The sequence below is a fragment of the Phragmites australis genome, chromosome 1 (assembly GCF_958298935.1).
Source record: "Phragmites australis chromosome 1, lpPhrAust1.1, whole genome shotgun sequence".
Classification (NCBI taxonomy): domain Eukaryota; kingdom Viridiplantae; phylum Streptophyta; class Magnoliopsida; order Poales; family Poaceae; genus Phragmites; species Phragmites australis.
The window spans coordinates 14216073-14288161 of record NC_084921.1 but is presented as its reverse complement, the minus strand read 5'-3'; the positions used below and the strand labels follow the sequence as shown (position 1 = coordinate 14288161).

The 72089-nt window shown below is 43.6% G+C and overlaps 3 protein-coding genes across 4 annotated transcripts; all 3 read left to right on the top strand.

Annotated features, from left to right (window-relative positions):
* The first annotated feature begins 19469 nt into the window (after positions 1-19469).
* LOC133887941 (peroxidase 2-like) lies at positions 19470-21173 on the top strand. The gene is made up of 2 exons (XM_062327971.1): positions 19470-19913; positions 20133-21173. The coding sequence occupies exons 1-2, from the start codon at positions 19686-19688 to the stop codon at positions 20949-20951; spliced, it is 1047 nt and encodes a 348-aa protein (XP_062183955.1). The 5' UTR covers positions 19470-19685; the 3' UTR covers positions 20952-21173.
* A 20089-nt stretch (positions 21174-41262) lies between these two features.
* Positions 41263-50947, top strand: LOC133931272 (peroxidase 5-like). Its single transcript, XM_062378128.1, has 4 exons — positions 41263-41496; positions 41598-41604; positions 41930-42448; positions 50592-50947. The coding sequence occupies exons 1-4, from the start codon at positions 41263-41265 to the stop codon at positions 50945-50947; spliced, it is 1116 nt and encodes a 371-aa protein (XP_062234112.1).
* A 9020-nt stretch (positions 50948-59967) lies between these two features.
* Positions 59968-63293, top strand: LOC133887928 (transcription factor TIP2-like). 2 transcript variants are annotated; one of them, XM_062327951.1, is made up of 4 exons: positions 59968-60070; positions 61862-62433; positions 62510-62938; positions 63067-63293. In XM_062327951.1, the coding sequence occupies exons 2-4, from the start codon at positions 61876-61878 to the stop codon at positions 63136-63138; spliced, it is 1059 nt and encodes a 352-aa protein (XP_062183935.1). In that variant the 5' UTR covers positions 59968-60070; positions 61862-61875; the 3' UTR covers positions 63139-63293. The 2 variants fall into 2 exon arrangements, with proteins under 2 accessions (XP_062183935.1, XP_062183944.1); XM_062327960.1 differs by lacking the exon at positions 59968-60070 and having other exon boundaries at positions 61769-62433.
* The last annotated feature ends 8796 nt before the right edge of the window (positions 63294-72089 follow it).

Below are 72089 nucleotides of genomic sequence, written 5' to 3'. Positions count from 1 at the left end.
AGTATATCATCAAAAGAAATAAGAACAAATTTCCTGAGAAACTCAACAAAAATGGAGTTCATCATAGATTGAAAGGTAGCTAGTGCATTGGTTAGCTCAAAGGGCAATACTAAGAACTCAAAATGCCTAAAGTGTGCCCTAAAGGTTGTCTTGTGAACATCTTTCTCATCCACAAGAATTTGATGGAACCTAGACCTTAAGTCCAGCTTGGAGAAGAACTTAGCTCCATAAAGTTCAACAAAGAGATCATCTATGATAGGAAGGGGAATTTGTTTTTAATTGTCTGGTCATTCAGCTACCTGTAGTCCACACAAAATCTGTAGCTCACATCCTTCTTCCTATCCAGCATAGAAGGTGATTAATATGGACTTCCACTTGGCTGGATTATTCCCTACTCTAGCATCTATTTGGCCAGCTTCTCAACTTCTCCCTTCTGGTGATGTGGCATCCTATAGGGCCTAATACTAGGTGGGACACTTTCTAGTTTAAGTAGAATAGAGTGGACACACCCCTGTTTTGGAGGAAGACCTGATGGTTCAGCAAATACTTCTACATACTTCTCAAGTAATTGTTGTATGGCCTCATCAAGCTGCAAACATTTATGTGATTTTTGGGATACCTCCTTGATATGCAATAGGAAGCCAGACACATTCTTGGATATAAGATTGTTGAATTTATTTGCCCAAATAAATGAGCATTGGTCCCCAATGGCACAATCACCAAAGCACACCTGTTTATCACCATCTTTGGTTATTGTCAGATGCCTTTCCTTCAGATCATTCCAATAGGGTTTTGTTGATAAATCCAATCACACCCAAAAATTACATCATAGCTCCCGAGTTCCAGGAGCTAGAAGGAGTTTTTGAATTTTTCCTTTTGTATCAGATAAGAGCAGTTTAGAACATATCCACCAGAAATCAACTCACCTCCTCCTACAACTTTAACCTTCTGCAGCTGAGTGTGCTGAATGGAGCAGTTGGCCTTATTGGAAAAGGTTGTGTCCATATAACTGTGAGTACTTCCATTATCAATTAAGGCCACTGCCCTCCTCCACCCCCCCCCCCACCACAAGAAGTAGATAGAAGGTAGCAATAGATGTAACCCCTTGTACAACATGTTTTGAGATCTGCATAAGGTGTGGTATACTCTGTGGTTGCTCCTCCAATTATTTAGGTAAATAATTAATATGTTCACCATCTAGTACTTGTAGCTCTTCAGGTTCCAATGCCATAGCATGAGTGGTATTCTAGTGGAACTTACACTTCATCTTGTGTTTAGGAGTTCAAGGTGCACTCATTTCTAGCATATACCTGGCTCCTTATGTTTAATGGCTATGTTTGGTGGTTTGTCTAGCTTCTAAACCACTTTCACCTTTTGTGCAATACTTCTTGCATTCCCAATTTTCTAATGAGCACCAGTAGTGTAAGGTTGCTTGTTGTTGGAGTTAGAGTATGGAGGAGCCTATCTTTTAAATAATGTTGCCTTCTTCAAATTCCTAGCAGCCCCATAAGCTTGTAGCATGGTATGTGGCTTGTGTGGTCTCAAATAATGCTTGATGGGTTCCTTTAGTCCCTGGACAAAGCACCTAATATAATAGTCCTCTTGTAATGTTGGGTGTTGCCCTTGCATTCCAACCATTAGTTCTTCAAACTTATCAATATATGAGACCACACTAGATTCCTGAACAAGTGAATGGAAATTTTCTATTATATCATATGCACCATGTTCTGCAAACCTACTACAGATCATTGAGCAAAACTGTGCCCACCTCATCTACCTAGATGGTACCCTTAGCCCAGCCCACTAATGCTCTGCTCTACTAGCACAATGCAAATGGTCACCCACATCTCAGCTGGTACAAAAGCTAGGTCAAAGTATTTCTCACACTGTCTAATCCATCCACAAGGATCATCACCATGGAAAGATGGGACATCGAGTTTTTGGTCTAGAAATAGAATACTAATTGAATGTTCTTCAGTTTTTGGACTCAGTCTATCCATAGTACCCCCATGACCATATCTACTATTATCATATATCCTGGCATGATGTGGTATATAGGTAGGTGAATGAGCAACCTCGGTCTGGTGGTGATGCTGAGATGGTAGAGTCCTATTTGGGGCAAATTCTACCTCGGGAGCAATTGGGTTAGTCCTAACAGGCAGATTAGCATATACCATTCCAAAAGGGGTAGTGGGATTCAGATGGACATCACTATGGTTGCTCTCACTAGGGAGTTTTCCAGCCTTCTTCTCTAAAAGATTTTTGCTCAACTTAGGTTCTTGACCTTTATCATTACCTCCATCTAGATCCATCTTCTTATGCAACATCTGATCACCAATCCCCCTAGAATTCCTAGCCAACTTAAGTAATGTAGCCTGAATGGAACTAAGCTAGTCTTGTATATGAGCCAAATGACCCTCCACATTGCCAACTCGGGATTTGAGATCTATTACCTCATCCTACATCGTCTCTACAAATCCCACACTAGAGCATTCGAGATCCACTGGCCCAGCAACTCCCATCAGAGATGTCATAGTTGCAGCAGTTGTTGCTACTATAGCCATAATTACCGAAGTCTTGGTATTGCGAGTTAGTCCACCGGCGGGTCTACCGCCGCCGTAGTTGGAGATCGGCTCAGGGATTTTACTCATGGATGAACCATGAAACCTTCAATTGAATCCAACTATATCCATCGCCATCGCTCGAAGATCATTCCAGGAGTATGGGTTTTTACACGCAAACTTGTTGCGCAACCCTCCGCCCAGTAGATCTCACCACCAGAATTCAAGGAGCGTACAACTCTAATACCAATTTGTCACAACTGAGCGAAATCAAGCACAAATTTGAGGGATCAAGCAAGAACACAAAGAGATTGGGAAGGAATGAGAGCTTTCTTTTCTTCCTTCTCACGACATGTTCTGTCTATCCTATTACCACCAAGACAAGTTCTCTCGCCTTTCCCTTCTCATATATATGTGGTTCAATCTGATTATAGTAATTAAATGTAATTAACTCAGTACAACATGTCTTAACTGAAGTAATAATAGCTAAAGTTGTACTAACTTTAGCCTCTTGACATAACGGTGATGTGCTCCAATGAATCTGCTGCAAGCCATCTGATCTTCTCCGAATCAGTATCCGCCTATCTCATCCGTTGATGTATTTGGTCTTGACAAAAGCTCTACAAGATTACAATCTTAAGGCAAAGAACAAGGGGGCAAGATTGAACATAGGGAGCTAAGAGCCCCCAAAGATCAAGAAACCAAGAATAGGATATAACTAGGTAGCTATCAGAGTAAATAAATGGCCTGCCTATATGGAATCCAAGGAAATCTAAAAGGATAGAAAGGTGCAAAGAACAAAGTTGTTGATCACTTTTCGTCTTTTTGGAAGACGGCGGAGCTATGATGCCAATTATTTCATCTTTTGGGAAGACGACATCGATCGACAACTGAGCTAGGGATTGTGTTTAGCTAGTTAGTTTTATGTGTTATGAACAATGTGTGATGTGTATCTGTTTGATGTTCTGTAACACCCTAATTTTTCCACCTTTAGAAATTTCTTAAAATTTGCTAGAATTTAATATGAGTTTAAATAATTAAAAAGAATAAAATCCTATTTTATATAAAAGAAAATATATTTGACATAGGATATAATTGATTATTATGCATTCATGCTGAATTAGGCAAATAGGATTTATATTTGGCTTTTGATGGATTTTATTTGAAGAGGATTTGATTTGAATTTGAATTCGAAATTTAGTTTAGAAAAAAAGGAATAAACCTTCTCTTGGGCTGGCTATTTTCTTTTCTCCCCCCCGGCCCAAACTTCCTTTCGGCCAGGCCCAGTGCACCCAGCTGGCCTGCTCAGCCCCCAAGTCCCTCCCGCCTGGGCCACGCCCGACCTACTCGGCCCAATCCCGCGCGCGCCCGCTAGTCGCCTCGCCGAAGATGCCCCGCGCCGAGCCGCCTTCACCCAAGTCGCCGCCACGTGGGGCCCGCACGTCAGACTCGTCTTTCACCCGGACTCCGCCGCCGTATCCGAATCGATCCGCCGCCGCCCTTGAGAGTCCTGGCCCGTCCCGACCTCCTCTTGCCGCCTATATAACCCCAGCCGTTCCCCTTGGATCTCCCATCGCCAAAACCGTCGAGACCAAAGACAAATCGCCGAGTTCAAGCTCCCCATCGCCATTAACGCTGTCGCTTGGCTGCCTCACCGCTGCGCCGTTCCCGTGCTGCTTTGCCTCAATCTAGACGCCTCCGAGCTTCACAGCCGCCCGCCGAAGCTCAAGCCGCCATCATCTTTGCCATTTGGTCGCCAGAGCGCCCTCTCCGACGAAGACCCGAGCCCTCCGCCACCCCTCATCGTCGCCAAGCTTCTCCAATGCCGAATCACTCTCAGTAAACCCTCAAACGGATTACTCTCTCCCTCCTAAAGCTAATCTGTCGCTCGTCGTCGAAGTCTGAGGCCGGCGACGACCTTTCTCCCTCTACTCCGGCGTGTCACCGCCGTGCCCAAGCTCGGCTCCGCCGAGAACTCCTTCTCTGACCATCCCCTTTGATCTCAGCCGTCGGATCCATCATCATCGGCCCAGATTAGATCTATTCGTACCCCTTCAGCTAACCAACCAGAAGCTGCCATGTGTCGCTTCTTAAACCAGTCAGCAGCCACGCCGTGTCATCCAGCCACCTCAGCTGCCACCTAGCCCTCTCTGCTGATGTGTCATCCCTGTCACTGTGCCACGTCAGCCAAAGCAGCCCAGTCAATATTTTAGGATTTTCCAGTACAAAAATAAATTTGATAATTCTTGGAAATTGCTAATTTTGCAGAAAGACCCCTAGACTTTTCTGTAATAATAAAAGAGCCCTATCTTTTTATAGTTAAGTCCCTATACTTTTCTATAATTACAATTAGGTCCCCTATTCTTACAAAAAGGTCCCTGAACTTTCTGTTTAATTCAAAATAAGTCCTTCTCTTTTTCAGATTTAACCCTAGATTTGTTTTAGCCATAACTTTTTCGTCGTAGCTCCGTTTTAAGCGATTTTTGCGCCGATAGATTCGTTTTTCAGTGCTCTTTCTTTCTAGATGGATTTTATCTTGTTGTTCTTTTATTTTGTGCTCTGTTCTTAGTGTATCTTGTTTGTTTGTTTGCTAGTTTTTGTGCAATTAGCCGATAATGTCCCGGATCAATTTGAGGAACATCAAGACCAGGAGCAAGAATACACTAAGCAGCAGCAAGGAGAAGGCAAGTGTCCTTGATCATCTTGAACCTATGTTTTTAAATGTTTTGTTTTACAAAATTGCATGCAGTGTCTGTCAATATGATGGGTAGTCACCTATGTTAGGGTTTTCCCTAGATTTTCCCTTATCATCCCTTGGAACCTAGATGGTTTATAGTTAAGTGTCTTTTATTGGTAGATTGCTTAGCCATGCTTTTGAGATACAGGGAAGTGTCATAATATTGACTAATGAACATATGCAACAATGGTGGTTAATGTGTTAATGGTCTAGCAACATGGAACCTTAGGCCTTGAGCAAAGTGGTTTTGATGGTTATCATGGTTATGATGTTAGTTTAGTGTTTGCTCAAGTAACCTAAGTAAGGACTGGTTTGTGGAGCGACAACCTAAGAAGTAACGTACCAACCACGAGGCTGATATGGGTAAGGCGTGACATACTGATTAGAGTCTATCCAGTGTGTGTTGGGTCAGCTCAAAAGGGGGCTTCCGGGTAGGAGCTTAGCTTGCGTAAAACCTGTCGGTGAAACCTAGTGGGCAGACACATACTGGATTAGTCTCTAGTTAGTGGAAAATGTCATACAGTGATTCTTGGCAGCACACCACTGGCATGTGTTAAGTGGCTTGCAAACACGACAATATGAAATTCACTGACTCGTGGGGAAAGCTAGACAACCTCTGCAGAGTGTAAAACTGTTATAACAACCGTGCTCACGGATATGAGAGACTTGGATCCTCACATGATTAGAGGGTGATGATTATGGTTCTGGTACAGGGAGTACTAGATGGTTTTGGATAAAGTACAGGGAGCACTAGGCGGTTATGATGTGCAAGGTGGGGAGCCTTGTATGCTGGATGCTGAATTGTTTGTGTTACATTTATTTAATAATTGCTTAATGCTTTTGAGTCCAAATGTGTTTTCATTACTCGCATTTACGTAAATATACCATGTGTTAGCCTATTCTTGATATAAGCCTGCATGTCATTACTTTCCCACACTTGCTGAGTACTCTATATGCTCACCCTTTCTTTCTCCTACAAAAACATATGCTGCTCAGTGGAAGTTTTTTAAGATTTTCAAGACGACGACCTGGTGTTCTAAGGAGCGTATCTTCCAGTCGGTGCCTGTGGAGTATTTGGTCGCTGATGTTTTCGTCCCGCTGCCGTCGTTTAGATGCTGTCGTTTAGTTTAATATTTGAGGTTATTTAGGTGAAGTCTTTAATTTGTAAGAAGTGAACATTTATTTAATAAAAGTATTGCTTTTGCTACTTCACCTATGACGTTCTTATGTGTGTTAAACTTCCTGGACACACATAAGTTGTACTTGGTTTTGTCCGTTAAAACCGGGTGTTACATGTTCTTAATCTTTGTCATATGTAAATGCATGTGTTTTATGTTCTGAACAATGTGATATCAATGTTCATTACTAAACAAACTATTTTTTAAGACACCCAGGGTCCCTTTCCACGGGCAGGTCATATGGCAAACCGCTTGAGCAATTTCTAGAGGTAGACGACATAAGAAGCCGCATGTGCAAAGGTCATTCCCTCAGGAGGTTCCTTACGTGAATCGCCTGTGGTAATAGTACCATTACCATAGATGATTCACATAAGGATCTGCCTCTGAAAATGACTATTTTCAGAGACGGTTACTTATGTGAACCGTCTGTAGAAATATAGGGTAATTTTCACAGATGGTTCACATAAGGAACCACCTGTGAAAATGGTTGGCATGTTATATTAAAAACTTTGTAATTTTTTCATACGAATTTGGACGGGGACAAATTTTATATGAAAATTATAGCCCTCGATGAGATCTACAACTTTATAGTTGAATTTTCAAGTCATTTATTATTCAAATAATCAGTTAAATTTTTACACATAAGTTTCATATGCTATTGTTACCATAAATCCTATTAATACAAGTAAACTCAAGAATAAGGAGAAGAAAAGGAATACTACCAACTCTAACATCTCCAACAAGATCAACAAAAAGAAGATGAAAGAGCTTCACTATCAATAACAAGACTTGTCTTATAGAAGTACTAGTGATAACAATAGCATATATATTCCTTTTGATTGATATCTTATGTCTAAAATTTCAAACGATTATTCTGATATCTAAATTACTTCAAATGAAAAAAATCAACTACAAAGTTGTAGATCTCATCGAGAGCTACAATTTTTATATAAAGTTTGTTCTCATCCGAGTTTGTATGAAAAAGTTATGGATTTTTAGATAAGCTATCATCTATTTTTAGAGGCAGTTCACATAAAATGACCCTCTATTTTCACAGACAGTTCCTTATATGAATAACCTCTAAAAATAATACTTTATTTCCACAGATGGTTCCTTATGTTAACCTTCTTTGGTATTAGATGACATATTATCTTAAAAAAATTCATAATTTTTTCATAAGAAGTCGAATGAAGATCAGCTTTATATCATCATTGTAGCCCTCGATAAGATCTAAAACTTTGAAAACATTTTTATTTGAAGTCGTTTAGATGCCCAAATAATCATTTAAAGTTTTAGAAAAAGATATCAAATGATCAGTAGTAGTTCTATAGTGGGATAGTGAGGAGGGTTCACGCGAGTGGAGAGGTTTTGAGTTCGAGTGCTAAGAACCGCATGCGGGCGTATTTCGCATGAAAAAAATGTGTGACTTGTGTATTGTGACTTGGGACGTCACGGTCGCGGGAGTGCTTGGTCGGTCTAAAAAAATTCATTTTTTGACCAAAAAATATCGATTCGGAGATCAATTAGGTGAATCGCTTGTGGTAATAGGTTTCCACACACAATCACGTTTGAGCATGTGAAAATCTTTTATTTTCACAGGCCTTTGATCACAGGTGAGTGCGCTAAACACTTGTCGTTATCACCTGCCTCTAGAAATAGTTTTTACAATCACTACTACAAAAGCTATTTTCCAAGACACCTAGGTTTCATTTCTACAGGCGGTTCATAGGACCAACCGCTTGAGAAAGTGCCTGCGACCTCGTGCAGCTGAGGACCGCCTGTGAAAATAGACTCCTAGGCTTTGTGAGTGGGAGAAGAAAGACTTTTAGCAATACAGGCTTGTGATGTTGTGAATATTATTGTACTTGTGTTAAATATTGAAATTTGTGAAATCTATGATGCCATGTGATGCTATTGATATCTATAATGTTATTAAAACTGTGTGAAATCTGGAGGAAATAAAATATATTCTAATTATTTTTTTTGAAAGAAATACATACCACAGGCGGTTGGCTTAAGGAACCGCCTGTGGAAATCCATTTTTACAAGCGGTTAACTTAACAAACCGCCTGTAGAAATGTATTTTTCACAGAAGGTTTCTTAAGTCAACCGTCTATGGAAATGTATTTACACAGACGGTTTTTTAAGTCAACCGCCAGACGGTTGATATAAAGAACCGCATGTGAAAATACATAAAGAACTTCCTGTGGAAATACATTTTCACATGTGGTTCCTTATGCCAACTGCCTGTGGAATCTATTTTCACAGGTAGTCAGTTTTGCGCCCGTGAAAATCGTTTATTTTCACAGGCCTCTGTTCCCAGGTGGGTGCGCTAAACGCCTGTGAAAAGGTGTTTCCACCCACCTGTGTAGTAGTGTTGTGTAGTAGTGAATAGTGGTTATGAACAATGTGTGATCGATATTCTGAATAATATGTCAATATGATGTTTAATTTGTGAATTATAAAGTGTGTATCTGTGTGAACATTTCCCTCTATAAATAAATTTGTTTCCTAGCCAGGGAAAGAGTCACACATACGGGTATAAACAAAACCTGTTTGAGGCTCTAACTGGGTATAGATGGGTTTGAACAAAACTTGTTTGTGATTTTTTTGATGCACAGACGGTTATACTGAAAATTTGTCTATGTGTAACTCTATGTCAGACGGTTCTAAAATCATCTATAATAAAATCAATAACACAGACACGTTTACAGAGACGGAACATATAACCATCTATGATAAGGTTTAATATCCATCCATAATAACCCATTCTAAATAGTGTCAGCTGATCACCCTCCGGAAAAAAGAAAAAAAATCCTAAAAAAGAAAAAAGAAAAAGAAACAGCAAGTCCAAATTCACAGTTCGAAGGAAAGAAGAAAAAAGAGGCAAAACCCAAGTTCAAGCTATGTCTTTACATGCTTAGAAGTCGGAATTGGTCTCATTTCAGTTCATCGATCGATCGTTAAAACGTCAGAGTCATGCATGAAAAGAGAAGAAAAAAACTAAGCACAGGACTGTCGGCCAAGGCTATAGTAGTGCGCTTTTCTTTTAGGACCGCGTGCGATCCAAAAACGACACTGACTTCATAATATTTTTCCCTGTCCATGGCAGCTTCCTTGTTCGTGTACGCTAATCGATCCCGTGCTTGCAGCTCAAGCGATAGAACTTTCTGTGCATGACTCATATGCATATGATATGACACATGAGGAAATAAAGATCGATGGGTACCAAATGATCCATCGACTGATCGAATATGTTTGCTCACCAACTGTACGTGCTTGCTTGCTAGCTAGCTCCTGGCCAAGCCATTGACCAGGACACGAGTAATCGTTTCTGCCGATTAATTCCGGCGAGAAAAATGAAATGTCATTCATCATGATCAAGCTAGCGCTTGTCCTTCTGTCCAAGCCATCGACCAAAGAACGAGTAATCATTTCTGCAGATTTTAATTTCAGTGAGGAAATTGAAACGTTATTATTCATGAAGAAGCTAGTGCTTGTGGAGTTAGTTGTGGCCTCAAGTCTACACGCAACCGTGTATGGTTTTCTTTTAGCCACTTTTGTATGCACAGTCAACGCGCGTAATTTGCTCCGTACGCAGCTCTAGTTAGTTTCACGTTCTGTGATTTTTTTGTTCTGTTTCATTGTTCTAACTAAGAGGAACTTTTTGTTTCATACATGGAATTATTATGATTTTGCACATTGGTGAACGGCGTAATGCCTGGCCGGAGGTATATATGCAGTTGTGATTTTTAATTTGTTTCATACATTGCAATATTTTGCGGGCAAGCATCTTGGTGCGCTGCCAATTTTTTTGTTGAGAATTTCATGCCCCCCCCCCCCCCCACAGAACCCAAGAAGGTTTTGAGGCTTTCAACTTTACAGATTCCGAAGCAACAACCATATGGAAAGTTAGGTAAACATAGACTAATTACCCCCTCATGGACTGAAACGTCACAATTCAAAACACCTTGCGACATAAACTACTGATTAAGTTCATGTGCGACACAGTTCATCACAACGATCATGCCTGCAGATCATATACACTAGGTCTTGGAGCTAGCTAGCTAGCTGGTTTCGTAAGGCATTACTGTTTAGGCACGAATGCGCTGGCCCATGCATATACAGCTCCAACAGCTGCCGCAACATTATAGCTACAATGTTGCGGATCGGAGAGGTGCCTAAATTTGAGTACCTCTCGTCCCTTAATACTTATTTATAGATGTTGACTATAGATTTAAAAGAAGTAAAAAATAATAAAAGGTAGAAAATAAGGTAACCGTTAAAGATAGAAAAAATAAGAGATATAATAATAATGTTAGGAAACCGTAGACAAATTTTTAAGTATCTACTAAGATAGCTTAAATCGCTAGTTAACCAGTTTAATTAAAAATCAAACCGGCTGTCCCGAAGTTGTTGCTCATCACTACTTGTCGATCCATGGAACCGTATGCATGATCCCCGGCTCAAACTAAATATTATTTTTCTTCGAAACAAGATATCCATCCCTCCCCTGGTTCCAAATATCTTACTGCTAATCATGTATACTTGCACATGTGTGTGTACCCTCTTTTCCTTAAGGGAACATTATTTTTGCGATATTCCTTGAGGGAACTTGGAACATCCGCATATGTAAGTTGCAACTAGCTGAAGGTCTTTTCATGGATAAGGAGATGAACAATTTAAAAACTGTTTATTTAGGACGAAAGTACGGGAATAAAGTAGATATGCCACTATCCAGACAGCTATACTAACGATACATCAACTTACGGTAGTTAGGAGATATCTATGTATGTATATATACGTATAAATCGCTCGTGAAGACTCGTGACCTGTCGGTGCCATTCGTAAATGGTTATCTAGCTCGAAGGTCTCTTGGAAGCTTTCTAGAATGGGAGAGGCGGCCCCCGTGTATGTCACGAACTCACGATCGAACGCATCAAGGGCGGCTAGAAATTTAAATATAAACGGGCTGTGAAGGGTTCTTAATTTTGTGCTGGTTATCACTGCTAACTTGGGAAGTACTACTGCTACTATATATGTTTGTTACAAATGCCGTACGTGGTAATATCCTCTAATTGTAAAAAGTCGCTTGCTTTCTCCATAAAATGAAAGAGCAGCGCTCTTGCTTAATAAAAAAAGATCAGCAAGAAGTTAAAGTGAGGAAGAGATGTTATGGTGATAAAATGTACTTCAAGACAAGAAATTTAATATTATTTTAAAAATATTAAAATGATTATTTAGGAGATGAGTCATTAACTCTTCATACATATTTTCTTCTTTCTACTCTTTTTGCTTCTTCTAAATAAGAAGGATTTAGACAAGTGGATTTTACATAAACATTTTTCTTCCTGGCTACGCATGTAGAAACTGTCATACACATCACAGAGAGGCAGCTACAAATTTAATTGGTCAGTGCTGAGCTCGCTCCAGCTGGGTTCTTAACTAAGAAAAAGAAGTTTAGAAGCTACATTAATTTTAGATAAAATCATTTTCAGTCTAGCTAACTAGGAGCAGACCTTTTCAAAGAAAGCTTGGTAGCAGCTGTTGGAAATTAATCTTATTTTATGGTAGTTTAGTTTTGATATGCATGAGGGTCCATATCAAAGTTAAAATAGTATCCTAATAGGAGTAGGATTAGAGTCTGAGTAGGAATAAGATTGTATCGGAGTAGGATTTAGAGTCTAGTACTTGATTCCTATATAATGAAGGGAGGAGGGCACCCCATAATATGCCTCGGAGAAGAGAGATGCTATGAGAATAGAGTCGATCAAGTTGTAAGATCGAAAATCACGGAAGTACTCGATTAAGTACTCAGCGAGCTCGGATCAAGAGGAAAGCAAAGGCTAAGCTGTCGCGGCCTCAGAAACTTGTGTGTTCTTATGTTCCTATAATTATTCGATCCTGGATGTCAAAACCAACAATTGGTATCAGAGTCTAGGTAAAGATTAGAGCTGGAATTCGTCGAAAAGCTCGGAAGTACTCGATTAAGTACTCAACTAGCTCGGATCTACTCGGTGAACTACTCGGCAAGTTTGTAAGTACTCGGAAGATACGTACTCAAAGAAGCTAGGAAATCTGTTGTGTGCGGTCGAAGGATAGCAGAGGTAGCAAATCAACATCGGTGACGATGTCTAGATTAGGAGCACTGGCGAAAGAGAGTTCATTGGTATCGTTACACTATCCAATACTCGTGAGGAGTAACTACACAATATGGGCGATCAAGATGAAGGTGTTCATGCGTGCACAAGACGTTTGGAACGCTGTCGAGCACGATGACCCGGAGGAAAAGGTGGACATGAAGAAGGATCAGATAGCGCTTGCCGCCATCTATCAAGGCATCCCGGAGGAGACGTTGCGGGCAGTATCCAAGAAGGAAACTGTGAGATCATGTGATGAAAAATTGGTTTGGTTGATGAAATTTGCAGAGCAAAGTGATTTAGCATAATGACATTTGGTTGATGTTTATGAGTTGCTAAGATATGCTTGGATAGCATAGTTGGTTTGATACGTTATCATTAGTTGGGTATGCTTATGTTAGCGTGTTGATTTTGCTTGGAGTTTGCATGGTGTTGCGCGAACTGATCTTGATTCAAGTCGGGAAGGACTTGTGCTCATACTCGATTATTATTTAATTCATGTGCAGGTGTTGCTCGAAGGAGAACGTGGTTGATGACGGATTGACGAACTAAGTTCAGGGAGGAACTGAGGTTCGGAGACTAGGTTCAGGAGGAACTGAGGTCGTGGTGATCGAGGATATCATGCGGGACGTTCGAGCTGAGAGAACAGCGCATATAGAGACAAGGTTTCACGATGCACGCTGGAGGCGATCTGATCGTGAGAGGATATGAAGACGAATTCTTGTTCGAGTCGGAGCAAGCACGAGTGAATCGTGTGGTGGCTAGACTTGAGACAATAGTTAGTGTCTGAGACGGACTCTGAGTTGGTTACGTATATGCATGTGTGCATGGGAGATGTGCATGCATGATTACGTAAGAATTGTTAGCTAATTAGCTTAATTAGCGGAAGTTGTTTATCCTTTTGTGATTAGAAGAGGATAGAGGATAGATTGAATATGACAGAGAGTTGTAGTTCGATTCGGTCACGTTTGAACGTGTGGCTACCTATAAATAGAGAGGTATGTTGTATTGGGTAGGTGAGGTGCGGAACAACGCAGCAGAGAGATAGAGAAACTCGAGAGAGAACTATTTTGGGATTTCATGGAAATCCTTGTTGAATGCTTTGAAGAGGCATCTTGTAAACTATGCAATGAAAATCAAGTTTCATAAGTTGATGGGTTGCTGATTCGGAATTTTTCTCTATATTCTATATTCTGCATGTTTGGTTTTGGTTTTCGATTAATCTCGTGCTTTTATCAAGTTTCATCTTGGTTTGATCCATCCAAAACCTTGCTAGAATATCTAGTGTTTGATCTGAGAAAATTTCGAGTGGATTTAGTTTGTTCTCGAGTAGCTTTTTGTCAACTCGACTAAGTTTTGATCTACTCGATACTAGTTGACATAGTCTGCTTCGACTAAGAATAACTTTTGATCCACATATCCGATTTACTCGATACTTATTAGGTTAGTTTCGTATTTGAATCTAGTTTCCGTTGACAAAATTTAAGAGCAATCCGACTAGCAGATCTTTCTTTACATCATTTTTACTAGAGCATGTACAATCTGTTTCAAGTAGAATACTGAGTTTAAATCTAGTTTTGATTTGGGTGAGTTAATTTTTGAATTTAGTTTTCGCAATCATTCACCCCCTTCTGATTGGGTATTTTGCGCGTATTCGATCCTACAGAAACTTCCAAGGAGGCATGAGAGTGCATCAAGATGATGTACCAAGGTGCCAAATACGTCAAGGATGCCTGTGTTCAAACCCTCAGAGAAGAGCTAGATAGCTTGCGGATGAAGAGCATAGAGTCGGTCAATGACTTTGTAATGAAGGTGAATTCCATAAGCAAGATTCGTGGGCTCGGCGACAAGATGGAGGACTCGTATGTGGTAAGGAAGATCCTCAGAGCCACACCAAACAAGTTCTTGCAAATCGTCGCTTCAATCAAGCAATTCGGTGACCTCGAGACTATGACAGTCGAGAAGGTCTTCGGCAGGCTCCGGGCATACGAAGAAAGGTAGCGCAGCAACGATGACGACATGACATCAATTCTGAGCATGTGTTGCTCACCAAAGGCCAATGGAGAGCGAAGGAGAAGGATGAAGATAAGCATTTGTTGCTCACCCGAGAACAATGGAGGGCTAAGGTGCAGAAGGATGGTGGTGACGTTTCCTCCAACAGCGGTGGAGAGGCAGCAAGAATCAGAAATTCGACAAGGCTAAAGTGAGGTGCTACAAGTGCAATGATTATGGGCACTTCCAGTGGGAATGCGAGAAGTCGAAGAAACAAGAGAAGACGTTGTTTATGGCTGCAGAGGAGGATGACCAGTCGACGCTACTCTAACGTGAAGAAAACAAGATTAAGGGGGAATGTTGGAAATTAATCTTGTTTTATGGTAGGTTTAGTTTTGGTATGCATGAGAGTCCATGTCAAAGTTAAAATAGTGTCCTAATAGGAGTAGGATTAGAGTCTGAGTAGGAATAGGATTGTATCAGAGTAGGATTCAGAGTCTAGTACTTGGCTCCTATGTAATGAAGGGAGGGGATACCCCATAATATGCCTCGGAGAAGAGAGATGCTATGAGAATAGAGTTGATCAAGTTGTAAGGTCGAGAAGATCGGAAGTACTTGGTTAAGTACTCAGCGAGCTCGGATCAAGAGGAAAGGAAAGGCTAAACTGTTGCGGCCCCGAAAACTCCTATGTTCTTGTGTTCCTATAATTATTCGATCCTGGTTGTCAAAACTAACAGCAACAACTCAGCCCATTCATTAAGAGTAAGATTACCGAATAAGATTTAGACAACTGTTTGTACTGATCTCCCGTGCTTACAACTAGCTAGATAATTGACAAAAAAAGGGACAAGTATACACTTAATTGGCAGCAGTGGTAAACCTAGGGATTTAAGGGAGTCTGGGCTGGGTGCAGGTTGTGCCCGTGCAGACTATATTTTATCTAAAATTTAATCGATCTAAGTTGCGAATTTTCTCATAGCCTATATACAGATACAGAGATGAGTTAGGACGGAGCCCGGACGGGTGCTAGGGTCATCGGGCCCTGGGTCTGCCACTGATCGGCAGCTACTCTATATATATATATATATATATATATATATATATATATATAGAGAGAGAGAGAGAGAGAGAGAGAGAGAGAGAGAGAGAGAGAGAGAGAGAGAGAGAGAGAGAGAGAGAGAGAGAGAGAGAGAGAGAGAGAGAGAGAGAGAGAAGGATTGGTGTTGGAGAAGAGGCAGATTTAAACTTTGGTCAAAGGCACGTCGAAAAGAGCTAGCTTTGAGTCATCCATGTATATATGAAGATGCCTTGGACTGGCAGGATATCGTAGATCAGATTAATCAGGAACATTCAATTAAGTGAATTCAAAATTTTCATTTAAATTGTCTTCTTTAAGTTTTGGGAAATCAAATTAGCAACTGCAGGTAACTTGGTAAAAAAGTCAGTTTCATCATTTATTCACGAACTTGCCATTTCTGAGTTCTGAAATGTTTATTCATTTGTGGATATGGATTGATTTCCATAAACTAGATACGCAACTCTTTCAGAAAGATCGAGGTACACCTGAACGCAGATCATTGATCTCTATATCTGATCAATATTTCTGACGTACTTTCTGCATTTTGATGAAGGTAACTAACATATCTGACAAGTGACCATTAGCAGAAGTTGGTGCAACCGTGATACAACCAAACAAGATTTTCTGGCTCTTTTTTATTCCAATTGTCATTTCATAATGGTGATGAGGCTGTGCTGACACCGTGGATACCGAAAGCACTTGGCTTTTTGTGAAGACCGATCCATCAGTCATCCACGCATCACGGATGGAACAACCCCCAGCTAACAAACTGGGATGCGACCAGTTCTGCGTACTAGCTTGAACGATTCATTGCTAGCAACACGCCAACACACCGTGTCCATTGGTTTCTCCCTGAAATTATGAACAAGTACAGGTACTCGGCCGTAGGGTTGTTGAACGCTAGGTGCTTGGATGTGCACACGATAGGTGAGGGTCCATCGTGTTCGAAACCACTGGTACATACTGACATATACCTATTCTATTGTTCGTATAACTAAGCTATTTCACACGTCCCATCCATGTGTGAGCCTTCGTCTAAGTGATTAAGTTGAGCGCTCAAAATCCTGGGTAGCTCGACATTATGATTACATGAAAGGTAGTCCATGTACTATTTCATGTTTAGCCACCTGATTGTGAAATCTTCAGTTCAGATCATCATGACTGCATTGGACCAAATGTCTACTCAATATGAACCTACAAATGGTTAGTGCCGGAGAGAAAGAGCTCGTCGTTGGACATTTCGAACAGCTAACTGGCTGTATCAGCCTATAATACATTAATACCACGTTTAACCAGGTCCGAGATGACACCTTTTCAGGTATGGCATGTTGGAAATTAATCTTGTTTTGATGTTTTTAGGTAAGTTAAGTATTTAGTATAGAAAAATACATGTGCAGTGCACGGAGTCCAGATCATATATAAGTCGGAGATGATGGCTTGTATATCTGGCTGGTCATGTACTCAGAATCTATATAAACAAGGGCATGCAATAGGAGTTTAGATGCATCGAAAAAAAAGCTCAAAGTACTTGGTTAGGTACTCGGAGAGCTCGGATCTCCTCAGGGCGTTGAATCGTGCAAAGCTCAAAGTACTTGGTTAGGTACTTGGATAGCTCGGATCTACGATCGGGTTGAGGAAAGCTCGAAGAACTCGATTAAGTACTCAGCGAGGTCGGATCATGAATCTAGACTTCGGAAAAAGTAGAAGAAAAGAAAAGGCTAAGCTGCCGCGGGCTCGGAAATTTGTGTGTTCTTGTGTTCTCTTGTTGTGTTCCAGCAAATCGTCGAGTTTCGGTTGACGTATCGTCTGTCTTGCTTCTCGTTGGGTTGTTTGTGTGGTCGCAGCGCTCACTTGGTCGGACAGGGTGGTTGTGCATGTGCTGGTCGCTCGCCTGGTCGTGCGTCTGCTCGCTCGTGTGAGCTGGTCGCGTAAGCTGGTCTCGTGATCTGCTCGTGGGAGCTGCGTGGGAGCTGGTCATGGTCGTGTGGTCCTGGTGGTCGGGGAAACTCAATAATTGGTATCAGAGCCTCGGCGAACTACTCGGCAAGCTAGGAGATCTATTGTGTGCGGTTGATGGATAGCAGAGGTAGCGAATCAATATCGACGATCATGTTTGGATCTAGAGCACCGACGAAGAGAGTTCACTGGTGTCCCTACACTATCCAATGCTCATGAGGAGCAACTACACAACATGGGAGATTAAGATGAAGGTGTTCATGCGTGCACAAGGTGTTTGGGACGCTGTCGAGTACGATGAACCGAAGGAAAAGGTGGACATGAAGAAGGATCAGATAGCACTTGCCGCCATCTATCAAGGCATCCTGGAGGAAACGCTGCGGGCAGTATCTGAGAAGGAAACTTCTAAGGAGGCATGGGAGTGCATCAAGGTGATGTACCAAGGTGCCTAATGCGTCAAGGATGCTCGTGTTCAAACCCTCATAGAAGAGCTAGATGGCTTGCAGATGAAGAGCACGGAGTGGGTTGACGACTTTGCAATGATGGTGAATTCCATCGTCAGCACAATTTGTGGGCTCGGTGACAAGATAGAGGACTCATATGTGGTAAGGAAGATCCTCAGTGCCACACCGAACAAGTTCTTGCAGATCGTCGCTTCAATCGAACAATTCAGCGACCTCGAGACCATGACAATTGAGGTCTTTGGTAGGCTCCGGGTGTACGAAGAAAGGTTACGCGGCAACGACAACGATGTTGACATTAATGCTAAGCATGTGTTGCTCACCAAACCCATGGAGAGCTAAGGAGAAGGATGAAGATGACCATCTGTTGCTCACCCAAAAACAGGGGAGGGCCAAGGAGCAGAAGGATGGTGGTGAAGGCTCCTCCAACAGCGATGGACGAGGCAGGAAGAATCATAAATTCGACAAGGCTAAAGTGAGGTGTTACAAGTGCAAAGATTATGGGCACTACCAGTGGGAATGCGAGGAGTCGAAGAAATAGGAGAAGGCGTTGTTCATGGCTGCAGAGGAGGATGACCACCCGACGCTGCTCTAACGTGAAGAAAACAAGATTAAGGGGGAGTATTGGAAATTAATCTTGTTTTGGTGTCTTTAGGTAAGTTAAGTATTTAGTATGGCAAAGTACACGTACGGGTGCACGAAGTCCAGATCGTATACAAGTCGGAGATGAAGGCTTGTATATGTGACCGATCATGTACTTAGTGCCTATATAAATAAGGGCATGTACTAGGAGTTTAGATGCATCGGGGAGAAAAACTCAAAGTACTTGATTAGGTACTCAGAGAGCTCGGATCTCCTTGGAGTGTTGAATCGTGGAAAGCTCAAAGTACTTAGTTAGGTACTTGGAGAGCTTGGATCTACGATCGGGTCGAGGAAAGCTTGAAGTACTCGGTTAAGTACTCACTAAGCTCGGATCTTGAATCTAGACTTCAGAAGAAATAGAAGAAAAGAAAAGGCTAAGCTGTCGCGGCCTCAGAAATTTGTGTGTTCTTGTGTTCTCTCATTGTGTTCCAGTGAATCGTCGAGTTTCGGTTGACGGATCGTCCGTCTTGCTTCTCGCCGGGTTGTTCGTGTGGTCGTGGCGCTCACTTGGTTGGACAGGGTGGTTGTGCACGTGTTGGTCGCTCGCCTGGTCGTGCGTCTGCTCGCTCGCGTGAGCTGGTCACGTAAGCTGGTCTCGTGATCTGCTCGTGGGAGCTAGATGTGGTCGTGTGGTTCTGGTGGTCGGGGAAACCCAACATGGCACTATATTATTATGAGCGCTAACATTATGGATGCATTATCATTGAGCAAAGTCGCATTGCGGCCACGTTCCCTCGTTGTGCTCTCGTTAATTATCGGCTGCAAACTCAATCATTAACTATTAAAATACTGGCCAAAACCGGCAATATATACCCCCTGCAAGCCAGCCCCTGAGCTCACCATCACATCGCAGAGCACCAGCTAGCCCCTGAGCTCAACATCCATCGATCGCTTGCTCATCAGCTAGCTTAGCTGCCTAGCTAATCAAGTTTGCGCGACCATGAGGCTCTCGGCGGCCGTGCTCTGCACCCTGGTGGCCGTCCAGGCGGCGGTGCTCCTCGCCGCCGTGCCGTCGGCGCAGGCTGGCGAACTGGAGGTCGGGTACTACAGCAAGAAATGCAGGGGCGTGGAGAACGTCGTCAAGTGGCACGTCATTAAGGCGCTGAAGGCCAACCGCCGCACCGGCGCTGCGCTCGTCCGCCTCCTCTTCCATGACTGCTTCGTCAGGGTATGTACACATTTTGCACACCTATTTGCACGATCGTCTCCACTGTCCACCAGTTTATAGTAATACATGCTAATAGAGTTTCATGCACCAACCAGTTCATCCAAATATATATGCGATCAAAAAGTAAAGTATGTAGCTAGTAGCCTAGTAACTTCCAGACGTACGTAATAGTTGGACCTCGGAGTTAACTAATGTATTGTAATTTTAATGGCCATGCAGGGGTGCGATGGCTCTGTCCTCCTGGACGCGTCCTACGAGAACCCTCACCCGGAGAAGGAGGCGCCGGTGAACATCGGCCTCGCTGCCTTCGAGCTCCTGGAGGAGATCAAGGCCGCCGTCGAGAAGAGGTGCCCCGGCGTCGTCTCCTGCTCCGACATCCTCATCTACGCCGCCCGCGACGCAGCCAGCATCCTCAGCAACGGCAACGTCCACTTCGACGTCCCCGCCGGCCGCCTGGACGGCTTCGTCTCCAAGGCTGAGGAGGCTCAGGTGGAGCTCCCGGACTCCACCCATGACGTGCAGCAGCTCATCGACAACTTCGCCAAGAAGAACTTCACCGTCGAGGAGCTTGTCATCCTCACCGGCGCGCACTCCATCGGCCAGGGCCACTGCTCGTCCTTCACCGGCCGCCTCACCGAGCCGTCGGACCAGATCACCCCGGCCTACCGGGACCTGCTCAACTACAAGTGCTCTCAGGGCGCCAACCCGGCCGTGACCAACAACGTCCGCGATGAGGAGTACGACGTCGTGGCCAGGTTCATGCCGGGGTTCACCAGCCGGGTGCGCAAGATCCCCGACTTCCTGGACAACAGCTTCTACCACAACAACCTGGCGAAGATCGTCACCTTCCACTCCGACTGGACGCTGCTGACGAACAAGGAGGCGCTCGGCCACGTCCAAGAGTACGCCGACAACGGCACGCTCTGGGACGAGGACTTCGCCGATTCGCTGCTCAAGCTCAGCAAGCTGTCCATGCCGGCGGGGAGCAAGGGTGAGATCAGGAAGAAGTGCAGCATCGTCAACCACCGCCTATACTGAGTTAAAAGCAGGTGAACATGCATGGAGATCAAAGAAGAGGCCGTGCGTACCCAGCCAACACACGTTCGTATATCGAGTTGAGCCATAAACTAATTGTGGCTGTTTCGTTTCAGCCATTCTTTTCATTCGCATTCGTTGTACTACTCTTTGTTGTGCATTTCTGATCTCTGCCAATCTGTTATATACTCTACATATCTCACAACAATAAAATTATGTTCCTGACGTACGTCTTACAACGTACAAGCAATGATGAATTACCAGTACATCTGTTCGCAAACGCATCGTTGTGCTAGCTAGCACGTGTGTGGTCAACATTTCAAATTTATCAGTTATATACTGTTGTGGCAACGAGACCACACAGTAGAGAGGCTCTCGAGCTCCACCGAGAATGGAGAGCAAGGGGAGTGAAGGAATGGAGGGAGAGTGCTTGTGGAGTAAAACTGGCTAAAGTGCCAGCCTCTCGTTCGTGCGGCCTCGGGTCCATCTTCATACAGCCTGCCGGGTTCCCTCAGTTTGGCACTAACAAAAATTTATTTAAGGTTAGCGATAAATAAGATTATCGGATTTTCAGAATTCTGTCGATGGATGACAAGATTTTTCAAACAAAATTGTGAAAAAGGCCCAATTTTTCTAAAAAATCAAATAGATGTTATCCAAAATATTTGACATAAAAAACAAATAAATAAATTAGGGTCGGAGCAGGTGATCTGGCGGTCTACAACCCACGGATCAACATTTTGTTGCTCACGTGTTGGATCTGAGAATCAAAAGATGCTAAATTTGAAAAATTATCAAAATTTTTAGTCGATAAGTAATTTTATCGACCCCCACCAATAAATATGATTATCGAGTTTATCGATTTTTTTTCAACCATAATTTTTTCACAGCCTCGACACTCCTGAAGGTTCCCGAGGGTTCCCATGCCTTTCTGTCCTCGCGTGGAACCTTGGCGTATCCCCGAGGGCCATCTTCGTACCTTGGGTGTTGTCCCGAGGGTGAACCCCGGGCTTCTCCTCAGACCTTACCTTCGGTCTTCCTCCGAGGCTGTCACCACCACCGCCGGGGTTGAGCTTTTTTGTGGGTCTATTCCCCCAACATATACGTGAAAATGTTGTATGTTTATCACTACAATAATAATATATTCAATATCTTTTGCTAACATAAACAGACCGATGGTCAAATATGAATGACAAGTAAAAAAGAATGGAATTAGTAAAAACAAAAGCTAGTTTCTAATCTGTTGATTATACTCCCACCCAACAACTCAAGTGTAATTTGAGTGATCCGGATGTTGAGCGCACGATCTCCATTTTGTGTGGATACAAACTTAATTGGATGCACAGCCTGCATGTGAGTGTATCACTAAAATATTATGCAATGTCCTAAAAGATTAACGTGATATATACTTGTATAAACACAGAGATGTCACATTGAGCAGTTAGACTGTCCCTTAAGAGAAAAGTTAAAGCTGGAAAAGATAAGTTCTAACTATAATTTATTAGATAAAACACATGAGACAATACCTACCCAACAAGGCAACAAACATATCATTACTACAGAACTAGTTATCAGTGATGGTTCAAAATCGTCATCAATGACGAGTACTAAACCGTCACTACTTACTCAACACTTATAGTCAGTAACTATTAGTGCTGGGTATAGAACTGGCACTAAAAATCAGTATCACTGGCGGTTCATTGATTCATTCGACAGTGATAGTGCACCACCGGTTGGTAACCAACCAGCAGTGATATGTGGAGTATCACTGCCCATTGGTAAAACCAACCGATAGTGATAGATGTTTCCCATCCTTTTCGAATTTTGGCTGTTGCCGTCAATATCGTGCCTATTTTCAAACTATAGCCGTTGTCGCCAATAGTATAAAATATATTTATAGATATGTATATATAAATTTAATTCACGAGACGTCAAGTTTCATCGCAACATATATACACAAACATATATAAATTGAAGTCATAAAATATCAAATCTCATCACAGTATATATATACCGCATACACGTCAAGTTTCATTACAACAAGAATAAGAAGTTTAAGGTTTCTTGGTAATCGAAGGGTCTGAACTCTGCCATTTCTTGTTAGATGAAGGTAACGAGATTGACCATCCAAGTTTATGGTATTTATTGGTTGGACTGATGACTTGGTCATTGATGAACCCGATAAGTTGTTTTTGAAGTGTGTTGATTTCAATAGGCAAGAGTAGATCTGTGGCCAGCTTGAGGAGCTACAATTTCAAGAATTGAATAAATCAATCCTTTTGAACACATATCAGATCTAAAAATTAATCATCAATATGTATGTCGTCTACCTCAGCATCGGTCGCCTGGAGCGACACGTCATCGATGAATCCGTGCATGAATTCCATTACATAAAAAACACATAAATTGTTGCCTGGGCCCTGCTTCCTACAAGGAAAGTTGTATCGGACTATCCATTTTTTCACGTATGGCCGATGTCTAACACTCTTCTTGATGTATCATGTGTACACTCTGTATGTGTGTGATTATTACCATAAGTAGATTTAGATTCAATGAAATCAAAGATTACAAGAGCAATAACAAAATGATCGAGTTTACCGTTGTAGAAAGTCAATGATGAGTTGGTAGGTTTCTTTTGGATTATTTTGTGAGTTCAAGGCAAAGATCTTGCTAATGTTTGGTTGGATGATTAGGACGATCCAGTGAAAATTGCACATAGGTCACCATAGGTTAGTTGGTTCTACTTTCTAACGTTGTATTGCTCAAAAGAATAACATTCATGGAGGTAAATATATACCCAAAGTGGTAGGGTAAAATTATATATTTCTTTGATTATAGCTCTAGAATACACTCCAATGTATAATCCTCGGTTTTTTTTGGTATGCTTTGGATCGTTTTTAGGTTTACTTTATGTGGGTCAATGAATTCCAAATGGTGGATGTCGTCGGTCCTGCATTTGTATACCTCCATTCTACACAAATAATAAGTTAAGACATTCAATCTAATGGTACAAAAATGTATACTGTAAATTATACATATATGACACTTACAGAGTCCAACAACTCATAATAGACACGTGGAGGGTATCTTACAGATACACTCGATACATTTTCTCGAATAATATAAAAATAGTGTCATTCTCGTGGAGGAAATCGCGATACTTGTATCTGGTCTCGAATATTTGTCTACCCTCCCTTGACTCCTTCATGTACCACACATGAAATTTCTGAAGTTGAAATGTTAAGTTGTTCCACATGTCTGGCGCGACAAACAGTTCTCCCAACTTAAATTTCCATCTCTCGGTTGCTTTTGGTGTCAAGGACTCGTCTAGAAATTGCTCTCTTGTCATTTTGGATTCTTAAAGAAATCTTTCTAAATTTTATTCTTGTATTACCTATTTGATCGAAGATTCCTTCAAGTATTTCTTACTACTGATGCGCTCGTAGTCCGTTTCAGTGCTGGTTCCAGCCACAAGCTGGCACTGATAGTCTACTTCAGTGCCGGTTCTTAGCAGCTCAATCATTATTCACACACGAAAGATTAAGAACTGGCACCGATACATTTTCAATCGTTGTTACTGTTCAACCGGCACTGATGGGGTGCTATTTTTGACCAACTCTGTAGTAGTGTGTACAGCCAGTCAACCATATCACTTCGAGTTGATTTGTAAATTTTGGATCTTTGGGCTTTGAGCATAGTTTGGTCTTAGGTAACTATGTCGATAAAAAAACGAGTAAACAGAGTCTAGTTATCTGACAACAGCATGTGCGTAATTGTTTTCTGAAGTTCTACATTCATAATTGTTTTCTGAAGTTATGCATTTGTATTTGTTTTTTTTTAAATTCTACATCTAAAATTTTATTTGGACAAAAGATTGATTTTGTTAGCGGCGTTATTTGGGAGGTGTGTCACTTGTTGAAATATTATTAATTTTATTTTGTTAGGTTTACATGTTTGATTAATGTTTGTTACTTTGTTTTATGTAAGTATGTGTGGACAAGTTACAAGAATTCATGTTGTTATTTTGCTTGTGCTTCTCCCAGTAAACTATTTTATCTCATGAAATATTTTGGCTCTTGTTGCAACATTATTTACTTAACATGTTTTACATGTGCATGCTTACTAGTATGAGTTAAAGTGTCAATTTTTTTTCTCATCTTCAGCTGCCTAGAAATTAGCAAAGTTCAACCACATTTGCTTATCTTTAGTGTCATACCCTACCTTTGGATTCCACTATGCATCTTATATTAGTCCTTAGATCAGTAGTTGATATATATATTTCTAATAGATTTACTATCATTACAACAAAATGGTCATCTGCACTAGGTCATCAGTGCTGGCTAGGCTAGAACCGGCACTGATGAAGTGTCAGTGTCGGTTCGTAATAGCCCGCGCTACATCAATGGTTGAGCTAGAGTGAACCGACACTTATACTCAGTATCAGTACCGGCTCTTGAAAAAAACCGGCACTGATACTTCAGTGCTTGCTAGTAACCTTTAACTGGCACTAATACATTTTATCAGTGCCGGTTCGTGGTAGGAGCCAGCACTGAAAATTGGATCAGAACCGAAATTTAATTTTACTCTGATTTTGGCTCATGTTTGAGGTCTAGCTCCATCCATCTCTCCCTTATCTATTACGCACCATTCCTCTCCCTCCCTTATCTCCTCCGCATGGTACCTCTCTCTCCCTTATCTCTTTAGTCCCCACGGCCGTCCTTTGTTTGTTGCTGCAACACCCCATGGCACTCGACCCCCTCCCCCTCCTCCCCTACGTGCCGCTCCGCCGCGCGAGCCCGCCCTGTGGTGCCGCGCTCGCGGATGCGCTTCTTCCTCATTGTCTTCTTCACAAGCTTCGCCTACTACACACTGCTGGGGTACCTGCTACAGATCCTGACCTTCTTCTCATGGGCGTGTTGGGTGTGGTCGCACAACATCACAGCACAGCAAGTTGAGTTCGGGTACCACGGCCTCGGCGTTGGCACCTTCATGCTCGATTGGGAGGGCATCTTGGTGTACCATGGCAGCCAACTGGTGGCACCGTGGGTGGCCATCGCCAACATGGTTGTGGTGTTCGTCATGCTCATCTACGTCATCGTGCTGCTCTGCTACTGGCGGTCAACACATTCGACGCGCGCAGGTTCCCCATCTTCTCCAACCAGCTCTTCACGGTGTTTGGTCAGAAGTATGACACCACCAAGGTGCTCACCAGTTACGACTCGCTCTACCTCTCGCTATTTGCCATGTCCATCGGCTCTGGCTTCCTACGATTCACGGCCACCATCGTCTAGCTGTTTGAGATGCTAGTTTGTTTATGAAAGCTTCAATTGCAGGTCCAAGATTTTTGGTCTAATCTAATGTGACATAACTTTTGGTTTACAGTAGTGATGTTATCATGTTTGTGCCGATCTTGCTCTGTTCTTGCATCTTATTCTCTTTTATTTCTCTTTATGCAGATATTTATTGAACTGTACTTGCATGATCATGGTGGCATTGTCATATTTTTTCCCATTAGGAAATTTCAGATGGTTACATAAATATCAAATCATGATTGCCTTATAGTAGTAGGCCAGTTTGTGTGTAGATTATTGTAGTTGTGCTGATGTCTGTTGTAACATGTGTACAAGATATGCTGGATTGAGCTATATATATAAGGTTACTACATTTTAATTGAAATCATTTTTATTTCTAAAATTCGAGCTTTTTTGGCCCTGTAATATGTATCAGCGCTGGTTAAGAACCGGCGCTAATAGTGCCAGTATCAGTATCGATTCTCCATTAGGAACCGACACTGATAGTGCTAGTATCAGTGCCGGTTCTCTTTTATGAACCGGCACTGATAATCCATGATTATCAGTGCCGAGTATTCAGTGCCGATTCAAAAACCGCCGCTGATGGAGTTTTTGAGCTAGCACTGATAACTATTTCTAAAGTAGTGTATGATAGACATACTTTGATTAAAAACCTAGATTAGAGTCTTACATAATACATACAGTCACATAGTTCAATCATAGCTTTACATGCTTAATAGAGTTTATTGTAAAACAGAAGGCATTACGGTTAAACCCAATCCCTACAAACAACTTGGGTGCAGATGAAACCTTAACCTTCTACACTTCATCGCCAACATCAGTGTAGTTGCCTTCTGGGTCTTCACCTCAATTCAGTAAGGCAAGGGTGAGTAAATAAGGTACTCAGCAAGTCCTACCTCAAGGGATAAATATATGCATAAGGGATAGATCAAGGATTAGATTATAAGTCTTCAAGTTTTGAAGAAAAGCCAATTTTGATGCAGGAGTTTAATTTGCAAAGTATAATTCAAAGTATTTGAAGAAAGCAATATTATGTCAAGATTATAGGATTATTAGCTCTAAGGGATATTCACTCATCCTACCAGTCCCAAGTTTTATAGTGGGTGGACACCCAATCCTTGCCAACTCAAGGCACACAACCTGTACTTCTAAAACACGGGTACACAACCCACTCACACATTAAGGAGGTATTTACACCATAGAGATAATCATTGTGATCAAACCATAACATCGTCCATGATCATGAACACAACCATCTGAATAGATTTATACTCTTCAAAGGTGTACAATTTTACCCACATGATATGCTAAGACCCTCACCACCGTCGTGGTTGGAGCTGGCATAATGAGACACCGCATCCTCCCAACATTGCTACAGTATATTACCCACCCATGGGACATATAATCAGGGGCTTATGTAAACATGATTCACTTAAAGTCTCCTAGACGACTATGGGATCTCACATAGAATGCCCGAATCTTCCCATGGCTTTCGTTGCCACTAACAGCCTACGAGTGGGTGCCAGGCTAAGCAAAAGGGGTTAGGTCAAGTCCTACCACATATAGGACATGTGGTTGTACGGTGGTCGCTAGGAAAGATGTCACAACGAACCAGTCCTTATACGACCGAGTCAAGTGTCTCTCAATAAGAATAGTTCTGGATTAGGGGTCCAGTAGTTCCACACTCATGGGTTACCTGCTGCTATACGAATCTAAAGTATGAAGACTAAGTTATTATTATACACTATTATGTGAACCTAAAGTATGAATATTAGGTGTGGTTATCTAGCGAAAACTAGATCAATTTTTATTCTAAAATATTAGAAAACTTTAGAGTAATTATGATCAAATCATTAAATCTAACTTAAAGGTGATTCTACACATTCACTAGCTGCGAGGCGGCCACTAGGAATTTCTATGGGTACAAGTGTGCACGTGTGTCACTTTTCCTACTTTATAACTATCTGACATTTTTATCTAATTATTAGCATTGGTTTATTAATTACACTAATTAAGTTACTATTTAACCTACTGAAATTGCTTTTAATGATTATATACACGGATCAAACTATTACAGTCTACGTGCTAGGATTTCCCTTATAGCGTAATATAGGGTTATCTATATTTATCTACATTCAAAACTATTCCAAAATTTGCTAAAAAGACTATTCCTAGATTTATGACAAAATACATTCAAATTAAATAAATTTCAAATAAAATCTAACTAAATTACAAAAAATATGAAATAGTGTGGTTGGATAGATCTTGAATTGAGATGAATATCAATGAAAGAATCATTGAAATTGGAGTTGAAATGAAGGAGAAACGGGCTTCAAAAGATTTGCTAGAAGGGTAATTCAAGAAAAAGAAAAGGGAGAGGATATTCATATTCTCTAAAAAGAGCTATTTTTGGAAAATCAGAAATGGCACTATGCTATGGACTGTGCTCAAGGAGTTGTGGACACAGGGGTTTTCTATGTACGGTCCACAGACCAATGGCTCGGCTCAGCGGCTAGGTCTGGTTCGGTGGGACCCACTTGGTAGTTGCACAGAAGAGAATGAGTAGCTCGGTGGGGCCCGCTTGTCAGTGAGCGAAGATGATAAGGGAGGGGGTGGTAGAGAGAGAGAAAAGACAGGAGAGGGAAGGGGCAAGGGCCGGTGGATGGTGGGGAGAGATGGACCAGTGGCTGGCAGTGCATATCTGCCAACGGTAGTGGAGGGAACCGGTGACGGTGGTGAATAGGTACATGGGGCTCGGGTTAAGGCTTGGACAGGGGAGGGATTGAAAGAGAGGGAGAGGAGGTGGTGGTGCTCACCAGTGGAGGAGATGTGGCGGCTCGTTGTCAGATAGGGCAGCCGAAGCGGCGACAGACGAGCTCTAGGGTGGAGCAGATAGGGGGATGGAAATGATGACACTAGGCTAGGGTTCTTGGAGAGGGGAAGTGGAGTGCGACGAGGAGGATGTTTGTGGCTAGGTGGTGGAGCGGAGGTGAGAGAGTGGCGGAGCACTATGGCCCGACGTGGCCATAGTGGAGTACAGTGGCTGCCACCGCTGTTTGCTTAGGGAATGAGGACGGTGCCAATGTAGGGCTATAGTGTGCGTGGGGGAGCAAGCAACAGGAGTGGGAAAGGATGGCGACAGGGCACTGTGTTGCCAGTGCCAGGCACGAGAGCAGCAGTTGTGTGATGTGGGAGAGAGAGGAATAAGGAGGAGAGAGGAGAGAGAAAGAGATTTTGACTTTATTATTATTTTTAAATAGAGAAAGTATGGGCGTTGCATTTAAATGCTATCGAGATTCATGATCGGGATAGTTCCATCAACATCTTTCATGACAACATCTCATCGGCGACCAGATGCAATTAGCAAAGTAAATTATGAGTTTAGGGAGCTAGTTGAGACAACTATGCAAGTTCAAGGCATGGACGGAGCTACCGGGTAGTCCAGATAGGTCCCAGTCCGATCGGCAGAAAAAAGGCTCGCTTGGGTGCTCAGTAGAAGCTTCACGCACAGTCCCCATCTCCTGTCAGTACCGATTGATCCCCAACTAGCTAGCTGCATCCCGAAGCCATCGTGCACCCACATCGACTCCCCACGCGTCGACCTGCACAGGCAGAGCTGGTGCAGGTACATCGTGAAGTATGCAGATGGATCCAACTCTTGGGTAATCTTGCGACCAAGACTGTGACTGTTGGCCTGTTGCAGCTAGCACCGTTGGCCACCGAAGTGGCATGTTTCCGCTCTTCAATTGATATACAGATTGAAGTGGCTCAGGTTGATCAAGGTATTTTTGCTAGAACATTACAACTCAATATAAGGTCAATTATCAACTTGTTTATAGATTTGAACAATAATGCATATGATAGATTTTATATTTCTGTTGTCTAATCCAATTTCACTGACGGCTAACTTTACATTTGTTGCATGTGATTCTATTTCTGGAAAATCTACTCCAGTAAATCACTTTTCATCAGAAACTGAAAGAGAGAAGCAACTATTTGAAAAAAGAGAAGCAAGTGATAAGATGATTAAAAAGGTATAACAATGTCTCTATGCTTGTGTTGGTGGATGTAGGATACTTTCTTCGACTCAAGTCATGTGTCTTATACACCCAGCTTGACAAACCAGAGCAACCCCTGGTCAATGTGGAAGTTGTTTCTCATGTAACAAGGCTTGAGCTCCGAAAAAGTGAGGTGATCTCATATCTCATAGCATACATCACTGATGCGACACTATTTTGATTGCACCAGCTATGCTTCAAATATTTTTCCCCTCTTGAATTCTTGCTGTGAGTATTACCTCAACACATTTGCTAACAGTGTTATCGAACAAACAAATTTCCAATACATTTCACTTCACCTTCACGGTCAGTAGTGACGCATTGAACAATGGCTTGAAGATTCAGAATGTTGTTCCCTCTACCAAAGAAGAGGCATGAAGAATGTTTATATAATTAGTCCTTATGCATAACTAATTCTTTAGGCAAATATGGAACTTAATTTCACGTAGAGTTCTAAGTAAGTATTGTAATCTTACATGTATCGATTCATGTATGACTTTATTCTATATTTAGACTATTTATATTGTACTTTTAGCAAATTGCAAACTTATTGTTGAATTTACGTTGTTGAGAACTTTTAATTTTATTATATAGAACTTTTAGCAAATTTTATCTTATGTTGGGGGAATATCCCAGCCCACAAATAATACTAAGGGGATGTCGTCGACAGCTTCTATGAAGCTCTTGGGCTCCAGACTCCCTGTAGAAGCTAAGGCTTCTGGAGGCTGTGAACCCCTCAGAAAGCTAAGGCTTCTGGAGGCCGTGAACCCCTCCGTCCACCGCCACTAGAGATAGGGGAAGAAGCTAGCATCGAGAAGGAATATCAGCAAAAGGAGAACATCAAAGGCAACTAGCCTGACACGAAGTGACTAGCAGTTAATGCCGGTGCAAGTGGTGACCACTCTGACATCCCAGCGCAAGTGGAAGCCGGACTGACACATTGGATAGTGCGACGCCGTAATAGGTGATCGGCTAAGTACTACGCCCTTAGGACAAATTGCACCACTGTATTGACATAATAGATAATATCTTCTGATTAGAGGTAAATGCATCCTACCTAGGCCCATGCAGTGCGATTCGACTAACCCTAGGCTCCTTTGGTATAGTGATAGTTTGTATTGCTATCTCTATAAGGGCATGCTTGCACATTTACACCCTGAACAGCACTATAAATGCAGACTCATAGCCATCAAGTCAGGGGACCAATCTTTTGATGATCAATACATTTGGTGTTATCCTACCTCTCGTCTCTTCTCGAAGCTTGAGTCTCCTTTCTAGAAGAGGCTCTCATCGCACCTTGTTCGTGGAAGACGTTTTCTTGCCCAACAATGCGCTGTTTGTGGGGAGATAACACAGAAGTACTATAGTGGTAGTACACCACCAAAAGACCACCAAGGCGCTAGCCAAAGTAGCCATTTCCGTCACCGCGCCCATGCAAAAGTATGCATGGCACCCTATGTGCACCCACCAGCTCTACAGCTATGTGGAACGAAGACCCTCTGGCCACTGCCGATCCAATAGCTTGGGTTGGCACAGACTCCCAAGTCGACACGGAGGCCTTCCAACAATGGCGCAGCAAGGACCTCGTCATACCCCAAAAGGTTAAGGTAGAGGCCACAACCAAACAATCTGCCCTCCAGTGGTTCTTGGCGCTCGAGCCCACAGGCATTCATGCCTGGGCCCAGCCCCTAGACTCCTCCTATGATCATGTCTGAGGCACCTTTGTCGAGCCAGTGTCCTCCGAATGCCTAGATGCTCGGCAGCCTCCTCGGCCTCCCCTAGTGGAAAGGGGTTCTGGGGACACTACATGCTCTAGTGCACGCAAATCTTACTGGCGCCCTCGACGCCGACCATCGGCTCCGACACCACCGAAAGAGTACCAATGCATCCTACATGGGTCCGGATGCGGCCACAAAATAGATGGCTTCCAAACACTCATAACCTTTCGGGAGGATTACCTTGGAAGGCAGATAGGGCCCCCGACAAGGGAAAAGGTTGGCGACAGGCAACCTAGGGGCCATAAGCCTGTAGCGGGCTGCTAAGCGGGCGGTCGAGCCATACTGAGCCCCCCTTAGACCGCTAGGCCACCTTCAACTCCGCCACCAATGGTGCAGTACCCCAACGATGAGGACTGAATCATACAAACGATCCTGACCATCACGGAATACGAAAGGCCTCCAACGTAGGGGGCCCCACATGAGCCTCTAGAGCGGTTGGGGCCCCTGACTTGGCTCTAGGTGCTTCGGATGCCCACGCAGCCCAAACCCTTTGGCAGATAACCCGGGCCAGAGGAGCTGACCCTTCCACTACATTTAGGCCGTAGAGTTTTTTCGGCTTCCGACCTTACTGTGGGGCCCCCATTTTGGCAAATGTACGCCCGTCTATGACCACCTAGCAATAGCTCACCTGGCTAGTTGTTTTTTTAGCAAGGTCAGCATACATTGAAAGTAGCTAGCCTAGCTGTTGGAAGTTTCAATGACAGATAATGACTGGGTAGCAACAGTATACTGTAAAACTTGAGATATATCCCTGTTCAACAGTAGGCAGTAAAACCTAAGTTATACCTTTGCTCAAATAGTGCATGGATATCTCAAAAAACCTCCCAACTGATGGCATAGCATCGGTGGTGGGGATATCTTACAAAACCTCCCCACCGATGGCACAACCTCAGTAGTGGAGAGGTCTTACAAAAAACCTCCGCACCGATGGCACAACCTTAGTGGTGGAGATGTCTTACAAAAACCTCCCCACCGATGGCATAATCTCAGTGGTGGAGATATCTTACATAAACCTCCCCACTAATGGCACAACCTCAGTGGTGGAGATGTCTTACAAAAAACCTCCGCACTGTTGGCACAACCTCAGTGGTGGAAATGTCTTACAAAATCCTCCCCTCCAATGGCTTAGCCTCGGTGATGGAGACATTCTAAAAAACCTCCCCACCCATGGCTTAGCCTTAGTGGGGGAGACATCTTAAAAAACCTCCCCACCAATAGCTTAGCTTTGGTGGCGAAGACATCTAAAAAGACCTCCACGAGCGGAGATGCCTTAAAACCCTCCGACAGGTAGTAGGCGAAAGTCTTGATGCCGTAGAGGTACTAAGAACCCTTCGACAGGTCGTAGGCGAAAGCCTTGATGCCATAGAGATGCTGGAAACCCTCTGATAGGTCTTAGGCGTAAGCCTCGATGTCGTAGAGGTACAAAAAACCCTCCGGTAGATCATAAGAAAAAGCCCCAATGTCGTAGAGGTACTGAAAACCCTCCGATAGGTCGTAGGCGTAAGCCCCAAATTGTAGAGGTACAAAGAAACCCTCTGATAGGTCATAGGCAAAAGCCCCAATGCTGTGGAGATACTGGAAACCCTTCTACAGGTCGTAGGCATAAGCCCCGATATCGTAGAGGTACAAAGAAACCGTCTGACAGGTTGTAGGCAAAAGCCTCAATGTCGTACAGGTACTAAAAACCCTCTGACAAGTCGTAGGCCAAAGCCCCGATGTCGTAGAGGTACTAAAAGCCCTCCGACAGATGGTAGGCATAAGACCTGATGTCGTAGAGGTGCAAATAAACCCTTCCATTGGTTGTAGGCATAACCTCTATGACATAGAGGCATGGAACCCTCTGGTAACTCGAAGGTGCTGGCCAAGTACTAAAGAGGTTGCCTCAACCTCACCACGGCTAAGGGTCGAGGGGGTCGCAAACTGCCTCCCTCGGCCTAGCCATCAGCTTCACCTCCGGCAACTGCCGCTGGGCTTTGGATGGCTCTGCCTCCAGGGCCTCGCCATAGCTAACTGTCGAGGGGGTCATACACTGCCTCCCTCAGTCTAGCCATCAGTGTCACGTCAAGCAACCGCTGCTAGGCTCTGGATAGCCCTTCCTCCGGAGTCTTGCCACGGCTAAGGGCCGAGGGGGTCACGGACTGTATCCCTTAGCCTAGCCATCAGTTTCACCTCCAACAATCACCGCTGGGCTCCAGATGGCACTACCTCCGGAGCCTCGCCAAGGCTAAGGGCTGAGAGCATTACAGATTGCCTCCCTCGGTCTAGCCATTGGCTTCACCTCCGGCAACCATTGCTGGGCTCTGGATGGCCCTACTCTGGAGCCTCGCCATGGCTAAGGGCTGAGGGGGTCGCAGACTGCCTCCCTCGGTCTAGTCATTGGCTTCACCTTTGGCAACCATCGTTGGGCTTCGAATGGCCCTACTTCGGAGCCTCATCACGGTTAAGGACTGAGGGGGTCGCAAACTGCCTCCCTCGGTCTAGCCATCGGTTTCACCTTCGACAACCACCGTATGGTGCTAGATAGCCCTGCCTCCGGAGCCTCGTCACTTTTAAAGAATGAGTAGGTTGCGAACTGCCTCCCTTGGCCTAGCCATCGATTTCACCTTCGGCAACTACCGGTGGGTTTCAGATGGCCCTGCCTCCAGAGCCTCCCCATGGCTAAGGGCCGAGGGGGTCCAAACTGCCTTCCTTGACCTAGCGATCGGTTTCACCTCCGGAAACTGCCGCTAGGCTCCAGATGGCCCTGCCTCTAGAGCCTCACCATAGCTAAGGGCTGAGGGGGTCGCGGAGTGCCTTCCTCAACCTAGCCATCGGTCTCACCTCCGGCAACCACCACTAGGATCTGGATAGCCCTGCCTCTGGAGCCTCACCACGTCTAAGGGCCGAGGGTGTTGTGGACTGCCTCCCTCAGTCTAGCTATCAACTTCACCTCCTCTAACTGCCGTCAGGCTCTAAATAGATTGCTTTGAGTCGAAAATCTAGAGCAAATTTGGAGAGGAGTCTATGCCGACATCAGATAGAAGAATGTTTGTGTCATGCTAGAACCTAGTGGTGGCCAGGGCTGAGAGGTCACAAACTGCCTCTCTTGGCGTTAATTATCGACTTCGCCTCCATCCACCGCCACAAGGCTCTAAAACTACCTTGCCTCTATCAAAGAGCTCATATCATGGCCCCACTATCGTCTACACCTCCTCCGCCAGGAACGATGAGGTCACTATCCCCTGCCAAAGGCGTTGGGGGTCCAAACCTTCCGCATGTCGATGACACCTACCTTGGTTGTGTTAAGGCTTAAACCTGTGTAAGAATTCGCCGCTCTAGTTGCCCCTAAAGCACAAAAAACCCTACAATCACACTCTTTGACCACTAACAACCGCTACGTGTGAGGGGGGCGAGGAAGGTAAGGCACTAGAGCTTAGGCATACACAAAAAAGAACATGTCTAGTTGCATGCCCGGAGGATCGCCATACACTTCGATCAAAGAAAAAAAAGAAGAAACACTAAGTGGTCCCAATGACTTAAATATATTAATAAATTTAACATCTAAAAGATGCTTACATGCCTTCCTGAGTTCCTAGTATCTGGACTACCCGGGACCAAAAGCACTGACCAAAGATGGGGAAGAAAAGTACAAGCCCTAACAGCGATGCATAAAGTGGTGTATGCGCTTCTTCTGTGGCCTACCGTTGCGGAGGCTGATGCAGTAGCTAGCCCCTGCGCTATCAGAGGACTCCTCCACGGTCTTCTCTCCCTCCTCCTTGGCCTTCTTCTCCGCGTGGGATGCCTCCTTCTTCGCTTCCGCCTTCTCTTCCTCATCGATCTCCTTGTCTAAAAGATCTCAGTCAACCTCCTCTTCATCGTCAGATATATCGATAATCAAGACTGGAGCGACCAATTAGAGTAGAGATCGAGACAAAGCAGCGGGGGCGATTCTCTCTGCAAGGATGGAAGCATGATCGTGGCTGGCTCCAACCTTGTGAATATGCCCGTGGGACCGCTCGCATGTGGAGGAGGAGGACGCCATGATAAAGCCGAAGAAGAATCGCTCCCTTACATAGCAATGAAGGATCAACTGGGCTAGCCCCAGCTTTTATAGCTAGGCCAATCGTCTGCGTACGCCTAGGGAAGGAAATGGAACTGCCACAGGTACCGTCCCGTGGCCTCCCTAATTATTATCATAAAGAGTCATGGCCACATCCTAGTCAATTCCGTGCACACGCGACAATTCCCTCTGGCAGCACCCTAGTTTTTTGTATACACATCTCATCGCATTTATTAGTTGAATCCCTTTTGGTGCATGCAAGGCCAACTTGCACAAGACCCCAGGAGAACCAGTGCATTACCCCATCAGACGCACTGACATTACCATGCGTCATTAAGCGCTTGTACAAAAAAAAACAGGAAGAATATCTTACCTCTACACAAGATCTCCATTATGACGGTTCAAATGGCGAAAAGGCTCGCCATCGGAGAAGCTGACGAGCTTGCTCTGACCGCCACATGGCTTCAAATGGCGTTCATCTCCAAAACCTCTACACTCCGGCCTTAGCATGGGCTCCGGAGCGCATTATCTCCGTTCGAACCTCAACATCCTTTGGCTCCAACGCCTCTACGCCTCCGGCCTCAGCATGGGCTTCAGAGCACATTATCTCCATTTGAACCTCGACAGCCTTCAACTCCAACGCCTCTATGCCTCTGGCCTCATTGCCTCCGTTCGAACCTCGACGGCCTTTGGCTCCAACGCCTCCGGCCTCAGCATCGGCTCCGGAGCGCATTATCTCTATTCGAACCTCAACGGCCTTTGGCTCTAATGCCTCTATGTCTCTAGCCTCAGCATGGGCTTCGGAGCACATTGCCTCCGTTCCAACCTCAACGGCCTTCGGCTCTAACGCCTCTACGCCTCCGCCCTTAGCATGGGATCTAGAGCGTATTATCTCCATTCGAACCTCGACGGCCCAATGCCTCTGTGCCTTCGGTCTTAGCATGGGTTTTGGAGCTCATTGCCTCCGTTCGGACCTCGACGGTCTTCGGCTCCAACGCCTCTATGCCTCAGGCCTCAGTATGGGATCCAAAGCGCATTATCTCTGTTCGAACCTTGACGGCCTTTTACTCCAACGCCTCTACTTCTTCAGCCTCAACATGGGCTTCAGAGCGCATTTCCTCCATTCGAACCTCGACATCAATCGACTCCTGCGCCTTTATGCCTACAGCCTCAGCACGGGCTCCAGAAAGCATTGCCACTGCTCGAGCCTCGACGGCCTTTAGCTCCGATGTGTTTATGCCTTCAGCCTCGCTACAGGCTCCGGAGCGCATTGCCTCCTCTCAAGCTTCGATGTCCTTCATCTCCAACGCCTTTACGCTTCTGGCCTCGGTACGGGCTCCAGAGCGCATTGCCTCCGCTCGAGCCTCGATGGCGTTCGTCTCAACGCCTCTACGCCTCTAGCCTCCGCATGGGCTCTGGAGCGCATTTCCTCCACTCAAACCTCAATTGTCTTTAGCTCCAAAGTCTCTATGACTCCGGCCTGTGCAAGGGCTCCAGAACGCATCACCTCTGTTTGAACCTCGACGACCTTCGACTCCAACATCTATCACGTCTATAACTCTCTTCATTGGACTCCGGACCACACAGTTTTCTCTGGGTTAGGCTATCTCCATCTGGCTTCATCACCATCACTTACTATCATCACTGAGAGGCTCTTCAACAACTAAAAGTTATATTAGAATCCTGACTATGAGGCTAGGCTAAAGATAGATCCTTCTATACTTGCTCGCCCCTCCACACCTCGAGGCCAGCAGATGAGAGGGTTCTGTTAGGGAAAATATCTTAGCCCACAGATAATACTAAGGGGATGCTATTAAGAGCTTCTCCAAAGCTCTTGGGATCCGAACTCCCTGCAGAAGCTAAGGGTTTCGGAGGCCGTGAACCCCTCCGACTACCGCCTCTCGAGACATGGGAAGAAGCTGGCCTCCGAATGGAATATCAGCAAAAGGAGAACAACAAAGGCAACTGGTCAAACACGAAGTGACTGACAGTTAATGCTGGTGCAAGTGGTGGCCACCTTGATATCCCAGCACAAGTGGGAGTCGAACTGGCACCTTGGACAGTGCGGCGCTGCAATAGACGACCGGCTGAGTACTATGCCCTTAGGGCCAATTACAGCATAATATCTCCTGATTAGGGATAAATGCATTTTACCTAGGCCCATGCTGTGCAATTCGACCAGTCTAGACCCATGTGGTATAGTGATAGTTTGTATCACTATCTCAACCATCAGGCTAGGGGGCTAATCTTTTGACGATCAATACATTTGGTGTTATCCTGCCTCTCATTTTCTTCTCTAAGCTTGAGTCTCCTCCCTAGAAGAGACTCTCACCGCACCTTATTCGTGGAATACGTTTTCTTTCCCAACAACTTATATATTGAATTCGAAAATTTCCACCGGATACACCAACCATCAAATCCTGACTCCGCCACTTGTTCAAAGGGCTGAAGAAATAAATCACGAGTTAGAGGGGCTATGTGAGACAACCGCACAAGTTTAGGAGTCTACAGTGCAATTTTCTCTTTGACAAATATGATTGCAAATCTAGGCACTCTATTGCACTAGGCTGTTGAGCTGAGCTCAAGCGAGCCTGCTTACCTAGGCTCAACCTTGGTATGAGCTTGAGCCAAGCCTAATTTGGCGTTTCAAGCTTAAAACTGGACTCAAGCTCCACTTGACCAAAGCTCGAACAATCGAGAAAGGTCAACAACCACACTTCGATTTTAAACCTTCCATAAGAGCACGACCAATTGTTGACTGAGCTTGAGCTTGGCTTTTTAGCTTGGCTCGGAAAAGCCAAGCAACGACACCTTAAGGAATACTTTTTTATGGAAGCTTGCCAAGAACCAAGCTCGAACTCGGCTCGAAAATTTGGAATGCAAACATGTGACGGAAATTTAGAATGGTCTAGCTTATGATTATAGGAAGTCATAAATTGTTTAGAAGGCAAAGCTTATCGTCTCGGGAAGCCATAAGCTCATCCCTATTCCTGTTAGTAGCAAAAATGTGCAAAAAAATATTTATTTTTCTTTGTTCGTTTTGCGGAGAAGTGCAACTTGTTTCTCTTTGTGGCAATATTTCTGGCTAACAAGTAGTAGCCAACTAGCCATGCAACCTAGGTGGATCATCCCATCTAACACTATCTCATCCAGCATCATCCCATCCTGTACAACCAACCAAACGCTACCGTGCCAACTCAGACGGTGCTCCCTGTCCCTGGACAGTTTTTTTGTGCCGGGACCGAGACAGCCGCACGGATGCGTGCGCCGGTGGCCCCTGGGCCGATCCAGCTGCGCTGCATTGCAGCGTCCGCATGTGCGGGCCAGAGAGACTGGGCGCGTGGCAGTGTGCAACCGATGAGTTGGGCTGGGCCAGATGGTGAACTGGTGCTGGGCCCTTCTGCGGTTGGGCCAACCGCCTTTAAGCTTTCAAGACCGTTGCAAGACAAGAATGGAAGAAAGAAAGAACAGTCAGACAGAATCCGGCAGGTCAGACGTAGCAGATCAAACCTGGCACGATTGTCAACCAAGCAACTTCGATCTTTGACTGTTCGATTCTTACCTAATTAATTCCCTCGGTTTAAAAAATAGTGTCATTTTGGATGCAATCCTCCAGACACACAACTCTGATAACTGATAATATATTATAAAATGTATTAAAATTATAATGTTCGAAACAACCTTTTTTATGGAAAGGAAATTCCATTAACCAATAGCTCCGGCTAAATCACCAGCTGCTAAGATAAAAACAAAAGTAGGCACATGTACCTGCCAAAAAACAGGATCCAGCGACGACAAGCTCACTTTGAAAACTAGCTAAGGAGTCGGCTACTGAATTACACAATCTTAGAACTAAAGAGAAAGTATACTATGAAAAATTTACTCTAATGACACTCTTGCACTCTCTAATCAAGATCCCATATTATTTTCAAGTATTTGATCTCAATATTATAAAAAACATTGATAGGCTATGTTTAGTTAGTTTGAGGACACTTTTTTTACTGGAGGAAGTATAATCTCTTCGCTCAACCAGGTCTAAGCTGTCATATCTTCTCCATTGTTCCGGCAAAAAAAAAAATATATATCTTCTCCATCTTACTCTTTTCCTCTCTCCACCTTTCGTCGTCTCTATTGGTCCTCCACTAAAATACACTGCAGCCTTGTCATCCTCTGGCTCTTTGCACCACCCATAAATTTGTGACCTTCCTCCCTCGCCTGTTTCCTCTTGCTTTGGTCTCTTCCCTCTGATGTCTGTAAATTGGTTCGGTGACGCTAACATGTCTGTCATCACCGGCGAACAGTTAATCTCTACCGAAGCAGTTGTGAATTGCTGGAAAATTCTTCATAAATTAGTAGCACTAACATTATGCTGAACTACTGGAATATTGTCTCGAACTACCGGTACTACATACAAATTACCGAAACCTTTCTCGAAGAAACTTTGCTTATTTTTCTTCCACTAATATAGTCAATTGTTTCACTAGCACACATGTTGTTTGTTCAACTAATATTATATATGATAAAACATAGCCTATAGTTACTAAGTTGAAACACACATCTTAATGTACGAATTAACTTTGTATAGCTCCATACCTGAATAGACATCCACACCTGAATTTTGCATAAACGAAATAGACACACTTTTGAGTATACGTAGCCTTGTTTGGATTACAGGAATTTTGCAATAATGTCATATATAAGGAATAGTGTAAATTCCCAGAGGAATCCTACAAAATTCTCGTGTTCCACAGACTATAGTTGTATGGTACATTCTACTCCGGTGTGTATAATTTCCCCTGCGCGGCTCACAAAGGCACAGCGGCAACGGATACTCAACCACAACGAACAATCACACAGCTTTAATGTACCGACAAGTACGTACTGCTTCCCTTCCCAAGGCCAGCTGCAGCGTATGCCCAGGTCAACTGTTTGCTCACTCCGACGATCAGTGTAGCCTAGTAGGAGTAGTACGCACTCCCGGTGGCCATCCCTGCACCGATCCACGTATATAAATTGCCATCACCTGCTTGTCTTCTTCAGCTCCCATCTAGACACACATCGTCACTGCCATAAGGAAATCCAAGGTTCGAGAGAGTCCGACACAGTCCATAGTCCACAGTGCCGGAGATGAGCTGTGCACGTACCACTGGTAGCTGTGTTTTTCAGCTGGCAGTTCTTATACCATTCTGCCGTCATGGATCGTCGTCTTTGCATCATCGGCAGCTACAAGTCGGGTGCTACAACCGCACTTGTCCGAGGGCGGAAAGGCTCATCCGCAACGTCGTGCTGGCCGCCATCCGCCGAGACCCCGGCAATGGCCCGGGCCTCGTTCGCCTCTTCTTCCACGACTGCTTCGTCAGGGTACATGAGTCGTTAACCTCTCCTCAAATCCACCGACTCTGCACTGAATCAACTTGAAGAACAAGAGCGTAGCTGATCCACTTGTGTGTATATGTGTTCAGGGGTGTGATGCATCCGTGCTGCTTTGGAAGAAGAGGAATCGGCGGGCTTTCAACCGCGCATGTCTGCTGCCCGAAGAGCTTTGTAATCTGGTTCGAGACAAAGGTCGCTGCTGGATTTAGGCTGAAAACATGCCTCTAGCGCAGCTGCTTGGGCTCTAGGGTCGTGTTTTTCTTTGGTCAGTGCGTCACTGGCTGTGTTGTCGGTTTTAGTTTGTTACCGTGTTGTCGGACGACACTAGCACCGGCCGTCCTTTGTTTCCTTCAGTGTAATTTGTATTTCTGCTTTCCTCTTAATGAAACAACGCCGCTAAGGCGCGTTCTCGAAAAAAAAAATGCATCCGTGCTGCTCGATGCTGCCCCCGGCAGCAACGCCACCACCGTGGAGAAGTCGTCGCAGGCCAACAGCCCAAGCCTCCGTGCGAAGCGCGTCGTGGGGCGGCGGTGCCGGAGGACCGTCTCCTGCGCCGACATCGTCGCCTTCGCCGCGCGCGACGCCTGCGGCATCATGGGTGGGATCGACTTCGACGTGCCGGCGGGGCGCCGCGACGGCCGCGTCTCCAACGTGTCCGAGGTGCTCAGCAACCTGCCCCCGCCGTTCGCCAACGCCTCGCAGCTGGTCGACAGCTTCGCCGCCAAGAAACTCACCGCCAACGACATGGTCACGCTCTCCGGCGCGCCCTCCTTCGGCCGCTCCCACTGCTCGGCGTTCTCCTTCCGGCTGTACCCGCAGATCGCGGCGGACATGAACGCCACCTACGGCAGGTTCCTCCGGAGAAGCTGCCCCGCGGCGACGGGGCGCTGGGACTGGGTGGTGGACCTGGACCCCAGGACGGAGCTCCTGCTCGGCAACTGTAAAATGAAGTGTATAGAGCCATGCACACGTATGATCTTTTGTATCCCGGTTAGTTAGGGATTAGAATCACAATATCTCTAGCTACAATGTTTAAACGATTGTTTAGATGGTATTGTATCAGATTGTATCTTCTAGAGATTTGTACATCATCTATATAAAGACTAACACGCCGGCCAAGTTGTGTTGTGCGCTTCCATTCACAAAATCCATCTACTAGGTATCAGAGCCTGATCGATCTAAGCCACCATGAGTTCCGCCGCTAGCTCTTCTCAACCCTAGATGCCCTTGCATCGAGCATTGCGGCTAGCCTTACTGCTAGCGTATCGGCGAGTCTCAGCACTGGTGCTTCCTCCTCTTCGTCCGCCCCTTCAACCTTCAACTTTGGTCACCTCATCACTGTGAAACTTGGGCAGGAGAACTTCCTCTTGTGGAAAGCGCAAGTCATTCCTCTCCTGCGGAGCATGCGCATCCTCGGCTACGTTGACGGCACCAAGCCATGCCCTGACGAGCACATCACCCAGTCTCCAGAGTCTGGGGCCGCTAATATCGCCAACCCGGCCTATGACACCTAGGTACAATAGGATCAATCGATCCTCTCTGCACTGCTTTCGTCCATGACGGAAGCGGTGCTCGGCCAGATGCTCTTGATGGCCACTTCCCACGAAGTGTGGGTCGCTCTCGACGACATGTTCTCTTCCCAGTCGATGGTGAGATCGATGCAACTTCAGGTTCAAACTATCCACCATCAAGAAGCGCGACATGTCGGTAGCCATCTACTTCAACAAAGTCAAGTCACTCGTCGACACCTTGATGTCTATTGGTCAAGAACTTAAACCCTACGAGTTCACCTTGTATCTTCTCACGGGTCTCAACGCCGACTACGACTCCTTTGTCTCCTCGTGACTACTCATGACTCGGTGATGTCTGTCTGTGATCTCTAAGCTTATCTCCTGAGCCATGAGCAACGGATAGAGAACCGAGAGGCCGAGACTCATGGCGAAAATCACTCAGCCAATGCCGCCATCCAATCCAAGAATGCTGTGAAGAACAATACTCATCCTCCCAACAACAACAAGTCCAGCTACTCCAAACAGAAGAACACCAACACTGGCGGAGGTACCAATAGTGGCAATCGACCTGTCTGTTAGTTCTGCGACAAGGTAGGTCATGTTGCCTCTCGATGCTACAAGCGTTTAAATAGAGATTTTGCTGGGGTTGGCAATGAAGATCGTGTCGCAGCGACGGCTACACAAGGGCACACACCTTCCTACTCCATTGACTCAAGCTAGTATGCAGACATGGATGCGACAGACCATCCCACCAACGAATTTGACAAACTCACCGTGAAGGAGCAGTATCAAGGAAAGGACCAAGTTCACACAGCAAACGGGTCGGGTATGGCAATATCACATGTTGATCAAACTTTACTTCATACACCATCATCTTGATCAATTCATCTTAAGGCTGTCCTTCATGTTCCCTAATTACACGCAACTTGCCTTTTGTTCATAAACTCACTCAAGATAACAATGTTCTTGTTGAATTTCATCCTGATGATGTCTCTGATAAGGATCAGGGAATGAGGGAAACTCTTCTTAGAGGCAAGTGTCGTGGTGGTCTCTACTCCATCGAGTCTTCTTCATCCAAACAAGTCTTCAGCGGTGTCAAGGTGTCACTGGCACTCTCGCCTTGGTCATCCGTCATCCCAAATCGTCCAGCATGTTCTTCATCGCCATGAGCTCCCCTTTGAGTCAATAGCGAATAAAAGTGTTTGTGATGCCTACCAACAAGGCAAAAGTCATCAACTGCATTTTCCTTCACCAAATAATATAGCTTCATCTCCTCTAGAATTAGTGTTCTCGGATGTATGGGGCCCCACCCAAACCTCTGTTAGGGGTCACAAGTTTTATCTAAGCTTTGTTGATTCCTATAGTGCTTTACATGGTTATACCTTCTTGAGCACAAGTCTGATGTTTTCAAAGTAGTTGTGAAATTTCAAACCCATGTCGAGTGCCTTCTAAACAGGAAAATACTTCACATTCAAACTGACATGGGCGGGGAATATGAAAAGTTGCATCCTTTTTTTTTTCAGAAACTTGGCATTGCTCATCGTGTAGCATGTCCCCATACGCATCAACAAAATGGAGCTATAGAGTGCAAACATCGGCATATTGTTGAAACTGGCTTGACCTTGTTTGCTCATGCATCTGTTCCCCTTCGTTTCTAGAGTGATGCTTTCACCACTGCTTGTTTTCTCATCAACCGTATGCCTACATGAGTTCTCAACATGCAAACACCCCTAAAACGTCTTCTTGGAGAAAAAACTGATTACATTTTTCTCAAAGTTTTTGGATGTGCTTGCTGGCCACACTTACGTCCATACAATTCACACAAACTTGAGTTTTGTTCCAAAAAAATGTGTTTTCCTATGGTATAGTTCTCTTCATCGAGGCTATAAGTGTTTGCATGTGCCATCTCATTGTGTATACATATCTCGTTATGTCATTTTTTATAAGTCTTTTTTTTCCTTTTGCTGCATTGGCTTCTTCATCGTCTACTCCTTCTCCTGCCATCTCACCTATTCGTGTTTTACATGACCAACTTGTTGATATTGTCCATGCATCCCTGTTGTTAGCTAACCATGATGCAGGTCCTGTTCGTGGCCCACGAGTGGAAAATCTTACGGATGATATGCACCCATTTCTCCAATACATACGCCAAGCCGGGTGTCCTCTCCAGTTGATGCATCATTGGGTGCCAACTCACATGAAAATGCCGACGATAGTCCACCTGGCTCAAGTGTTTCCACTGATGCTCTCTTACTCGATGATGAACCTACTGCTCCAGCTCCTGTGCCGCTGCCCGTGGTACCCTCACATCCGATGCATACTCGTCTTCAGGACAACATCCACAAACCTCTTGTGAGTACAGATGGGACAGTCACATATGCTGTCACTTGTACCTCTGCTAAACCGAGTGATCATCAAGAGGCTCTCACTATTCCCCATTGGAAGGATGCTACGGTTGTTGAATATGCAGCACTGCTCTCACTGTTCCCCATTGGAAGGATGCTATGGTTGCTGAATATGCAGCACTGATGCAGAACAAGACTTGGCATTTTGTTCCCCCTAGGTCTGGTGTTAACATCATCGACTGCAAGTGGGTTTTTAAGATTAAAAGGAAGGCTGATGGCTCTATTGATCGCTATAAAGCACGGTTCATAGCCAAAGGATTCAAGCAAAGGTATGGTTATGACTATGAGAACACTTTTAGCCCAGTAGTTAAACACTCTACAATTCAGATCCTTCTCTCCATGGTAGTCTCTAATGGTTGGCATCTCAAGCAACTTGATGTTCAAAATGCCTTCTTAAATGGCTATATTGAGGAAGAAGTGTATATGCATCAATCTCCAGGATTTGAGAATTCTCAATGTTCCTCGCATCTCTGTCACCTTGATAAAGCTTTGTAAGGGTTGAAGCAAGCTTCGAGAGCGTGGCACTCTCGTCTCAGTTCTACATTGTCCGCTATGGGTTTCACTGCATCCAAGGCTGACACTTTGTTGTTCATTTGTCGATCCAATGGTGTGAAAACATTTTGATAAAAATGAAGCCTCAAAATTCTAGAAAATTCTAACAAGCTTTTGAAAACATTTAGAAGCTAACTAAAAATATTTTGAGATCATGAAAACATTTGATGTTTTAGAAATTAAAATTTTAAAAAATAAAACAAATAGAATCCAAGTGAGCTCAATAAAATCCAAGAAAAACCAGAGAAAATCAACAACTCAAAAAGAAACCATAAGTACCTATTACTCAACATGAATGCATTCAAACAACTATAACCTTATTCAAATTTGAATTTGAATTTAAAAATAGGATTTTTCCTATTCCAATTATTTAATCTATAATCTAATCTTGGAAAATTTTAGAAACTTGAGAAATCTAAAAATCAGGGCGTGACATGTGTATATCAAGGTTTAGCCGATATGATCTTTGTGTATACTTAGAGGTCAACATGTCCTGCTAGGGGCCGCTATTTATTTCAGTTTGGAAAGGGTTTCTGAGTCGTAGTTGTTTGTACATGAACCTAACAGGTCACACACTTAATAGGTTGGAACAAAACATATGAATTGGATTCGTATATGGGTTTGATTGGATTGTGATCTATGAGGTGTTTGAGTCCTAAAGGGCTTCCAACATGGGAGCCTATTAGTGACCTCTATATAAGGAGCGCCATGGGTGGGGCGTGAAGGGGAAGAGCCACTTTGAAACCCTAGCTGCAACCCTCCACACGATCACCCAAAACCCTAGCCACGCGTGTGGTGCTAGCACATCGGTGCTCGGCGATCCTACCCAGTACGTGTGGATACCATAGAGGCGTTGCTGCTACTGTAGCGCTAATCTCCTCAACGTGAAGATTGCGATGCTTTTGTCCGATTGGTCGAGGACACGATAGACCTGCTCGAAAAACTGGTATAGGAACTGGTCGAGAAATATGATCACCTGCTTGGAGTTGGTCAAGGACGTGACAGAACTGCTCGAGGAGCAGGTCGAGAAGCATGGCCACCTACTTGGAGCTGGCCGAGGAGCATGACCACCTACACGAGGCTAGTCATGGATCCGATTGAGAAGCTGTTCGAGGTGTTTGACGCGCATGATGTTGGATCGGTCCACTCCAACTCTTCTTTTGTTACACTACGAGTCTAGTGGTAATGATCTATGATCTCCTATTTGCATGGTTTCCTGGATGAATGCGGTAGAAATTTTTTATTTTTAAGCCAGTGTAGCCAACCTGTTTCCCAACAGAGAGACCACTCAACTAAATGAGATATCAATATTCGCCATGTGAGAACCGAAAAACAACTAGCCGATATCCTCACCAAGCCCCTAGATGAGCAAAGGTTTTGTGAGTTGAGAAGTAAGCTAAATATCCTAGATTATCACAACGTGGCTTGATATGTTTCATACAATTGGTTGTTTTAGTCTAGTAGTTTTGATAGCTAGAAGTTTGCAAAAATATCTTTTAGTGGTATTTTTCAAAAGATTTGATTCTTTGATCTTTTAATCATATTTTTCTACTTGTTATCGTTGTTATGTATTGTTTTTTTTTGGTTGATCACAAGTGGTAAAACCTCTTAAATGTCCAACTATCCAATTTCTCTAAGATCCAAATCGAATCTCAGTTCGAAAATCAGTTTTGTCATCCTCAAGAACCCGGAAGTTTCGGCCTCAGCTCGAAAGTTCTGGATTCTTGAAATCCTTCGATCTTTATCTTTCTTTCAAGTTGACAGAACCCGAAAGTTCCAGGTCCACCCGGAACTTCTGGGTCCACCCGGAAGTTCCGGATGCTGTCAATTCACCTGGATGTTCCGAGTTTCATCCGAGTGACCCCTCTCGGTTTCAAACTCTATCTCAACTCAGAAGTTCCGGGTTCTACCTGGAACTTCCGAGTTCTAGAGATTTATACCCCTACCCGATAGATACCCCCTCATTCTACACTTCTTCATCTTCTCTCTCACCCTCTCTGATGTGGGTTTGCCCGATCTTTCAAAGTTAATATGATAAGTCAATTTAGTAGAGTTTCAATGTTGATAATCCAAAGGCTCCTACCAGAACAGATCGAGAGCCCTCGCAATCACTACATCACTACTCTATGGTTATCAACCGTGCAAAGACATGGTTGACCTCTCTAAGAAAGCTTTTCCTAGAAGCAAATTGAGAACACAAGCAAGAACAGTAGATGTAATATGAATATTGTTGATTACCAATGAAGTGCTCGAGTTTGAGGTTCTACAAATTGATATATGACAAAACTGTCTAAAATAGAATAATCTAACCAAAACTAAGCCTAAACTACAACAACTACTATTTATATATAGAGAGGAGTGTGAGGAAAGCCGACCTAGGGTTGTGCAGTTGTGGAGAGAGACGTATACAACCTGGACTCGGACCCCGACATGATTACATGACCCGAGAAGGCCCAAAACAGTGATGCAACATATTATTCCTTTGACTATGACTAAACTATAAGGAATATTTCGTCGATACCAGATCCATTGGAAAGAGTTCATCATAAGTTTTCCAGGAAGTTCAAGAACACCTCAAACGGACTTCGTATGCAAGAGTTATGCCCATTTTACTGACGTGATGTCCTAGAACTCGAGTAGACTTTGTAGTTTGACTAGGACTTGACATTGACTCTTAGTAGACTTGGAACTCGAGTGATGATGTCCAGGTGAGCTTGTGGTATGTCCAGATAAGGTTGTGGTGCTTCTCCCAAGTTCCTAAGCAACAAAATAACATCTTTACGAAGAAAATATGAACATTGAGGAACAAATTCACCTTATGTGTATCCGAGGGAGCCATGCTCTTATCACAGTCACCCCGGTGGCGCCCTCACCAGCAATATCATGGTTTTGCTACCAAGATCTCAAGTTCTCCACTAAGTTAACTCCTTCCATGGTCGAAATCTCCAGCCCTTTCAACTCCAGGCTCTTCAATTGAACTCAAGGGATACCTCAGAACCGATGGTCCCAATCTCTGAATGCCTTGCTTTTAGAGTCTATTAGCTTTGGTGAACAAGTTCCTTTCTCAACATAGAGCCATGATCTACATGGGTTTGCAATTTCTTTGGATGAATCCTTCAATACCCTAATTCCTACCCATGTTCGAGCAACCCGGAAGTTCCGGATTGTCCAGCAAATCTTTATCTAGATCATGTTCTTTAATTCCAATTCTTATTCAATCTTTTTCCTTTCTCAAACATATCATCCTTGTGTTTCTCATAACAGTGTGAGATGCAGCGTGAGAGGTTTGTTGGTCAAACTTTTTAAATGAGAACCAAGGCTCGACATGATCCCCTAGTTGGAGCACAACGTGATGATCCATCACAGTAGCCTATTTCAGAGGAAGGTGGCAATGGGAGTGGTCATACCACAAGGTCATTCACAAGGTACCACTGTCTCAGTCTAGTGGCATTCACATTGACAAGATTGCTCAAACCATCAATGTGGGTCATCGTGGTACTTTGCCACCTAGAAGAGGAAAAGGTACATGTAGAAGGAAAAGAAAGGTAGTGGCCTCTAGCTCTAGAGCACACGATAACATTAAAGAAGAGGAAGAACAGTCTGAGCAGCAGCAACAAGGCCGTAACTCAGTAGCAGCTTTGAAGCTACGTAATGTGCATAGGATGGTAAACCAATTTGAACTTGGTAGAAGGCTAGTTGATTACAAAGGCAAATCAGAGCTTTGCAAAAGAGATAGAGAACAAGATCCTTATGAATATGAGAAGCATTCCTCATATTACAGATTCCACTCTGGTTCCAAGAAGACTTCTATGACACATTGATCTTTCCAATGAAAGAGCCAATCACTCCAATGCAGTGGATTGATTGGGATTATATGGCTTCAATGAATAATCAAGAATTCAACACTATAATCGTAGCTTGTGAGTAGAAAAATGTCAAGAAGATTATGGGCTTCCAGCATGATTGGAGTGTTGAGGTGACTGTCCAATTCTATGCCACTATTTATTTTGAGCATGATCAAAATCAAACCAAGAGTTGGATGATAGAAGGGACCGAATATGAAGTCAAGTACAATGTTTTTGTCTGCATGCTTGGATTTGACATTCGTAATACTAGCAAAGCAAAAATCCATGATGAAGTTCAACTTTTTGCCGACGAGATGCACTTTATGTATGATCGTGAAGGCGGAGAAGTGAAGTATGGCAAAATCAAAGGCATGAAACCCTTTTATGAGCTTCTAAATAGAGTGTTCCAAAGAACTTTGGCTCTAAATGGTGGTGATGCTACAAATTTTCAAGGAATATCAAGGAATTTGCTTGCCAAGATGAGGAGTAATGCCGAAGCATTTAGTGTGTTTGATTTCATTTGGCAAGAAATTCGGCTTACTTCCATAAATCCTCACAAGAGTTGTGCTTATGCTCCATACATCATGTATATGATTGAGAGAGTTTCTAAGAAAGTGTTTTTGAAAGAAGTCAAGCATGAACTGTTAAGGATAAGGCCAAAGGATGGTCAAGCTAGTGTGTCTTCACCTCGTAGAGCAGCACCTACCTGCGGTTCTCCATCCTGTGGCTCATCCTCTTTTATCAAGAATGCTCTCGAAGCCATATTTCAGTGTATACTCACAATGCCGTAAAGATCAAAGAGCATAAGGACCGCACCAACTTGAGGTTGAGAAAGCTTGAGGAGAGGCAAAAAGAAATTCATGCACATTTGAGGATTGAGCCTCCTTGCTCACCAGTAGCTTCCGAGGAAGAAGTGAGTGATCTCGAGGCTTTTGATAATCCTTGGACTTGGTATGATGAAACTCAAGCTATTGTTGCTAGTGTTGGAACATCTACTTCTGCTCATGCTCAAGTTAGTGATGTTGAGGAAGAAACCGAAGAAGAAGACGGAGAAGAAGATGTTGGAGGTGCCGAGGAAAGCTCCAATGGCAAGGACGATGATGACTACGAGGAGGATATCAACTGAGCTATCCTTTCGGCTTTTCTTTCCTTTTTGGTGTCATGATGCCAAATAGGGAGAGCATGTATCTTTCTGTCTGCTGTCTATTCTTTTGCCTGAACCCGGAAGTTTAGGGTGAATCTGGAAGTTCTGGGGTATGTGACAGTGTCTGTCTCCTTTATCTTTCAGCTTAAATCTTTACCGTTCGTGGTTGGAAATGTAAGACTACTTATTGAAATGGTGTGATGAACTATGTGGTGTGCTTAGCAGTTGTTGAACTTTAAATTTGTAAGACTCATTTATGCAAATGTGATGCCCATGAGATGCTTTGGTGTAATGCTATTTTTATGTTTTTTAAGTGATATATCTTGTCACATGCATCACAAACTTATCATGTTCACTCACATTTTTTTTGCACCCCATGGATGCTAAGATACAGGGGGAGTTCTTGCAAAATCTTTTGAATATGTGCATTTGATGTCAAAATTAAATTTTATTCAATGCACACATCTAGGGGGAGCTCACCATATATCTTAGGATTCAAAATCTTTAATTCAATTAACTTTTGTAAGCTTTAATCATGTTTTCATCAATCACAAAAAGAGGGAGATTGAAAGAGTATCTATGCCCCCTATGTGGGTTTTGGATAATTGATAACAAGAGATTAAGGGACTAATAAAGTTTAATCAGTTTATGAACAGGTATTAGTCCCATGGAAAACTTAGTGGATGCTAGGCACCCTCAAAAAGGAAAAGAGAAGTGACATGTGGCTACCTAATAGATTTAAATTTCTTTGGTTTGAATTCGAGTATAGATATGCCATACTATCAAGAGGGATGTGTATAAATAGTCTTGAGGATGTCTCAGCCCTCAAAGTACCTATTTGACCTAAAAATGAGAGGCACAAAACACCCCAAAAACATTGGAAGTTCCATGGTGTTTTCTGTATCCGGATGTTCCGGACTAACCCAGAAGTTTCGGGTAGCTAGAACTTTCGGATGGGAGTCCAGGCAGGGGTGCTTGGTTATGGGTTTAAGCCTCAACCTGGAAGTTCTAGATGGGTTCAGAACTTCCAGATTCTGTAATCTTTTAGTCAAACCTTCCGGATGAAGTTCCGAGTTGGGGTCCTCATTTATCTTGGTCTCTTGCCAACCTAGAAGTTCCGGGCTAAGCCAGAAAGTTGCATAGCGGCTAGTTTTTGGGGTTGGGTATAAATACCCCCCCCCCCTTTCTTTTGGGGTTGTTGACCTACAATGAGATAAAAGCTTTTAAATCTATTCAATAGCTCTCCCTACTCCCTTTGGCTTCATCTCTTGCAAGGATTTCGGAGTAGGGTTGAGAGATTAAGATTGAGTGCTAATGAGCTTCATTCCAATCTTTGAGCACTTGAGTTTGTCATCAAGCCGATCGATTCCATGTTCGTTACTCTTGGAGCTTGGAGCTCCTAGATGGCTAGGTATCACTTGTGAGCACCCAAAGTTGTGGTGTACCACAAGAACATTTGTGAAGGTTCATCCTCGCCTCCGCAAGGGAAGAGGACATTGAGTAAGCCCAAGCTCTATCTTCGTGGTCGCTTGATGATGAAAAGAGTTGAAAGAGACCTGACTCTTTGTGAGCACCTCAACGGAGACATAGGATACTTGGATCCGAACTTCAGGAAACAAATCACTTGTCTCCTTTGCTTACGTGTGTTCATTCTTATTCTAGTTGACTTTTGGGCGATTTACTCCAATCTACATGATTGTAAGTTTGTGGTTATAGGTGAACGGTTAAAAGGTCTCTAGACATCATTTGAAATATGTGGTAACACATAGAATTACTAGGTTTTCTTAGGCATACTTGTATTTCGATTTTGTTATCTATATCCGAAAAGTCCGGGTTGAACTCGGAACTTTCGATACCCAGAAGTCCTAGATTTTTTTAATCCGCTGTAGAGTTTTAATTTTAGCAACACCTATTCACCCCTCTCTAGGCGACATCTCCAACATTCAATCTTGTTCTATGATGATACTCAGAACATGCTAAGAACAGATATATACTTACTTGATCTAGCTTATATTTACATTCTAAGAACAAAAATTTACTTGATCTAGCTTACATTTACTTGCTAAGAACATATACTTGCTTCATCTAGTTTGTGATGTTGCCGCCCTCGCCCCCGAGGAGGAGGACTAGGAGCCGCCGTGTCGCTATGGGTTTGTTCACTGACCTTAGGCACCTAGGGGATGGTATTGTTCCTATGCCTGAGTCGATAGTCTATCAGCTTGGTGTCAATTTTGGCAAGCTTGAGTATGTATTTTTTCGCTGCTGTGAGGACCACCACTATTGACCACTACTATCTAGTGAACCATGTTCTCCGATCTTTAATCCTTGAAGGAAACTTCTCTATTGTTGTCTATGAAAATGGAGATATATTTGTGAATTGCAAGGCTGGGTTTAATCATCGTCGTCTACTTAACAAGGGCAATTGTTTTGGGACCAAGAATATTGTCTGGTTCTGTATGATAAATGAGATAGTCAGAATGGAACCAGACCCAAACAATAGTGAGGTGTTTATTGAAGACAGCACTTTTGCGATGGTACAGCTAAAACACAGGAAGGATGGTGATGATGGATCATCCTCGAAGATGATGAAGAAGCCCAAGCAATAGGGTGACAGTCCTTTGTTTAATTAGTGCAACATCCAATTATGGTTTAGTAGGAGCTGAAACACTTTCTGATGGTTCCTGAATCTCTTCGAGTTGCATCGTGCTCCCACTGATGTTCCTTGAGAGAAACTCTTTCTCCAGAAAAGCACCATTCTGGGTGACAAACACTTTGCCTTCTTCCTGGTTATAAAAGTAATATCCTTTGGTTTCCTTAGGATACCCCACAAAGAAGCATTTATCTGATTTGGGAGTGAGCTTATCTGACGTCAAACGTTTTACATATGCCTCACAACCCCAGATCTTAAGGAAAGACAACTCAGGACGCTTTCCGGTCCATATCTCATATAGTGTCTTCTCTACAACTTTAGATGGAACCCTATTTAAAGTGAACACAGCAGTTTCTAGAGTGTATCCCCAGAAAGATAATGGAAGATTGGATTGGCTCATCATGGATCGGACCATGTCCAACAAAGTCCGGTTCTTCCTTTCGGACACTCCATTCCATTGAGGCATCTCCGATGGAGTCAACTGTGGAACAATTCCATATTGCTTTAGATGATCACCATACTCATGGCTCAAACATTCACCTCCACGATCAGATCGTAGAAATTTAATTGTCTTGCCAAGTTGATTTTATGCTTCATTCTGAAACTCCTCGAACTTTTCAAAGGACTCAGACTTGTGCCTCATTAGGTAGATGTAACCATATCTACTAAAGTCATCGGTAAAAGTAATGAAGTACTGAAAATCACCTCTAGCGATAGAGCTCATTGGTCCACATACATCAATATGTACAAGGGCCAACAACTCACTCAACCTCTCTCCTTGACAGGTGAAAGACGCCTTAGTCATCTTGCCAAGTAAATAAAATTCGTATGTACCAAATGATTCAAAATCAAATGAATCAAGAAGACCATCTTTATGGAGCCTCTGCATGCGTTTCTCATTTATATGACCTAAGCGACAATGCCAAATAAAAGTGGGATTCAAATCATTAAACTAAGGCTTCTTTGTATTAATGTTATAGACAGGGACATCATCAAGATCTAGAATATATAATCTATTCACCAATGGACAATTACCATAGAGCATACCATTCAAATAAATAGAACAACACTTGTTTTTTATTATGAAATCATATCCATCTTCTTCCAAACATGAAGAAGAGATAATGTTTTTGCCCAAGGCATGAATGTAATAACAATTATTTAATTCCAAAACTAATCCTGAGGGTAGCGATAAGGAATAAACACCGACGGCCAATTTTTGCACCATCGCCGATACGAGCATCCATCTCGCCTCACATACTTCCTAGTCCTTTTCAGTCCATGCAACGATTTGCAAGTATGAATCATTGATCTGGTATCAAATACCCATGAATTATTAGGACGCGTAGCAAGATTAATTTCAATAACATTTATACCTGAAGTGGAAGTCTTACTTCCCTTCTTCTTCTTGAGTTCTTCCCAGTATAGCTTGCAGTTCCTCCACCAATGACTAGGCTTATAGTAGTGGTGGCAAGCATCAAAAGCAATAGGTTTAGGCTTTAAGCTCGAGATCTCATCTAAAGCTTTAGCTTTGACCTTGCGCTTTCTCTTCATGCTATCCATCTGAACCATCATCACATGACTAGAGTTTTTCTTAATGCTTTTCTCAGCAGTCTTAAGCATCCCATGCAATTCGACCATGCTCTTCTCCATGCTATTCATATGAAAAATTCAAAATGAACGGCTCGAAGCTCGTAGGGAACGACTGGAGAATCACATCCGTAGCCAACTTAGGACTAAGGGGAAACCCAAGTTTTTCCGTACTCTCCATGTAACTAATCATCTTGATCACATGAGGACTAACTGGACTTCCTTCTGTCAACCTGCACGCAAACAAGGACTTGAAGGTGTTGAACCTCTCGGCCCTAGCTTGGTTCTCAAACATACCTCGGAGTCCCACAATCATATTGTGAGCATCCGCGTTCTCATATTGCTTTGGAAGCTCAGAGGACATAGTGGCAAGCATGAGACAGCTAACATCGAGTGAATCGTTGGTATGCTTCTCGTAAGACCTCCGGTCAGTAGCAGATGCATTATCAGCTGGTTCATCAGGATAGGGAACCTCTAGAACATACTCCTTTTTCTCTTGTTTGAGAACAATTCTCAGATTTTTATACCAATCAATAAAGTTTGTTCTAGATAGCTTTTCTGTTTCAAGAATCGAACGCAAATTAAAACTGGAATTGGCATTAACAGTAGGTATCATGATCTACAACAGAAATAAATATGCAAAGTTTAGCACTATGTTTATGTAAACCTTTCATTAAACAATTTAACAAAAGATACTCCCACTATATGTTTTGAAACCGTTTCCCTCTAACGACATATAGTGGAACAAGATCCATATTCAACTAGGTTCTAGTGAGCTTTGGCATCACTGCTAGAAACTTAGATAACATAGGTAAGCAACATCTTGCTAATCACATCCTTATGTGACTCTTGTTTGTTGGGTGGCATCGAATGCTCCGGCGCCCAACACTATGCCCTAAAGCCTAAAACTGTTTTGATAGCTTTATTAAGTAAACCAACACTATACATGTGGATGTCCGACATCCACCTTAACTGGTTAAGATAAAAGATGGCATCTTGCTTTGACAGACCTACCAAATAATGATCAAAATCTATGTAGGTGCAGTTATTGGAAGGGCATCAATTATCCTTAATTTTTCGAAGGGAAGCTACTATATCATGTAAACATATCCATCTCATAGAAAACATGAATAAAATAACATGACAGGAACATAAATAAACATCACAGGCAACCATATTCACTATGACATAGTATGGCCCCTTCACATGGTGATCTCCATCGCCATGGTCCCTGTCCTCCAAGTCAGCACACTTCAAGTCTCCATGATCATGTATTAATCTATTACACCTAATAGCACCATACAAATTACATGAGAAATAGAAGCATCACAAGTCAGCACGCACGCCGTTATACAATAACATGACAGCCTTTGGCTGCAATTAACCATGACACACAGGTCATGAAAATTACACGCATGCAACATATACTTATAAAGGCCATACTATTCACATCATTCCTTGCAAAAATAAGTTAAGCGTAGAATCGAATTCTAATGGGATGATGAAAACATGTTATCCCTAAAAGTCCTAGACTTGGACAGCACGGCGGTCCTGTTTGATCTCTGCTTGATCTCATCGGATTGATCCCTAAAACCTCTTAGAAATTCATAGATCATATCTATGAAATCGCTATGAAAATCTCATCGAATTGATCATATTGCCTCAATTTTCATTGGATGAATGATATTGATCATCGCGTGAGATTTTTTGGAAATGACGACAACATGTACAACTTCGATCTGCTATTCTCCCGACCACTAAGTGGTGCGCACTGTGAGCCTCGATGGTGATTCCAGCCGGTAGGAGCTAGTCGCACGTGCGGCCAGGTGGCAGATCGAGCTAATCTTTTTGGTTGTATGGTTCCATCGACTCACACCTCATCCGATCCCAATTACACCAAACTGTGCAGTGACCAATCCATCACATGAACCGATCACTAAAATAATAGATCCAATCTATGACTACCACATATCACATATATGTGACTGATCCAAATCAAAAACTATGCAAGATGGCTATGATACCACTGTTGGGTAACGGGCAGGCTACGCTAGCCTAAAACAAAAATTTTCTACCGCATTCACTCAGGAAACCATGCTAGTAGGAGATCATAGATCGTTACCGCCTGATGCGTAGTATAGCAAAAGAAGAGTTAGAGTAGACCAATCCAACGTCGTGCACATCAAACTCCTCGAGCAGCTTCTCGATCAGATCCACGATCAGCCTCGTGTAGGTGGTCATGCTCCTCGACCAACTCCGAGCAGGTGGTTGTGCTCCTCAATCAGCTCCCGATTAGGTCTGTCGCATCCTCGACTAGTTTTGAGTGGTTGTGTTGTGCTGTCCGACTAGATCTGAGTGGTCGCGTTGTGCTATGCGATAAGATGAATTGGTACGTCGACCAGTTCATCACAGCCGGCGACCAGTCCTGAACACGTCGCGATCAACTCGCCGAGAAGGTCAGCGCCGCAATAGTAGCAGCGTCTCTACGGTATCCACACGTACTGGGCAGAAACGCCGAGCGTCAATGTGCTAGCACCGCACGCGCGGCTAGGGTTTTGGGAAATCATGTAGATGGTTGCGGCTAGGGTTTCGGAGTGGTTCAACCTTAGCGCGCCCTACCCATGTCTCTTCTTATATAGAGCTCGCCAATGGACTCCCACGTTGGAAGCCCTTTAGGACTCTAATTTCACATGGATCATAATCCAATCAAAACCCATATACGAATCCAATTCGCATGTTTTGTTCCAACCCATTAAGTATGTAACCCGTTAGGTTCATGTACAAATGGCTACAACTCAGAAACCCTTTTCAAACCGAAATCAATAGCGGTCCCTAACAGGACATGTTGACTCCCGAGTATACACAAAAGATCATATCGACTGAACCTTAATATACACATGCATCGATCCCTTCGCCTCCTGATACCAGTCAAGCTCAAGGCGAGATATGTGCCACCCTTGTGATAGCTCTTTCATTCACTCGATCAAGTAGTGGGTTCATGATGACTAACTCTTTAATCATATTGGCATGACCATGCACTTTCTCGATCCAACTACCTCGAGGGACCAGAGATATCTCTCCCGTTATCAAGGAGGGGCAAATTCTATCATGATCGTTCACACCCCACGACATGTTTCATAACAAACCCGAAAACTACCATTATGACTACCCAGTTACAGAATAGTATTTGACAACCTCAAAGTATACCACTACATATTCTAGGAATCAATGACGATCTCAGATCTAAAGATCCTGCAGGTACACCATTTGAGATAATAACTGATAGCATATTATAAATAACAATCTCAGTAGTATCTCAAGGTGGGTCTATCCAACATCATGTTCTCTAATATAAATATCTATATTATTGACTTGTATCTCTATACCTATTATTTATAAAATATGATCATTAATCAATACATGTGCTGATCTTATGTATCATCACAATGATATGTGACCAAGGATCGATTAAGAGTAACATCATGATATAAATAAAGAGTTTCATGAATAAATCATATATTTATCAATTAATATAAAAGTAGTCATTCTTAAAATAATATATTATTTAAAAGTATATTAATATAGACATGTAATATAATTATCTTTATAATTACCTTGTGGCATATCACTTTATGGGACGAGCTGAGAAGATCGAAAAGGCGTGAGCCAACCTCCTCGCTGCCTCTCTAACAGCCGGGTCGTCACGTAAACATCGCATGCATGCTCTTACAGTTTTCAGATTCTTCTCTCACCCTCTGTCTGTCTGTCTCTCTCTCTGCAGTCTGCACAGATGAATGATTATTCGTATCAGGTTTCCAGGACAGAGAGATCCTTGGACGTATTGTCAGTTAGGGTGCATGCATATGCCTGCCATCTCGCGAAGTTCTCTCTCGTTTTTTGGGAGTTAGTTTTGGTGCTAGATTTGTGGAAATACGAAACTAGCTAGGGGCTGCATAACCTGAAACCAACCAGTTCGATTGCTATATATGTATTTACTGCACTGCACTGCATGCACATATAGACTTTGCAAGCTAAGGTGAAAGTTGTTACTATAAATATAATCATATATAGCAACCACGAAGGCTTGACTCAACACTGAACTAACCTACACTCACATATCTTATATATTCTCAGTTCTACCCAGTAAATTATTCTCACCATGGAAATTAGGTACTAACCTTCTTTTCATTCGTAAATAACAAGCTCCATATGGCTGGTTAATTGTGGAAAAAAAATTAAAAAAAATCTGAACTCAACTTCTTGCACTCAAACGCAATACTAAAACTTGCACCTAATCATCAACCAATTCATAGGGACAAGGATACAATATACACTGGTCGAACCTTGGCTAATCCTTTTTTTTTTTTGGCACAGTTAGGTAGCTAGCTACTCTCTCTTCTCAGTCTCCCTCCTCAAAGCTTCAAGGAAAAAAAGAAAAAAAAGAAGTGGGCAACTGGTGTACACACAAGACATGGCCAAGCTAGCCTTTCTGAATCCTGCACGATCATGTACCCCTAGAATTGTCAGTGTGCGGTGTATGGCAGATTTTTTTGGTCGGTTGGTGGGACCCTCCTGGGAGGAATCTCAGTAACAAACCACTCTCCTGAAAGAGCCGGGCTGCAGCTTTTGCACAGGCGTCGCTTTCGCTCTGCCGATCCACAAGGAAGCAACAGCTGCAGCTTTCTCCCTCCCCCTACCCAATATCACGGTTGCCCCCTTCTATATACCCATCCCTCTCTCCTCTCCTCTCCTCTCCCTCTCATCTATGTTGGTTCACTTCATAGTTCATACCAACAGAAGGAGCTCAACTAACCAACCTAGCTAGCTTGCTTAATCTTTCCATTGCTGCGATCTCTGAAGAAAAGGTTTGGTTCTCTTGTTAATGTCTTGGCTGTCGATTGCTCTTTGGCCAGCTAGCTGTATCCGTTGCTTTCTTTTAGTTTTACTTGCTCCCTCTTCTTCCTTTCGTCTGGATTGTACTTTGCTACGGCTTTTAGGACGAAGTTCTCTCAAAACGTATCATGTGTTCTGTTGGGTCGATCAGATTAATTTATGATTTAAGCTGTTCCTTCCCTCTGTTTTCTTTCAGTTGCTTTTGTTCTCGTCCTTTTGTTTTGTTTCCTTTTTCATTTATAGAATCGTTGGCACTTTCTTAGGTTGCAGCTATGAAGTTTTCTTCATTTGATCCGTGAGCCAAAACTTTATGCCTACCACGCACTCTCGTTCTTGAACCTCATATAGTCTTCTTCAAGTTTTTCAGATCACCCGCTTACCGTTAAGTTCTTGCTGTTCTTTAACCTATACAACTCCTACTAATTTTACAATTTACTAACAGAGAGAGCATGCATGCATGTTTTTTTAGAGCATACTTTTTTCGCATTAATTTGCATATGTTCCATCCCCCCCCCCCCCCCAAAGAAAATCCATTTGCATGTTTCTGAACAAGTGATTAAATGCGCAGACTCATATATACGACGCTCTTTTTGACGTACTGGACTTTAGTATACATATGTTTAATCTTGCACTGCTGCAATCTCTGAAGGAAAGGCTGCGTCAAGGAAAAATTTATCGGAGGTTAGTGATAAATAGGATTATCGGATTTATCAAAAATTTATCAATGATAGATAAAACAATTCGGATAAAATTTGAAAAAAAAAGGATCAATTTCTCTATAAAATTACATCAATTGTATCCAAACCATTTGACATAAAAAATAACAGATAAATGAATTAGGATTGGAGAGGTAGTCTGGCAGTTTACAGCCTACGGCCGATGTTTTGTTGCTCACGTGTTGTTTCCAAGAATCAAAAGACGCTGAATTCAAAAATTACCGAAATTTGGCCGACAAGTAAATTTACCGCCCCCATCGATAAATAGGACTATCGGGTTTATCGATTGTTTTCGGCGATAAATTTTTCACTGGCTGGCGTTGTTAGGCTGTTAGTTTGTTCTTTGAGCTGCTGGCGCATCCGTTGCTTTCTTTTACTACTTGCTAATACCTCTCGCGCCTTTCCTTCGTTTAGATTTACATCTTGTTATAGCTTCTAGGACGAAGTTCCTTAAAGACCATGTGTGGTGTGTTCTTGTGCTGCTCCCTTTATGAAATCAGCTGACGATCTTCCATGCAAAAACAAATCAGTTTATGATCTATTTGTTACCCAGTGCCACTGTTTTCTATTCTGCATATGAAAGACCTTTTCTAGGCGAAGGTATCGGCAAGGCTGCAACCACATGCATGTACGAACCACACTGATCATGCACCCCAGCCAGTACTCATCCATTTTGCTCGCAGAATCGCTGCGGTTCCCTTTGTTTCTGTTCCGTCCAGATTCTTGTTCCTATTATTTTGTTTTCGTGGATTCAAGAATCACTGAAACTTTCTAAGGTTGCAACTATAGATGAAGTTTTGATCTATGAGCAAAAACTGACTACCGGATGCTCTCGTTCTTGACCTAGCTAGTACTCCGGTATTCCAGGTTTGCATCTCGCTTGCTCGCTAGTTAGTTAAGTTCTCGCTGTTACTATTTTTTTTTTCTTTTGCGAGGCAAGTTCTTCGTGTTCCAGATTGCAGATTGAAGTGCTTTTACAAATCGATAACAACGCGATGCATGCATTCTTTTGTTGATGTACTGACTCTAGTGTGTTTGTGTTTTCAGTGTGGAAGAGCAGGATGTATCACCCACATTGCGAGCTCCTGATGGCCCACGAGACCATGGACCTGGACGCCAGCCAGCCGCACCTCGCCGCCTCTGGCGTCGCGACCACTCCGGCGGAGCTCAGCTTCCAGCTTTTCCACTCCCTCGACGCCGCCGCGGCCGTCTCCGCCGTCACGCCGCAGCCCACCGTGGACTACTTCTTCGGCTGCGCCGATCACCAGCCCGCCGTGCAGTTCGAGCAGCTGGTGGCCCCCAGCGCCCACCACACCATGAACATGCTGCGCGACTACTGCAACGGCCAATACACCACGGCCGAGCCGTACCTCTGCGGGACAAGATCCGGGGCACTCGTGTTCGGCGCCACCGACGACGAGTCCGCCGCCTACATGGCCGGGACCTTCGAGAGTTCCTCGCCTCCACGGGCCACCGGCGGCAGGAAGCGGAGACGGGCGCTGGGTGGCGGCTTCCATGGCGGGCTGGCCAACGGCGTCGAGAAGAAGGAGAAGCAGCGCCGGCTGAGGCTCACCGAGAAGTACACCGCCCTCATGCTCCTCATACCCAACCGTACAAAGGTACGCGTCGGTCGGTCGCTTCTGTTCTGCTCTATTCATCACAAATTAATTCTTCGATTCTTTCTGGGATATATAGGACGATAGGGCGACGGTGATCTCCGACGCGATCGAGTACATCCAGGAGCTGGGGAGGACGGTCGAGGAACTGACGTTGCTGGTGGACAAGAAGCGGCGCCGCAGGGAGCTGCAAGGGGACGTTGTGGACACGGCGCCCGCGGCGGTAGTCGCGGTCGGCGCCAAGGCCGAGAGCTCAGAGGGCGAGGTGGCGCCCCCGCCAGCGGTGCAGCGGCAGCCGATCCGGAGCACGTACATCCAGCGGAAGAGCAAGGACACGTTCGTGGACGTGCGGATCGTGGAGGAAGAGGTGAACATCAAGCTCACCAAGCGTCGCCGCGACGGGTGCCTCGCGGCCGCGTCGCGCGCGCTGGACGACCTCCGCCTCGACCTCGTCCACCTCTCCGGCGGCAAGATCGGCGACTGTCAGATCTACATGTTCAACACCAAGGTAACCATTGATCCATATCCTAATGAGTTCATGCATGACCTCTCCATCGAGGTTTCATATGCTATATACGTGCTCAAAATGCAATTTTTGGATGATAATACTTGTTTTCCTTGTTGATTTGGATGCAGATTCATCCGGGGTCTTCGGTGTTCGCGAGTGCAGTGGCCAGTAGGCTGATCGAAGTGGTGGACGAGTACTAGGCTACAATCTATCCTACTGATGCATGATCGCTTCTACGTTACTACCTATAGTGTTTCTTGGATGCATGTGACTAGTTCTATCTTTGCTTTAATTTAAAACGCTTGGTATGTTTAGTTATTTTTAAGTATCAGGTTGTTTTGGACGAATTGAATAAATTGGCACACTTGTGAGATTATATATTTATATGTATTGGTCTATTAATTGATGGATTGTTGATCAAGAGACACGCATATATTCATAGGATGAGAAGGATGACGTTGCTTCAAGTACACCGGTATAATTCTTGATGCAACTGGTTAGGTGATTCTTTGGTCAGCTGTAAGCTTTAATTCCATGTGATAGTTTGTGGTATTGTAGGAACGACTAACAACTGTTATTATTATTATTTTTCTCCTAAAGCTTCATTATCTACTTTGTTATCTTATTAACTCTACAAGTTAATTTATATTTAACATGGCCAGTAGATTCAGGTTAGGATGGTACAACGTAGACTCCTTTTTTAAAAAAGGGAATAAAGTGTAAAAAAAACTTCAACGTCACTCCAATTTTAAAAGTCTTTAGCTTATTTTGTGGCATATTTACAGCCACACAGAGAAAGTAAGAGTGCGGGAGACAGATCTATAGTTGAAAAAATAAATTTTATCAATAAATCACTACCATGCATGCTAGCATGCCATTGTGAATGCATATATACTTTTGGATATACAATGTATGTGGACGTAATAGACTATTTTTCTTAATCCGAAGGTTTACTTAAACAAGGGGGCGACCGCATTTGCATAATCCAACATATAGGATTGGCATGTTTACCTATCTTAACTAGCAACAGCACACATAAAATCAATCCAGGATCTAGCAATCTGAATAATTAAAAGAATATAGCCTTAAAAAAAAGGATTTGCATACACGATTATTGAATCTAGGTAGCCATGCGACGCAGAGATGGATGGTGATGAGGAGATGGCTGTCATCAATCAACGGACGTGGCCGGCGTTGATGAGGTGGTTGCGAGCCGATGAGTGGATCGAGGTAGCCGACGCCCATCCATGGAGATGATCGGCATGTGACTGGATTTGAGGTTGTTGTATGTCGATCTGTGTAGGTGGTAGTAGGGACCGAAGACTATTGCCGGATTTTGAAACAGACTAAGCGAAGGAAAGAGAGTGCGATCGTAAGAAATCTTGTCGTAGTTTTAAAAGAGAGGAAGAAAACGGTACATCGTTGATTGGTATTGGCCTTTTATTATGTGATGATTATTTATCTTGATTTAAGTTTTGAAAATAGTGTGACAGATGGAAAGAGAGCACGCTGCAATCAAGATTGACACATGGAAAGTAGGTTAATTTATTGTTAATCGGCCAATTTATTGTGACTTTCTATATTATAGGAGTGGAGAGGAGATGGACAATATGAGTATAGATACATAAAAACAACATGTGAGATTGAAGACAGTAAAATAATTCTAGAATTAAGAAAACTTAAAGGAAAAATAGAAACCCTAGTGTCGATGAATCAGGAACCAGGGGTCCCCGAATCCCAAGGCCGGGCCAGCGATCCGCCACGTGGCGCCATCCCACGGGGTCACCTCCGCGAGGTAAAAAAGACTAAGTCCCAGGAGAGGGCGCTCGAGGCCACAGTCAGTGGTCCCCGAGTGCCCGGGTTCCCCGATGATCTGCAAAGACTAAGTGACCGGGAAGAAAGTGCTCGGGGAGGGGAACAGTGACCCCCGAGCATCCAAGTCCCCTGACGACCAGGAGAGCCAAGTACCGGGAGAGGTGTGCCTGGGGCCGCGGGCAGTGGCCCCCCGGGCACCCGAGTACCCTAAGGACCCAATGAAGGAAGTTCCGGGAGAGAGTGCTCGGGGCTGCGAGCAGAGGCCCCCAAGCACTCGGTTCCCCGAGGATCCGTACAGTCAAGACCAGGAGAGAGTGCTCGGGCCGTGAACAGTGGCCCCCGAGCACTCGGTTCCCCGAGGGCCAAGAAAGGGCGTTCTCGGGAGAGAGTGCTCGGGGAGGTGAACAGTGACCCCCGAGCACTCGGTTCCCCGACGACCCAGGAAGCCCCTCCGTCAGTGGCTCCCACAGGGGTCCAGCAATGAGGTGTCAGCCGGTGAAAGACCCGAGGCCGCATTTAAGAGCGCGCGTGGCCTGTCAGTTCCTGCCATATTCTGGCAGAAGGGCGTGGGGACATTAAATGCACGGATCCCATCCCGCGCTATCCGGCGCGCCTCGGGATAGCATCGTGAGGCCCGAGGCGTTCCGTCTGCCGCGCTGCTGTGGCAGGCGAACAAGACGGGGCGGGCACGCCGGGTCGCTCTGCGGCTGCCCGGTGGGCCCTCTCCACGACGCCTGTTGCCAGTGCCATCATGACAGCTGAAGACCAGGCGCGGGGCGCGTTTTCAACCCCCGTCACTTCGCACAGAGGCTATGATGACGCCCTTTCCATTTATGGTTCCTTGGAACTCGTGCTCTCCCTTTCGGGGCACACTACTACCGGCGGGTATTTAAAGCGGCCAACAGCGCGGACAAAGACAAGTCTTGAAAGCTTTGAAAGCTGAAAAAGCTCGGCAAGCTCTGCAAGGTTGCAAAGATTGAAGAAGTGAAGGAAGTAGAGAAGGTCGAGAAGTCCAAGGGCACCCAGAGCCAATAGACACACACACAGATCGAAGAACACCTTCGTACGAGCATAGAAACCGAAGAACAAAGAGCCCCAGACTCTAGGATAGACAGACATTCTTGTAACTAGCACATTTCTGAGAGATATTCTTAGGGCATTTATAGCATCCACACAAGAGTATGGTGTTATGCCTCCGTGCGGCCCGAACCTGTCTAAACCCCCAATGCATTTACTCTTTTCTGCATTAGATCATTCCACCCCATCAGCCATTGCATTTACATCCATTTATTTCTCCAGCAAACTTATTCAGAATCATCCCCCCGGCCGAATCTCTAAAAAAGGGTCCCTCAGGATCCCTGCGACAGGAGCTAACCCTCCAACACCTAGGAATTCTCATAAAAAAGCAACACATATAACCTTTAATTTGGTGGGCTTGTACTACGTAACAAACCATGACAGTTGGATGTTATTTGTTTACAATCTATGGAAGGTGCAACGACAGCAAAGGAAACTACGTGTCTAGAAGGAATATTATAGGAAACAAAGTGTTGACTATAATTAAGAGATCTCCTTCACCAAATAAAATGCTAATACTACTAAAAAAATACCAATTCGTGACTCTCTATCACTACGGGTTCCTTCGAAACCAACAATAATAGTATCATTGTCAATTCATGTTAAGAACCAACAATAATAGTCCATCCGGAAAGAACCAGTAGTAAAGAATCATTATCATAGACGGTTATCACTATCGGTTCTTTAACATGAACCGATAGTGATAATAGTTCCTATCGTTGGTTCGTGCTATGAACCGGTAGCGATAATAGTTTGTAGCTTATCTTCAAAAATTCATAATTTTAATATGTAGTTGGATGGAAATAATCACTACTACAAAAAGGTAGATCAATGCCGGTTGAAAAATAGCTTTATTGCTGGTTTTTCAACCGGCACTCTTTACTCGGTAGTGATAGTCAGCTACTATCAGTGCCAGTTGACCACCTGACAGTGTTATCATTTCCAAAGAATAAAAAAAGAGAAAATTGGCGGCAGCGGGATCGGCGTCCAAGCCAATACACTTCAATTCTGAGCCAGCTCGGATGCCACTCCCGCCGCCGTTGCCGTCAGGCACTGCCAGGCACACTTGCAAAACAAGATAATGCGATGGCTCAAAGGCCGCTGCCACATCACATGCACAGACGTCTGGATCCCACCATTGCTCGACCATCGCGCCTAGATCCCTTGGCCGCCGTAGGTGCCTAGATCCCTCCGCCATCGCTCGGCTGCCGCTCGGCCGCCGCATGTGCCTGGATCCCTCAACCACCGCTTGACCACAACGCCAGGATCCCTCCGCCACCGTGCCTATATCCCTCCGCCACCGTGCCAGCTCGGCTACCGCACACGCTCTCCCTGGATCCCTCCACCACCTCACTTGGATCCATTCACCTAGATCCCTCCGCCCTAGCGAGATCCATGGTCGGATCTCCGCTGGATCTCGTAGTGGATCTCGCGAGGGGAGTTGGCAGGATCGGCTATGATGGGGGAGAGCAAGAGAGAGAGACAGTGGAGAGCGAAGAGATAAGGGGGGGGGGGAGAGAGTTGGACATGAGTCACATGAAGAGATAAGGGAGAGAGACCCGGCGAACGCGAACAAGGAGATTGATGAGCCAAACGGCAGTGAAATGAAACTTTGGGTCCGGACATGGCATCACTGTCTGTTAGTATTAGAAACCAACGGTGATAGTATCACTACCAGTTTTTAATACTAACTGGCAGTGATACAACTTATCAGTGCCGGTTTTGTTTGAATGGACAGGTTGATTCCTAGTTTTGCTACAAACTGGCAATGATACCCTATCAGTGTCAGTTTTGGTCGAACCAACTCTGATGAGCTGGCACTTATGACTAGTGTTGTGGTAGTGAATTTTTATATAAAAATTGTAGCTCTCGACAAGATCTACAACTTTTTTGTTGACAACTTTCTTTTGATGAGATATGCAAATTTGTAGTTGACAAATTTTCATTTGAAGCCATCTATATTCCAAATCTAGTCCATAACAATTTTGACATCCGTAACTTATCGAGCTTGACTCCTTTCATTGTGGTTCACTCATGGGAGTACCTAGCATTCCTAAGATAGATGAAACATTAAAAAAATAGTAATACCATGGTGAATGATAATATATGTGATGCTTAACTACTAAAGAATGATTAACACATTGTATATGCAATGCTCTTTTCTGAGTTTCATGTGGGTCAACTAAAATCCAAGTTGGATGAAATATGGAGTGATACAAAAATATAACTTAGGCAAATAATGATCATTTCTAACGGTAGTAATTACATGGCGAAATGATAATACATAGAATTCTTAAGTTGGTTTATATTGAAGTATGAGAAAATAAAGTGTTGGATTGCATGTTTTAAGTGAGATATCTAGAAATTAATAAAATATATGTACAGAGTCAGCTGAAAAAAAAATCAAAAAATTATAGCACAAGAAGAGATCTACAACTTTATAGCACTACTATATAAATTATTTAGTTAGACTCCCCTATACATATAGTTCTATAGAACCGTCTGTGCAAAGATTACCACGGATAGTTCCAAACTAGAACATGAGAAAATGATGAGGAACAGTCCCAAATTGGTGGGATACTTTAGTACAAACGGTTTCATAAATGAAACCATCTGTACTAGTAATACAGACGATTCCTATTTAAAATTATCTGTACTAAAAACCAATATTATCAACGATTCTAATTATGAACCGTCTAGTATAAACGACTCATATTTGGAGCTGTTTGTACTAATGACAATAGTACAGACAGTTACAATTATGAGCCGTCCATTTAATAGTACAAACGGCTCCAGTTTGAACCATCTATACTATTGACTATATCATCCCCTACCTCCTACTTGAGCTTGTCTAAAATAGAACAAGGAGCTCCTCTCTTTACTATGCACAACTGTTTGAGGAAGACTGACGATTTTGACCAAAATATTGCTAGATTTTAGTAGAAACTTGAAGATTCATTGGTATTTGTTACTCCAAGGTGAGCGTTATATTCTAATTTGGTTTAGATAATCTATATTTGGTTTGGAGAACTAATTGGATTTAGATCTAGATTTTTTTTTCATAATGATATAGAATTGTTCTAGTATTAGATGATATAATGATTTATATTAGTGTTCTAATTTGGTCTTTAGAGATAAACTATATCTATATAGGTCTTGATCAAGATTTTTTTCATGATGATCTAGAATTAATTGTTCTAGGTATATATAATGGTCAAAATATGGATCTAGGTTTAATCATGTATTACTATAAAAGGCTAGCTTTAATCTAGTGTTCTAGATAAATTTAGGTTTAGGTTTTTTATTGCATGAATTTTGGTATATAACATAAAATTATCAATATTTATCTTGAACAATTAAATACAATATAGTATTTAATGATAAGTTTTTAATTAATGTTAGCCCTTATTTTTAGGTATACATATATGTAATGAAATTCAATAATTATTTTTTATTAATTATCATTTATATGGTTAATGCATGCATGGTAGCTCTATTTTTTCTCTCTTTCATTAGGTTAATTTAATATTAATTTACTCCATATATTTTTAGATGGTGTGAAGGCTTTTCTGACAGCTACCAAAGGATTGTTGAAGAAGGGTATTGAATTTATATATTATCCTTGTTGTGATTGTAGAAATGAAAGATATTTTCTCTGATAGAACACAATCCCATAGATACAAGCACACTTGATTATTAGGGGCTTTAAACACTACACGTATTGGACTAAACATGGTGAAGAGTCGAATGTATTACATGGAGATGTTGCTATCATTGGAGAATCCAAAGTCAACGAAATAAGAGAAGATGAGGAGGAATTTGGTGCAGATGATGATGAATGTGATGGTGCAGACAATGATGATTGTGGTGGTGCAGACGATGATGATTGTGGTGGTGCAGACGATGATGATAGGTTGGATCAGATGATATGCGATGCAGACATGAACTTTATTACTTAGAGAGACATTAACAAACTCATGTGCTTGATTGAGAACTCTGAGAAACTATTGTTCCCTAGTTGCAAGCCAGAATATACAAAGTTGTCATCCATATTTGAACTGATTAAATTGAGAGCAAGCTATGGTTGGTCAAATAAGAGTTTCACGGCATTATTAGATCTCCTATCGGACATGCTTCCGGATGGAAACGAGCTACCTAAAAACACATACGAAACAAAGCAAGTTCTTTGTCCATTGTGGATGGATGTAGAAAGGATACATGCAGGTTCTTTAAGATGTATTTTTTCTGTCGTTTTTTGATATCATGGTACATGTTATCATTCACCTCATGAGAGATAAAGATATGCAACCCGATATTCCTACATTAGATGTACCTATTAAAGATGTACATGGGAATTCTCAAGCAATATGTACGGAACCGATCTCGTCCAAATGGTAGCATCGTCCAATGTTACACAATCGAAGAGGCAATTGATTACATGGAACAGCTCAAACTAATAGATGTGCCTATGTCTCGCTATGAGGGGAGGCCGGATGGGAAAGGGGCATAGGGATTTAATCACTCGTTGCTGACTTTGCCATATTATCTAAAGTTCATTTCACAGTCTTGCAACACATGACGACTAGAAGTTCCCCACATATCGACATGCACAAAGACGAGTTACACAAAGAAAACCTAAGCTGTACGGAGGCTTGGATCACAAAAGAGCACAACATCAGCTTCAACAACTGGTTGGCAGTGTGATTTAGTAATAATAGTTTAACAGAGAACAATATTGGCTGGTTGGCAAGATGACCAAGTCACATAGTCATGAAATTTGAAGCATAAACATAAATTTGTACACCTTTTACACCAGAGTACAGGATAGTAAGAGCATGGTATAGAACAACGGTGTCTACATAGATGCCTTTTAGGATAAACGTGGGATGTGTGTGCATACTATAGGTATATCGAGGTGATTTGGAAACTCGACTATGTACATTTCAGGATCCCTTCTTTTAGTGCTGTTGGGTCGCACTCTCAAGTGTTAAGGTCATCAAGTATGGCATGACTAATTTGGACCTCGAATGTGCCGCATACCAAGATGAACCATTTGTACTCACTAAGCAAGTTGTTTAGGTCTTTTATGTGCAAAACTTAGTAAATTTAAAGCTTCATATAGTCATTTAGGGAAAAAAATAAAGATTATCAAAATTAAAAATATTATGTAAAAAAAAGTACAATCAATCACTACCACGTAAACACATAAAGAAGATACAAACATCATAGATGGCAAATTAAAGCCCGTCTGTGAAATCACATCATCGACGGGTGTTGTGCCACGCGTCTGTAATAGATCTCATGGCTGGTTGTTGGCGAGTCATCACATACGGGTATACTAAAGACCCGTCTGTGATGAGGCTCTGTCAGTAATAACAGACGGCGTACTCATAGCCCGTCTATGAGTTTATGTCATCACAGACGGGGTACTCTTAGCCTGTCTGTGGGTTTATATCATCACAGACAGTGCTATCTAAACCCATCTCTAATTAACCACAGATCAACTATTAGAGCCGTGAGCTGCTCATCGACACCGCCGTGTAAACAGCCGCGACCTACTCATCGACACCGCCGCCCGCGTCGTCGCCCCCATCCTCCTCGACACCACACCCGCAGGCCGTAGCCGTTCTCGCCCAGGCGCGCGGCCAGTGATAGGGAAAGGCGTGCACAAGGCGCTACTGCCCCGGTGCAGTTCCTGCCCTCCTCGGAGGCCGTCGCCGTTCTCGCCCAGGCATGCGGCCAGTGAAAGGGAAAGGCGCGCACAAGGCGCTGCTGCCCGGGCGCAGTTCCTGCCCAGGGCCGGCACCGACGTGGTGGACGTGGACGCCACACACGCAACCGCGCCCTGCAACAAACTTCCTCGCCCGACAGCAGTAGCCTGGCTCATCAGCACATTCCTTGGCGCCAAGCTCCACTAGGCTGGGCTCCGTGAAGTAATCTGCACGCAGGAGCTTTGCCTCAGCTTCTCAACTGAAGTACCATTTCCATGCAGAGTAACCGCCTTGGGCTCACGGTGAGTGACATTTTCAACTGGAGAAGGCCTGCCTGCTGACATGGCAGCCTTATCACGCTCACTTTCTGCAGAAGCATATGCACAAATTGGCGAAATCAGCAACTGAAATCAGCAACGATCATGGTCAATTGTGATTTATTGAATTTTGAAAATTACAGATGGACCAGAATTGGATATACCTTGAGAATCGTACTTGTGATGAGTACCTACATAGCGTCTGGTCTTTCATCAGTACCGTGGAGGAGG

Coding starts and splice junctions, on each gene's coding strand:
- LOC133887928 (XM_062327951.1), top strand. CDS start 61,876: ATGTATCACCCACATTGCGAGCTCCTGATGGCCCACGAGACCATGGAC. Junction 62,434..62,509: donor TCATACCCAACCGTACAAAG/GTACGCGTCGGT, acceptor TGGGATATATAG/GACGATAGGGCGACGGTGAT. Junction 62,939..63,066: donor TCTACATGTTCAACACCAAG/GTAACCATTGAT, acceptor ATTTGGATGCAG/ATTCATCCGGGGTCTTCGGT.
- LOC133887941 (XM_062327971.1), top strand. CDS start 19,686: ATGAGGCTCTCGGCGGCCGTGCTCTGCACCCTGGTGGCCGTCCAGGCG. Junction 19,914..20,132: donor TCCATGACTGCTTCGTCAGG/GTATGTACACAT, acceptor ATGGCCATGCAG/GGGTGCGATGGCTCTGTCCT.
- LOC133931272 (XM_062378128.1), top strand. CDS start 41,263: ATGAGCTGTGCACGTACCACTGGTAGCTGTGTTTTTCAGCTGGCAGTT. Junction 42,449..50,591: donor GGAGCTCCTGCTCGGCAACT/GTAAAATGAAGT, acceptor GCCATATTTCAG/TGTATACTCACAATGCCGTA.